The following is a 72,089-nucleotide window of genomic DNA, read 5'->3' as shown; positions in this document are numbered from 1 at the left end:
GAACCTACGGACTCCCCTTTCAGTGTACTATGACCCTATGGAAAGAAAAGTGGCTTACCTCTTTGGTTCTTTCCTCGTTTTTAGCAATCTTCCAATCTGGTCACTCTTCTTGGTTTCCTTTTGTTCTTCCTTCTTTGGATTTCTTTCCTTTGCTTTACCTTACTTAATTTCTCTCTACGTGAACCACTCTCCTACCCCTTTTTATAGCCTTATCATGGTTGCACCTTATCTCCTTTGGGTTGGTATTTTCCTCCTTGTCATAATTACCATCTTTGAAAAATGCTCCCTTTGATTCTTTCTTCCTTTATAAGCTTTTCTTCTCCCAATCACCTTCTTCCACTTGCCCCTTGCATGCCCACTTATTCAAACCTCCTTATCCCTTACTTTTAGTGGCCCAATAGCACGCTTACAACTTTCTTTACTTGTGAATTAAGAAGTAATTATGCCTTAAGACTTTTGTGTACCAATTATCCAATAACATCTCACCACCTCAAAGCTTCTTTAATAAGCCTTCATTATGTCTATTGATCTTTCAACAAGAGTTTACCACGTCAAACTTTACCAATAAGCCTTTACCATGACATTTACTTTGTACTTAAATCCTTAAAATCACTTTTATTTACATACAAATCCTAAACTTGTATTTAAACACATTTCACTCCATCATCTTTGTCTTACATCATATCCAACTCCTCATTAGCATTTTGGGATATTACACGGCTGCTGCTGCGCCCCCCCCCCCCCCTTGTGGCTGCTGTGAAGTTTCCTTTTTTTTATATATTTTATATTTTTGGGGTTATTTAGTTATTTCTGATAAATTATGAAATTCTGAAATAATTTAAATAAATAAATGAGTATTTAGCCTCTAAATTAATTTTTAAATTAATGTAAATTTGAGGCAATTGTGGGAAAAATTTCTATATTTTGGGAAATTAAATAATGGACTATTTTCCTAAAATTTTTAAATTTGATGAGGATGCTTGAGATTTGTATTTCAAAAATTAATTTCCTAATAGTTGGAAAATTATGGAAATTTTGAAATAAATAAAAGGGAAAATCAATTGAGCTTTAATGAGGAAAAATTTATTTAAATTTTTCTAAGGAAAGATTAATCCAAATATTTTTCAAAGGAATTGGAAGTGAGATAAATGGGCTAATGGTTGGGGCAAAGATAGGAAAAATCTATTTCCTTATAATTAAGGCGTTATGCCATAAATTATTTTAAGCTAGAGAGTTAGCTTATTTCCTTTTGATCCTGGTAGGTCACCCTTAGCCTTCATTAAAGAGCTCGAGAAGGGGTGACGATTGCGAGGTCTCGGGTTTAATAGGTCGATTGATAATTCCCGGACCCTCGAGCGGAGCGAAGAGAGGGCAAAGCCTAGTTCCCACCTAGGTCGTTTCCCGTTGAAACGTAGCCGTCTCTTCATCTTTGCCCTAGCGTGTGAATAGTAAGTTGGCTATTCGTGAGTAACACCCGTAGGTGGGAGCGGGGCATTACATTAACAAACAGTTGGCACTCTCGGTAACTAACTACTGCACCACCACCTTCCCTCACTCACGATGCCAAACCACCGCCTCTACTTCTGCTTCCGCTTACTTCTCTCAACTATCACTGGATGACTTTTCTTCCCACTAGTACTACTCTCTCTCTCTATTCCCTCTCAGCTACCGCCGACACCGCCACGACCCCCATATCCCGCTTCCAGCAATACCTCAAAATTAACACCGCCCACCCCAACCCCGACTACTCTGGTGCCGTTTCCTTCCTCCAAGCCCAAGCCCAATCCCTATCCCTCAACCTCCAATCACAACTCCTCCACTTCTCCCCCGCTGAGAACCCTCTTCTCCTCCTCACCTAGCCGGGCTCCGATCCCTCCCTCCCCTAAATCCTCTTCAATTCACATCTCGACTCCGATCCCGCCGAGCCCTCCAAGTGGCTCCACCCCCCTTTTTTCGTTACCCGAACCGCCGACAACCGTATCTTTTCCTACGGCGCCCAAGACGACAAGTGCATCTCCCTATAGTACCTCGAGGCCATCTAAATCCTGCAGCAAGATTTCAACTTCACGCCCCTTCGGGCAATCCACATATCCTATGTTCCTAACGAAGAGATTGGCGAGTTGGATGGGATGGCTAAGTTTGCCAATTCCCATGTGTTTGAAAAGCTTAATCTGGGTTTTTTGCTTGATGAGGGACAGGCCTCGACCAACGATGAATACAGGGTTTTTTACGTCGATAGGTCGCGTGGAATTTGGTTATTCGGGCGTCGGGGACGCCGAGACACGGGTCGAGAATGTATGATAACTCTACATTGGAGAATTTGATGAAGAGCATTGAGGTGATCACTAAGTTCAGGGAGGGTCAGTTCGTTGTGGTTAAGGCTGAATTTGAGGCTAACTCGGAAGCTATTTCGGTCAATCCCGTGTAGTTGAAAGCTGGGATTCCTTCCCCTAAAGTGTGTTGCTTGCTTTCTGTTTGTGTTTTTACAATGTGTTTGAGCACTTGAATATGCTCTTCTGATTAGCCGTATGAAAGTTGCAGGGGTTTGTGATGAATATACAGCCATCAGAGGCAAAAGCAGGATTCGATGTTCGATTACCACCCACTGCAGATTTAGATCTTTTGAAGAAAAGGATTGCAGATGAATGGGCACCAGCTACCAGAAATATAACTTATGAGGTGATCAATAATTGTCCTTGTCTTGTTTGATTCCATTTTTTCTGGTAATTATGAAGAAAGGGAAATTTGAGGAATGGTTAGGTTGGCAGAGGACCCTTCATTCCAATTCCAATTTGGGTTCCTAGGTAGGCCATGCCAAGTTCCACCCGTACCATTTCAAGTTTAGTCATTCTTTTTGTCTTCTTAGGGTAAATTTAGAATCTAGAACTCAGGTTGGTCGACACATTCAACCATTGATATGGGAGTGTCTAAGATGTACACCATTACACTTTTCTAGGCCGACACATGCTACACTTGGTTTTCGACTTGCATTCTTTGATTTCAGGCCAAATCCATGTCTACTTAGGTTAAGTAGCTTATGTTTAGTGCTAAAAGCCGAACTTTAGCCTTTATGTCAAAGGTTGCCATCCTTCACGAAGTATGCACATACAGTACCACACCATGCGCTAATATGGTCACTAAAGTGACTAAACTAACTCATACAAGGTTATATACAAGCTTTTGGGATTACATTACCTCCATATCCCAAAACCTGCACAAGAACTCTGCACACCCAAAAGCTTGGCCTTAGTTCCCTACCAATCCAGCCCCTCAGATTCTTGGTCCAGTCCATTGGGCCTCTCTGGATCATATTAGCACACAAATGTGATCCCTTTAGCCGAGTAAAAAATCACATTAATACAATGCACACGCGCCACACGCACACATCTATTACTGCCCCTCATGCATACAACAAAATGTGGTGCAACCTTAGTTCCAAGCCCCAACTTCCCACCCTTGGCCAACCATAGTGCCTCTCTTGACTAGCTTCTCACCAGACACATAATCAGGACCGAAGGGAATCATATTAATGAATTTAATCCCACACAAATCCTATGCACATGATCTGGAACTCACACTGACACAGGCAATTCTGCAAACTGGTTATGTGCATTAGGAATGGCATCCAGAATGAGTGGAATTGGCTGAAAGTTGACATGTAGCATGCATTAGACACACAAAGAATTGCAATTGTATGGCTTTTACCTGTTTTTTATGCCCAGAAGTCCCCCTTAACAGTCTTGAGAATTAGCTTCTAGCTGTTGCAGCCAACCACCCTATTCTCCCTATTGTTTTTCCCTCTTTTCCTTCCTGGCTTCCTTTTTCACTCAAATGAAGTGTGATGTAAAACCCGAACCAAAGAATCAAGAGTAATCCTGATTACTCAAAATCAATATCAACACTCAATATCATTTATCGAAGTCTCCTATACAATGTATTGTTGAAGGATTATTTATAGACAATTCATAGATGAAAATCTTTTTCAACTCAGATTGTAAAGATAATCCCAATCTAGTTAGGATTTTAGGAAATAAAAAAACTAGGAAACAAATTAAAATAAATTAATTAATAAAACAATATTAATTTCTATTTTTATGCCCAAAATATTGTTTTTGAAAATCCTTGTTTTTATGATCTCCATCATTCTCTCTAGTTGAAAAGAACTTAGTTTTGACAAGTTGGGTTGAAGATACCACTCTAAGAGCTCAAGCTCTAGAATTCAAAAATCTCCTTTAATAATCCAAGTATTATTTGAATTTGATTAATCTTTTCATTTGACAAGAAATCATCAATAACCACCACCATGAGGAGAAGCCACAATCTCACCATCAAGCATAAGATCAATTGCAATATGCTTGGGATACAAGGAACTTTGTGGCCTACAAGAGCACTAGTAGGAAAGAAAGGAGACTCAAATGTGCCTTGGTAAGGAGTTAAATATTCTACATTGAAAATATGACTAATATTTATATTATTAGATACGTCAACTAAATAAACATTAGGTCTAAGGTTTCAAACGATAAGAAAGGGAATACTATCTCAAGCATGCAATGTCTTGAAGAAATGTTTAGGGAAGCACTTGAAGCAAATATGAACCATGAGATAATCACTTTCATTAAATTTTTTATCCCTATGATGTGCATTAGGAACAAGTTTATAGTTGTTATAGAAACTACATCTATGTAAATATGGAAGGTAGAATATTCTAGAGTTTTTGAGCCCTATGATGTGCATTAGGAACAAGTTTATAGTTGTTATAGAAACTACATCTATGTAAATATCAGTGTTCTAAAAGGCATTGTGCAGCAATATGAATAGATTGAAAGCATTTTCGTTCATCTTCTTAATGCTATTAGAGCCAGCCTGCAACCTTCATTAGTCACCGTGTCTCATTGGAAAGCGCTATAGCTAGGAACCACTGCGTCTCGTTGTCGCTTCACTATTGGGTTGTTTGCCCTAGTTGAGCAAGACTATTAGCCCACCCTAGTTGAGCGAGAATGACGGCCCAAAACCCTAAATCGCTATACTACTGCCTCTTCCTTTAAAACCAATCGTAGGCCATCTCTGCGTCATTACTAACTGCAACTACACTACCGGATACCACTGCTAGACTCTAAAGTTCACCACCGCCAACAACCACCTAGGTCCCTACACGGTTGTTGTAATACCCGAGAATTTCTGAAGGACTCGAGAGTAAATTATCTTAGGGAAGAAATGGAATTTACGGATAAATTGAGGTTATAAGGTAATTTCTTACCATTATGAATGACTGAATCAATTGTAGGGAGTGCCCTGGAGCCGAGATGTCCAAGGAAAATGAGATGGTGTTAACAAGCATTTCGAGACATGATTTATGGCATCCAAAGAAATTAGATCAGAAATGATTTTCGGTACAACTAAAATACAACTATGATTTGGGTTAAAAAATCGAATTATCGCAAGAGACTTCTGGGAAGTCAACGGAACCCCAAGGAGGTTCATATTTAATATGTAAAACAACCCTTCAGTAGTTTTTGGAAGAAACAAAAGGGTTTACGGTCAAAACGTAGATTCGAGCCTAAGTGCAATTTCTTAATTTTACCGGAGGGAGGTTAAAATTATATTTTTCCAGAATCTTTAGGGATGCAATGGAAAGTATAGAACTTATAGGTCGCAATAGCACTATTGGGAAGCTCAAGGGCTTCAAGGAAATGACCAAAGTGCAAAATGGAAATAAGCTTGGGTCAAAGTGCAATTTTTCAAAATTGCATAAAGAGAAATATGCCATGCCCGACCAAGCTTCCATCACCACCTCCCATCACCGAATTCGGTGACAAAAGACTTGAGGAAAGTGGCCTAGGATGCTCTTGGGTCAAGCATAGGCCGACATTGGCCACGAGGGTGACCAATTTTGCATGATTTCTGGCCGTTTCTTGGCTGAAATTTCAATATGTTGAATCCGTGTTTGGTGGCATTTTTGGACTGATCTGGGGCTTGTAGAAGCCTCAGGGGGGTTGGATTGACCAGCCATGAGTATTTGAAGGCTTGAAATCGCCTATAAATAGAAGTTTTTGAAGATGGTCGAGAGAAGGCAAAAATTAAACTCTCAAATCCGAGAGTTCGAGGAAAAATTGAAGGAAGCGAATAAGGGACTTTTGTTCCCCATGTCCAGATGATCATTTCTAAAAATTTTGAGCAATTTTCGTTGAGAGATGAGGGAGATATGAAACTTCGTCGGAAAAATGGGCTTCACCGAAAAATCAAGTTGAGCAGTCAAAAAATGGCTCCAATCGACTGATTTGAAGCTATAATCCTGTGGAGGATGAAAAAATGAAGGAGTAGGTTCAAACGGGAGGCGAAACGGAGTTCGGGCAAGGGAGATATCGTAAAAAAAATAGGTCAAATTGGAACTCGTCGGAAGCTGGAGGTTGAAGATGACTAGCGCATGTAATACACACACCAGCAGCAGGTGCGCATGGAAGCGCGTGGGTAGCCCTTACGGTGGTGCATGCAGGCGCGTAAGTGGCCGAAAAATTCTGGAAAAAATCTCTAAATTCCTAGAATATTATGATCTAGAAGGTTGTGAAAAAAGTTTTAGTTTTGGTTTTGGCCTTTCAATTTCTCAGTTTCCGCAACGATCAGCCTCGTTTTGCATGCAAACAAAGTTTCGGGGTAAGTTCTGAAATTTTCTTTTGAAGTTCTTAGAATATTATGAATTGTTGTGGAAAAAGATTTGAGAAAATAGTTAAGAAGGTATTTATTTGGAATTTTAGAGAGGAAAATGGAAGAAAAATGGTGGAAAATGTGAAGAAATTGAAGTATTGATATATTTTGTAAATAAATATGATTTATAGGATTGTTGTGCTCAAGGATTAGTGATTTGTGCAATTTTTTAGGTCAGGTACGCAAATCGAGGTGGTGCACATTTTTCGAGATATTCTGAACTTCGTGCTAAAAGTGAGTAGTTTTATCCTAAACCTAGTTTTGTGAGTGATTTTACTCCGATAGCTTATATATGTTATATTTTGCATATGTTGAGCATGATAGTCATGAAAGTGGCTAAGTTTTATATATTTTATGCATATTTTATCATATCAGTACATATATTGTTGCATCGATGGTTATGATATTTCATTCGACATGATATTATTGGCATATCGATATTTGTGTCGGGGTGGGATGTCACCCTGATAGTGTAGTCATAATTCCCCAAGGAAAAGTGATGGAACAACGTTAGGATTATCCTGAAAGTAGGTCAGGATTCTGCCTAGGGTTCCGTGCCGAGCAAGAGGGCCAAGGAAGTTACACTAAGGCATATGATTATTCATTTTATTGCATCATACATTCATGTATCATGTTTCTAAACCCTCACTAGAAGATTCATCTTCTAATTGGGTTATGCCCGTGGAACATTCAAACGTTCCAGTTAGGATTTGCAGCTATGGCAAAGGGATGATTGAGATGTGACGGCACGTGATGACGTAGCCGATGAGTCCGACGAGTTGTTCTGGTATTTGCTCCTTCACGAGGATTCAGGATATGTTTTTAGTCATGTTTAGAAGATTATATTATATTGATGTTCATGTATAATTGTTACGATTTAATGTATTTCTGAGGCATCATTAGAATTTATCTAAAGTGCTTAGTTGTCATTTCGAGAAACGAGTCTCCATGTATTTAAGTATCTGATGATATGATGGTACAGATTCTTATGTTATAATTAAAGCGAATTTAGTTATGTACCATATCAGGTTTCAAATTTAGCTTCCACATTTATGATGATTACCTGTTTTAGCTTATTGATTCTTATTTTGGTATGCTGAAAAGGTAGAACGGGATTGTCGGAAAATGATTTATAATGAGAGAAAAAAATATTCCTGAAATCCCTAAGTTATTTAACGTCCTTGAAGAGGCGGGGCGTTACAGTTGCAATCTTAGGGGAACAACGTCATTCGCTGTTGTCGCTACATTGTAGGTTTGTCGATGACCTTTTGTAGAAATAGAAGTATTTTGAATATAGAATATTCTTTGTATGTAACACCCCCCTCTCCTAGAATTGCCCGAGAAGGGGTGCTACTGGGGATAATAAAATAAACTGACTGATAACTGAATTCTGATACCAATACTGTATATATCAATTAACTGTAATAAGACTCTGAGTCAACAAAAACTGAAATCATAATTGCATCTAAGGGAAATTCCCTAAACTGGAATATAAAATAAATCTAAACTGATCAAGCACTAACTAACAAACTAACAACTCCCAGACATCTTTGGTCTTGAGCGGCTCCACGTACACACACTACTGGACACTGCTGCTAGGCCCCACATCTGGTACTCCCCCACTAGGACCTGGAATGGTGAAGAGTACAAGATAAGCTACAAAGCTCAGCAAGTAATAAACTGGAAAGAATAACTGAAGCTGAATCAAAGAGTATCGATACTGATAAAAATACTTACTGATCTTGTACTGAGAGATATAATAATCACTAGATGGCATTTATAAGATGTAATGCACATAAGCTGTAAACTAAATGCAGGTTTGCAACTTTGGCCCATAGGCCCACATAACTGTAACATATACCTGATTGATCTGAGTCCTGCAAACATAAAAACTGTAAGCACATACTTTGGGCAATATGCCCCTAGCTCCCTGGTCGACATGAGGCGAGCAACTCATAACTGAGATATAATTGTACTGATACTAGTGGGATCCCCGCGGACAAGCCGCCTAGCGCGCATAATGCAATGCTCATATAAATGCTGGCACACGATATGTAGTGCTCCACATAAGTCATGCTCAATGCTCATACAATGTGTATGCACATAGTCTCACAAAATAATGCTGACCATGTCATAATGAACTGCTAAACATGGTATATGATTTTTACTAGAAATACTGAGATTCAAATATTCTGAAATTTCTAAGTATAGGCATGGCATATTGGATTTTATGATATCTTGGCATAAAAATTCAATATTTGAATAATTGAATATTCATATTAAATTTAAAACTTGAATCAAGAATTTATTGGAAGCTATTTGGATGCCATTTGATACTATTTGGATGATTGAGAAAGTCTAAGGAAGCAATTTGAATGAAAAGGCAGCCATTTGAATGAAAGAAAAGGATTTTAGCAAACTCATTCGAATGGCAGAAAACTCATTCGAATGACAGAAGGCTCATTCGAATGATAGATGATATTCAAAGGCTATTCGGATTTGATCTGGGACTCATTCGAATGACTCTCAAATTCATTCGAATGAATTTTGAAAATTTCCAACATTTGAACTGGCAAAACTCGACTCATTCGAATGCAACAGTAACTTTATTCGAATCAATTTGAAGATCATTCGAATGACAAGAAGGCTCATTCGAATGCTAAGCTATACAAAGCAACAACTTACTCACATCTTCAAGGGCTCATTCGAATGACAACAAGGCTCATTCGAATGACAGTCTAAAAACCTCAAAAATTCATACGAATGATACGATATCTCAGGACTCATTCGAATGACAAGGCACTCATTCGAATGACTGATACATTATAAGGGAAAAATATTACGATAACACTGAAACTTATTCGGATGCTTTGAAACTCATTCGAATGACTGGAATCTTATCAGATATAAAGCTTACGATAACAGAGATCATAACTTGAATCAAAACTTAGCTTTACTACACCATTCCAAAAGAAATCTTGGGAGAACAATCCCAATTGATATATAAACAACTTAAGGGATGATTTACTGATCATAACTAATGTAAACATTGCAAGGAACATGCATGAACTGGCTGGTACTCACTGTACGCATGTAAATACATATATAAACATGCACTGAACTGAAATAACTCACTGTAATGCACACATATATATATATACATGCGTTGGAACTGATTCAATTCTGGAAATCTGATATCAAACTAAATCAAGACCTGTAAGAAAGGATTACAGGGGAAGGATACTTGCCTTATGGTCTTCTTAATTGACTCAATAATCTCCCGAGAGCCTTCTATGCAAAGCTTGAACTCACTGTGTGCATGAAAAATATATACATACATACTGACTGTATTAGTCTGAATTACACTAAGAATCTTGAATCAACTGAGGGTATCACTGAACTATAATCCCGTAAGAATAGATTACAGGGATGGAATACTTGCCTTAAACTCTCTGATCGAACTCGAATGCTACTAATCGAACTGTTATGCTACTCACTGTTACTGCAATAACTCTTGACTTATTTTCTTCTTCTATGCGATCTCTAATCTCCACGACGTGAAGAAACTCAATGCTATGGGAAGATATATATAGAGAAAGAGAAAGAGAGCAACCCTAGGGCATCTCATTCTCCTAATACAACTAGGAGACTCCATAAATCCAAAACCCTTTCTCGGATGGACTTCCCATTCTCATAATAACTTTTATTAATTAATTAAATTAATAACAACTTCTTAAATGACCCTCAAGTCCTTGCATTTAATTTCAACACTAAATAAATATAATTAATTGCTATTTACTCAATAAAAATCTAAATCGACATATTAGATAATTAAATGGCAAATCCTCTTAATTAATTACTTCAATAATTAATTAACTAATTTTAAATAAATACTAGGCCCTCTAACGGGTCGTTACATTGTATATCTTAGAAGCTATGTATATTCTGTGTATATTCCTCTTTCCTTTTTGTTATTTTCCTTTTGTATTATGTTTTTCCTCTATAAAGGGAAAAAAGAGAATTAATGTGTAATCTTAAGAAATAGAGAAATATATTTTTCTCAACTTTGTTTAGATGGTATCAGAATAAGAATTAGGGATTAATTCACAGTTGTTCATTGTGAAACCCTAATTTCTCCTATTTCTCTGCTATACCTAAGAACTACCGCCTCCCTTTCCCTGGCCACTTGTCATCGCTGCATCCTCAAGCTGCCACCGCCCGTACACCGGTCGTTGCCTCTGAGATCCGACCATCCCGACCGTTGCCACCTCTACAGTCACCGTCGTTCTCCAGTGGGTTCCCACCTTTGGAACGGCTACGGCCTCCTAGCCTCTCGCGAAGGTCAGCTACCGTCCATCGCATCTGTTGATTTACTTATTGCCACCTCTGCATCGCACACCAAAGCCGCTCCTATCTGCCATCCTTGGTCGCTTTCATGATGCCTCTATATCGCACATCAAAGCCGCCCCAGTTCGTTGTTCAGGGCCGTCCTTGGTCGTTGTTCTATGTTGCCTCTATCACCCAAATAAGGTCTGATTTTCTATTGTTTAGATTGAGGGCACCTGGGTACCCAGATATGTGGGTCACTGCTAGCGGGTCCAGATCCAGCCACTGTGTACAGATCCGGCTACTGCACCGCCTTGCTTATACTACCCTGATCTAGTTTTCAGCCACCATGACTGAATCTGCATCTTCAGTCACTCCGACCCAACAATCCCAATCCTCTCTAGACCAGTTTCGAGTTCCCCAAAACTCCTCCGACTCACATCCAGTACAGATTATGACCATTCATCTCAATGGTACCAATTTCCTGTGTTGGTTGCAATCTGTTCATATATACATTCGAGATCTGGGAAAGATTGGCTATTTGACTGATGCCACATCAACCCCAAATAGTAAAGACCCGTTGTATGACATTTGGGATGTCGAGAATTCAATGGTGATGACGTGGCTTGTTAACTCCATGGAAGAAGAGATAAGTCCGAACTATATGTGCTTCTCTACAACAAAGGAACTATGGGATGAAGTCACTGCCATGTATTCCGATTTGGGGAATCAATCCCAAATCTACGAGCTCAACTTTAAACTTGGTGAGATTCGACAAGGTGGTGATACTGTCACCATATATTTTATTTCTTTAAAGCGCATTTGGCAAGATTTGGATCTCTTTAATACATATGAGTGGGAAAACACAAAAGATTACAAATATTATCAGAAAATGGTCGATACTAACCGAGTATTTAAGTTTCTTGATGGACTCAATGTTGAGTATGATGAAGTCCGAGGAAGGATCGTTGGTAGAAATCCACTCCCGTCTCTTAGTGAAGCTTTTTCTGAAGTTCGGAGTGAAGAAAGCCGAAGACTGGTTATGTTGGGCAAGAAAAAGAGTGGTGAAAATGGGCTATTTGAAAATATGGCGCTCGTTACTGCTGATGCTAATGCTGGTGGATGGCATATTGCAGGTCAACGAAAGGCAGAAAAAAAGTCTCATGTTTGGGGTGATCATTGCAATAAACCACGCCATACTCGAGAGACCTATTGGGTGTTTCATGGCAAGCCAGCCAATTGGAAGCCAAGATCGAAACAATCCCAACCTACCACCCATGATGCTGATGCAAAACCATTCACCAAAGAGCAACTTGATCAACTTCTGCTACTGCTAAAGCCTAATCTGTCCCCTGGTACACCCAATTATTCATTAGCCTATTCAGGTAGAAATTCCTTTGCCCTATCTAGCTCATTTCAATCTGTTCCATGGATCATTAATTCAGGAGCATCTAATCATATGATTGGTTTATCGCATTTATTCAACTCGTATATTCCTTGTTCTGGTGGTGAAAAAATAAGAATAGCCGATGGTAGTCTTTCACCTATTGCAGGTAAAGGTCTCATTAAACTCTCTGACAATATTGATCTTCAATCAATACTCCATGTTCCTAAACTTGCCTACAATCTTCTATCTGTTAGTAAACTCTCAAAGACTCTAACTGTTGTGTTATTTTTTTTTATTCCTATTGCATTTTTCAGGCCCAGAACTCGGGAAAGACGATTGGCAGTGCTAGAGAAATAAACGGGCTCTACTATTTGGATGGGGATGCCTTGCATAATAAGAAAGCTCACGTGCTGAGTGGTATTAGTTCTACTTCTATTTTTAATCAAATAATGCAATGACAACTTAGGCTAGGCCATCCTAGTTTTCCTTACTTGAAATATTTATTTCCAACATTGTTTAAAGGAGTGGATCCTTCTATGTTTCAATGCGAGAGTTGTCATTTATCCAAAGATAATCATGTTAAATTTCTTCCAAAACCCTATTGTCCTTCAAAACCATTCTATTTGATACATAGTGATGTTTGGGGCCCTTATAAGGTCTCTACTTTGTCTGGCAAAAAGTGGTTTGTTACTTTTATTGATAAATCCACTTATCGTGAAACTCCCCAACAAAATGGTATTACTGAACAGAAAAATTGACACCTACTAGAGGTTGCTAGGGCCATTATGTTTTCTATGAATATCCCTAAATACCTCTAGGGTGATGCAATTTTAATTGCTTCCTATCTCATCAATCGTATGCCCACTCGTGTTCTATAGTTTCAAACTCCCTTACACTCTTTAAAACAACTCTTCCCTCTATGCCGTATATATTCTGAGTTACCCTTAAAAGTTTTTGGATGCACTTGCTTTGTTTACGTTCCTCAAATATTTCGTTCCAAATTGAATCCCACAGCTGAAAAATGTGCCTTTCTAGGTTATGCACCAAATAAAAAAGGGTACAAATGCTTTAATCCTATCACCAAAAAAACTTATATTAGTATGGAGGTGTCTTTCCTCGAAACTCAACCCTACTTTCCCAAAAATTATCTTTAGGGGGCACATATTGAGAAAGAATATAATTTTTTGCATTCTAGTATTAAGGAGGATAATTCCTTAAAACTCTATGATTCTCGTCCTACCATAATTGGTACTCCCCTCCACTCTGATTAACAACTCAAGGATATAAATGTTCCAAACATTGTGAAACAAGGTGTGTCTGGTTCACAGGTGCCTAGCATGATAGGATTGGAACTAGGGGAAAAATTACCACAAACGGATCAGAATATTCCAAAACCAGATCTTTAGTTTTATACAAGAAGGCAAATCCTGAAGAATACTATCAATCCGAATATTCCTCTAACTATTGAACAATCGACGTATTCGAATGATGGGCCTTCCTATAGTACTTCTTCTTCTCATGGTAACTCTAAACTCACTCCTTCAAATTATTCTTCATTTAACTTGTCCGATCTTGATGTCCCTATTGCTACTAGGAAAGGAGTGAGATCTTGTACCAAACACCCAATTGCTAAATACCTGTCATACCAAAAATTGTCTAATTATCATAGGGCCTTTGTTTCAAATATTTTTAACCTACATGTCCCAAGAAAAATTCAAGATATATGCCCTTGGTGACCTAGATTGGAAGTTAGCAATCCAGGAGGAAATGAGTGCTCTTAGAAAGAATGGAACTTGGGAGATTGTGAACAAGCCAGAAGGCAAAACAACAGTAGGTTGTAAGTGGGTATTTACTATAAAATGCAAGGTAGGTGGGAGCATAGAAAGATACAAAGCAAGGCTGGTTACTAAGGGATTCACCCAAACATACAGTATCGAAATCAAGAAACATTTGCTCCAGTAGCTAAAATAAACTCCATTCGAGTTCTCCTCTCCCTTGCAGTGAATTTTGATTGGCCACTCCACCAATTTGATGTAAAGAATGCCTTCCTAAATGGTGATTTAGAAGAAGAAGTGTTTATAAATCTTCCACCAGGATTTGAGAAGAGCCTTAGTACAAACAAAGTATGTCATTTAAAAAAATCCTTGTATGGTCTAAAACAATCTCCGAGAGTATGGTTTGAAGGATTTGGAAAGGCGATGAAAAGCTATGGTTACATTCAGAGCCAAGCAGATCACACACTGTTCTTCAAGCATGCTAGTGACGATAGGAAAGCAATCTTAATTGTTTATGTGGATGATATAATAATGACTAGTGATGACAAGGGAGAGATTGAAAAGCTTAAGAGGAGATTAGCTCATGAGTTCGAGATCAAGGACTTGGGTCGTCTAAAGTACTTTCTTGGGATGGAATTTGCAAGATCTAAGGAGTGGATCTTTGTTAACCAACGTAAGTATATTCTAGATTTACTCAATGAAACATGAATGCTTGGGTGTAACGTTACTGAAACTCCCATTGAACCCAACTTAAAACTTCAACCTGCCGAGGCCAAGAATGTGATAGAAAGGGAGAAATATCAAAGACTTGTGGATAGACTTATCTATCTATCACATACTCGACCAGAGATAGCATTTACTGTAAATGTTGTAAGTCAATTTATGCACTCACCTGGTTCACAACATTTTGAAGCTACCTACAGAATTTCGCAGTACCTAAAGGGAACCCCTAGGAAAGGTCTACTTTTTAGAAAACGTGGACATTTTCATATAGAGGCTTATACAGGTGTAGTCTGGGCAGGCAGTATAACTGATAGAAGATCTACATCAGGGTACTGCACCTTTGTGGGAGGCAATCTTGTTACTTGGAGGAGTAAGAAACAAAATGTGGTGGCCAGAAGCAGTGCTGAAGTCGAATTTCGTGCAGTTGCCTATGGTATTTGTGAGGTCATGTGGATAAAGAGGCTTCTATCAAACTTAAGGGTCTCCACTTCCCTACTAGCTAAAATTTATTGTAATAATAAAGCTGCAATCTCTATTGCTCATAATCCAGTTCTCCATGACTAGACGAAGCATGTAGAGGTGGATAAACACTTTATTAAGGAAAAAATTGATAATGGAGTAATTTGTATGCCTTGCATTCCAATAGTTGACCAAGTGGATAATATTCTTACAAAAGGATTACACAAAACTCAGTTTGAGAATCTTGTGAGCAAGCTTGCCATGGAAGATATCTTCAACCAGCTTGAGGGGGAGTGTAAAAATAGAAGTATTTTGAATATAGAATATTCTTTGTTAGAAGCTATGTATATTCTGTATATATTCATTTTTCCTTTTTGTTATTTTCCTTTTGTATTATTATTTTCCTCTATAAAGGGAAAAGGGGAATTAACATGTAATCTTAAGAAATAGAGAAATATATTTTTCTCAACCTTGTTTAGACCTTTCTTATGCTACTCTCGACGCCGGAAGCAAGCTATTTGTCTTTGCTTCTTGCTGGATACCACCGCCTGAAGCTGCTGCTGTTATGTTACAGATTGGTTACAACCTTACTCCAATCGTGTTGCAACTCACTCGAAGCAATCTTCTTCTGTGTCCTAGATTCTATCACGAGATGTAGACTTGAGTCCATCCATACCCAATTCCAATTAGAATTGAAGTTTGTGACGGGATCCTTTTGAATCTCGACACCACTTCGAGTTCCCAGTACTGGATCTTCAAAGTTTTTTGGAAGCCAGTTGTTAGTATCGATTCTTCCTTGTTTCAAGTTGCATTCATTTGAAGTTATTGGATCTTCCAATTCTGTGTTGTTTTTGTTCTTGGTGGTGACTGTTGTTTGAGTTGCAATAGTTTTTTTTTATTTTGAATCAGTTGGGTAGAGATCTTAATGGCAGTCCTTGTAAGTCATAGTAGCTGGACTGCAAATGGACATTGTGGTGGAAAGGGTGATCGTGGTGGTGATAATAGTGGATGTAAGGGTCATGGTTCAAATGTTATGGGGGGTGAATTAGGTGATTGATAAATTAAAAAACCTTTTAGGAGATTTTGAAATAAAATATCAAAACAATGAAGCACAACCAAAATAAAATGCAAGAGAGACACGAGATTTATAGTGGTTCAGCTAAACTTAGCATAATCCACTCATTTAGCTCCCACTAAGGATTTTCAAACAATTTACTAAAACTTCCTACCAAACCCAGTAGGCCTTCTAGCATAAATCGCTACAAACATCCTACTTAGACAAGTAAGCCCTCTAACAACAAGTTAGGAAAAACAAAAGTTGAACAAAAGAGAGAAGATAAGAGTAGACACTCTTAGTTATAATGATATCTCAAAGTAAACATAAGACTTGAAATCAAATGATACAAATTAAGTACAAAGCCTTTTGAGAGAAAAATAAAGTACCAGCAATTTTGATAAGTATGAATACAATATGTAATCTCAACTCAACTCATTCCCATCCATTTTCCTTCTCAAGAGCTTTCTTTGGCTATATTTATAGGTATTCCAAACCATCAAAAGAAACTAACCCTTATAGAGCCATTGGACCTTGCAAAACTAGTCGTTAGAGAGACCTGCGACAAAAACAGTCGACATGTTCTAAGAAATAGTCGACCAGTTAAATTAAAAACAAAGGAAACAGTCGACATGAAGTACAAGACGGTCGACAGGTAGCCAAAACGGTCGATCGATTTTGATGCAACAATGGTCGACCGCACACAGCCAAGAGCTATATTTGAACTAGTCGACTCGCTTAAAAAGCCGATTGACATCTTGGCCTAAAATGATCGACCGGATGGAATAGGCGGTCAACAACTTGGCCTTTCTCAAATTTCAAGCATTTCAAAACCATTTTGATGAAACAAATTTAAACAATTATTTTATCATAAAAATATGATTTTCCAAATGCCATCAAGAATATTGACCATAAGATTTTTGGCAAATAATGAAATTGATTTTCATGATTGGTGCCCATAGAACTTATAGAATGATTTAAGAGCACTAAGTTTAGAACCATTTACAAAATATTTTCATCATCAAAACACAATTATTTTTCATCATGAAAAGTAAAACATCATCAAATACTAGCAGCAAACCTACATGTTATCACTATGGTGAAGCTTGTCACATTAGACGCACTTGTTGAAAGTTTCATGGGAAACCCTCACAACCATCTATTGACAATATTACCACTCATGATAAGAGCCATTCTAAACAGATAGTTCTGATCTTTGCTGATGAATACATTCATTTTACCAATACTAGGCCTCCCAATCATCCATTAAAGCCCCAACAGCCTTGGTGATAGCTCAAGTAATCCTACATGTCTTTTGTTATCCTCTACCAAATGGGTCACTTACAGATCATATGACTGAGAACCTAGGTATCCCAACCTACTGCCAATGAAGCTGAAGATGGACCAGTCAACGAAGAGATGATTGATCAACTTTTGAGAATGCTGAAGTCTAATCCGTCACCTAATATACCCAATTGTTCATTGGCCTATTCAGATAGAAATTCTTTTACCCTGTTTAGTTCCTTTAAATTTGCTCCTTGTATCAATGATTATGAGGCATCTGATCATATGACCGGTTTATCACATCTATTCAATTCGTATATTTCTTGTTTTAGTAGTGAAAAAATAAGAATAGCCGATGGTAGTCTTTCACCTATTGCAGGTAAAGGTCTCATTAAACTTTCTGATAGTATTGATCTTAAATCAGTACTTCATGTTTCTAAACTTGCCTGCAATCTTTTGTCTTTCATTAAACTCTCAAAAGACTCTAATTATTGTGTTATCTTCTTTGATTTATATTGTATCTTTCAGGACCAGAACTCGGGGAAGATGATTGGCAGTGTTAGAAAGATAAATGGACTCTACTATTTGGATGGGGATTTCTTTAGTCATAAAAAAGCTCATGGATTGAGTAGTACTCGTTCGACTTCTGTTTCTACTCAAATAATGCAATGGCATCTTAAACTAAGTCATTCTAGTTTTCCTTACTTAAAACATTTATTTCCTGAGTTGTTTAAAGGAGTGGATCCTTCTATGTTTCAATGTGAGAATTGTCATTTATCTAAAGATCATCATGTTAAATTTATTTCAAAACCCTACTGCCATTCAAAACCGTTCTATTTGTTGGATCCCGAAAGTTTATCAAAGAAGAAAAGCTGTGCTGGTCAAAGTGTGTCCATTTTAGAAGTTTCCAAATCTGATACTTGCCTAATTTAGACTTGGGAAACTTTCCTAAAGGTGTACATATGAATCTTTCCTTTCTTGAGTGATATATGTTTCCTATGTTATATTCTTTCTCCTCTATAAGAGGACTTACCGTGTACATATGAAAATATGAATGAATTATTCAATTTCCTACATGATTTCAAAGCCTACGATACCTTCCTCTTGTCCCTAAACCCTAGTGTGCCTTCATTGCACATCCCAGTTCTTTCTTCTCCTATTCTTTTTGACCAAGCCTTCATTTCTACCTTATTCACCCGATTGCAAAGGTGAGCATGTTTGAGATTTTAGAAGTTACCCCATACATGACAACTGGAGAATCAACACTAGTTGATTAGCTAGTCGGAGTCGGAGCCAGAGCCAGAGATCTACCTGGAATGCATCAATTCTATTACCTAGACGATAGGAACTACTTGTAATAGGTCCAGCTAGTAAGGACCTTCCTCAAAGGTCGTGGAAAGATCAGTCACTTGACTAACCTACCTCCTAAAGCCTCTGATCCTACCTTCCTAACATGGGATATTGAAGACTCCCTAATTAGAATCATGGAGGGTCGACTAACAATGACGCAATCGGATCAATCAATCCAATCAGCTGTGTCGGAATTGGATGAATACTAATTCCTTTTTTTTTACTAGGATTCTTATTTAGCAAGTTATTTACTTATTTGCTATGTAATTTAGGATTGAGTTAGTTTTATTATTCCAACTTGTAGTTGGATTAGGTTAGTTTTGTTATTCCAACTTGTAGTTGGATTGAGTTATTTTCGTTATTTCTACTTCTATTTGGATTGGGCTAATTAAAACCCATTAGATTTAGGATTTAGTTTATGACTAGGTTTAGGATTTTTATTAGTTTTCAAGTAGAATTAGGATTTAATTATTTTTTGCCTATTTAAAGGCTTTTCCATTGTAAGCAGGAGAGGAAGAAGATTATAAATTGAATTAGAGAGATTTCTTTGTTTCTATCTTGTTCTTCAATGAAAAAAATTTCGAACTTATCAAATGATTGATTTTTTTGTGGCGTTCAAGACATGACCTTATCAAAGATCTGGGCAATCTTTGTGGCGTTCAACAACCCAATTCTTTGTTCTTGTTTTCCCATGTCAATGGGTCTAGATTTTAACATAATCTAGGTTCTTGATTCGTAAATCAACGGGTCGAGAATTATTTGTCTTATATCCGATTTTGACTTTTCTGGGGTTCGTTTCAATCTTTTGTGAGTTCCTTTGGTTTCATTCCATATCGGGTTCGCATCAGTTGGTATCAGAGCTCCAAATTGCGTATCACTCCCTGATTATGTCATGGCTATGGAATACCATGCAACTTGAGGTGAGTAAAAATTATTTGTTTTTGGCTTCAGCAAAAGAGATTTGAAAAACAATGAAACAAACCTACTCTAAGGTCCAAGATGCCGTAGTCATCTTTTAAGTTAAAACAAATATTAGTAACACTAAACAAAGGCGCCTGATTGTAACTGAATATTATAACAAGATGCACGATTTGTGTTGGAAGAAGAAAGAGATAAGAAAGAGTCTGGATGGATAAGGATCGAGAGTGTGTAAAAGTTCACAGCAAATTAAACTAACAGATAAAAGAAGAGTAAGGATGAAAGAAATTTTGGAATCAGCTAAGGATATACAAGTCAATAGTAATCCAAATCTATAAATTAGATTAATTACCTGAATTGTAGTAATAAAATAATAAAATAGAGTTGTTAGGAATATGTCAATTACCAAACGCATACCAATAGTATGTAACAAGTCCAGCCAAACACAGAAGAAGTACAAATTGTACCATAACTTTTAACAAACACACCGAAATGACATGATAGAATACAGCTAAGGCAGTATGCATACCTTGTTTTTCCCGACCCACTTGGACCACCAATGCCTACAGTTACAATTCCTTCTTTTTTTTTTCTCTTAGGTCCTGAACAGATTTTACCAACAAGTAATACCCATGATCGAAAGACTGCAAAATCAAAAACCACCATAATTAGGCCACCAAAACGGAATATAAAGCGATAAATGAACAAGCCCGTGGTCATAAACATCAAAAAACATTGGTCATTTTCTATACTAGTCCAGGAAAAAATTTACATCAGGCCCCAAATTATCCCTCTCAGGATCGGATATATATCCCAGAAAGAAATAGAAGAACTAGTACACGCATCGCTCAAATTAGAATAATCACCAAACTGAATTTCAAATTGACTTGAAGAAAATAAAAATAATAACTAATGAAACCCAGTATAAAATTATTCAGATTTTCTTCTGTACATTGATGAACAAGCAAGCCCAGATGAACATTAATCAACCATCAGCAAAAATGAATTAAGAAACCCAGGAGGGAGGGAGGGAGAGAGAGAGAGAGAGAGGGAGTTTTACTAACCACATGGAAGAGGGAGAGACTGAAGGATGGAAGAGGAAGATGAGGAAGTGGAGGGCTGCTGGTAGAAATCGCGGCCGCCCCCTTCTTGGAAAACCCGTTGCACCACGTCATGGTCCATGGGCACAGCCCCAAATCCGAGCCTCCTCTTGGCTGCAGAAACTCAATCGAAGACGATAGATGCAGAGAATCTTGATTTTGCTTTCTGGGTTTTATATATGCATGTGTTAGTTAGATTCCTCGTCAAGAAACCAACATCTATGTTCCTTCTGTTATAATTTTCGCGAAGCTTTGGACAAGGATGGGACCTGCAACATCTTTCCACTGTAGTAGATAGCTATGTTATACGGAAATGAAAATGGGAAACATTTTCGATAGAAAACAGAAACACTATAGTAGATAGCTATGTTATACGGAAATGAAAATGAGAAACATTTTCGATAGAAAACAGAAACGTAGAAACAGACATTCTTTTAAAAAAATAAACATAAATAGAGTCTAAAACGAGAATAAAAAACATTTCGAAAACGAAAAAACGGCCTCTATAAAGTATTTTCGTGTAACATAAGTAGATAATGTATTAGAATTTGCAGGGAAGTGTGATAGTGGAGGAGAAAGGTACCACGCCAAATTTGGAGCACAGTAAGGATTTAGTGTAATTTTTGCTTTTCTTAATGTTACTAACAAATTTTGAATTTATAATTTCTAAACAATAACTAATTTCTTAAATAATTTTATCAGATGCACCTAAATTAAAATTTTGTTTAAAATTTTAAAAATTAAATTATAATTATCAAATCTCACTCAATTTTGAATTTTTTTTATTTTATTGTATCCTTATGTTAACATGAGACATCCTTTTTATATAAATAGATGACTAAGAGTTCAAATTATATTTGAGTTTTTATGACAAAAGAGAAAATCCAATGAAAGGAAAAATAATTGAATGATGGAAGGGAGAGGAAGTTACCTTACTCTTATTTCAATTTTTAAAGAAGAAGAGGAAAATAAATTTTTTTTCTCTTATTTTAGAGTTTAAAGTGAGAATAGAATAATTATAATATTAATTTTTTAATACAATTTTTATTTTATATTATTATACATGAAGTGTTTGTTGTGTAAAGTTTATTAATATTAATTTAACATAATTTGGAATCTCTTGTAAGCTAATGATCAATTAAGATATTTAATGTTGATGATGCGGTGACCGATCACCTTCTTTCGCCTCTACTAGAGCACCTGCAATGGAGGTGGAGACTTGCTCCCCCGGTTAATCTCCGACGTTTAAGTCAAATTACCAGATCAAAGAAAAACTTAAGAAGAATCCGATGGTTTCTCTGTTTTCAGAATTAAAGAGTTTGATCCCTACCTCTTTCTGGCCTTCTTCCTTTTATCCCATTGCCAAGATGAGGATTCTTTTGAAATCTCCGGGATCTCTATCCCGTTTTTTACGGAATCTTACCGATATGAGTTCTATAATCACAATCTCTCGGGGGAGCTTCTATCTCCCCCGAAGTGTTCGGGGTAGCTCCTATCTCCATGATCCTCGACGAGATGGTCAATTCCGAAGAACTTGGAGAATCCTTGTCGAGCAACAAACCAGCTGGCGTGGTGATATATACCTGCCATGTGCCCCTCTTAGACCCAAGCAAGATGATGTCGGTGAAGTATCTCTTTAACGGACACGTGGTCTTGCTGTCATTGGCTATATTTTCAGTGCACTAGAGTAATTATGGACCCGAGGGTATTCCCCTCATCAAATGTCTTCCATTCTCTAAGCCATTTTAAAACAAAATCTCTTTCAGATGTTATTTCTCTATCTCAAATCCTAATTCCTTTATTTATCCTAAAATTCTTCACGCTAAGATTGTTTGAGGTCTTAACATCGCTCTTTTGTTTGCTCCACTAGTTTAAATCAATTTAGGTACCTCCAATGTTTGTCCATGAAAATCTAAAAAAATTATCTGTGTAAGTTATGAATTTTAAAATAATCATTCATTTTTTTTTTGGTTTATGTAGAAATTAAGTTTAGTTATCATTTGATTTTGTGTAGGATCTTATCCTTTTCTTTTGTTGTTAGATACTAACACTTCAAGTTTGATCCAAAGCATTTTCTTTTGTTTGCTGTTTTGTTAGATTTAGTTGTCGGGCCCATGAAAATTGGACAGTCCATAAATTGAAAACCTTCCTGTTTCTAAGGGCCCACTGCCTAGGCCCAGCCGCCCACCCCCTCCCCCTCTGCAAAGCTTCGCCCCTGCCCTTCTCTCTCTCTCGCTTTCGCTCACTGCCCTGCCTCTCTCGCTCCGTCACTCCCTCCGTCGCCCTCGCCGTCGGAGGCTCGCCCTCGCTCTCGCCTCTCGCTGCTCCGTTGCTTCGAGCCTTCGTCGCAGTTTCGCACCCTCGCCGGCTCTCCCTCTGTCGCTCGCCCTCGCCGGATCGCCCTCGTGGCCGGTGGCTTGCTCTTGCCTCTTGCTCCGTCGCTCTCTGTCGCTGGTGGCTCGCTGCCTCAGGGCCCCAAAATCTCAGGTACGGCACTGCCGCCGGAGCAGTCGGAAAGGGGATTCCGCATTGACTCGTCCCCGGCACCGGCTGGGGAGGAAACAGCCGCGCGCGACGGGCAATGGAGAACTTCACGGCCCTCGTCATGAAACTGGCCGCCTCCGATCCCTCCAAACCCCTGACGCCCGGTCGGAAGGCAGTCATCGAGAAACACCTCCGTAACTGCTTCACCGAGTTTCGCACTCCCAAACATCCTACCTACGCTGCGGTAACACCTCTATCTTTATCACTCTCTCTATATATACATTTTCTGTGTATATGTTTGAGGATGGAGTTGGTCCAGTAGTAAGGTTATTTCCTGTAGGATACACGTATTGTGAAGACAAAGGATAGTGATTCATGAATAAATAATATAGTGCCCTAGGGTTTCAGGTATTCATTGTTTATCGTCAAACAAATGGGAAAGAAGCTGGAACTTTCAACTGCTTGTTCAAGTTACGTGTAATTTTGTGCATAATTTTGACACTTACAGAAGGGTGATTAACACATTGCAAGTCTTTCTGTTAGCTACTACTGATACTAAGATGGATTACTGAAAAAGTTCGTCTCAAAGGGTAAATTTAGGAAATTGAGATTTTCACACTGGCAATGGAGAAAATCAGATATAGAGGTGGCCAATGCTTTTATTTGTCTGAGAATTCAGAGGATGAAATTAGGCTAGGTCCCAGACAAGCCTTTTATGATCTGCTATGATCATCTGTAAAAATGAAGCCTGTGTATTAAAACCTGTTCCTTTGCAGTCTACAAAGTCTAGGAATCTGGTCTTCCTACAGGGGATAGAAATTCTCTGGACGCACATACAGATCATGCAGAGCGAACTTGTTCAATTGTTCTTCATCTTTTCTACCAGGAATTTAAATGCTTCAACTTTTGTTCTTTTTATTTTAAACATTGCTTGTCTAAGATGTGAAATATTGCTTCTCTCTTTGTGAGGTGAAGCTGCTGCCTTCTTGTATCTTACATCTTGGAGGGTTTTTATCATAGATGATTGAAGGCTTCTTTATATAATCTCCTGGCCAGAAACCATCCCAATCAAACCCAAAGCCTCCTCAATTGTTTTACCATTTTGGCTATCAACACTACAGGAGACCATCAGGTTGTCTGCAAATGTCATAAGATTAGTACTATCTCTTGTTATCAGTGGTGGAGCATTGTGGGGGTGGGAGGCATGGCCCCCCTTCCTCTGCATAGCATTTGAATTTATATTATACATTCTTATAACTTTCATATATAATATAAATTCTTATATAGTGTTGAAAATTTAATTATAATTTTTATAAAGATAGCCTCCAATATTTAATATTAAGAAACAATGAGTGTAATAGCTTTGTAAAATAAGACCTAAATTTGATGTTAAGAAAAATAAGTGAAGAGATTATATACAATGACATATTGTTACATTAAAAACTTGTCAAAGCTTAATAAAATTATGCATGAGTAGTTGTATTTATACATTCTCTTTGGCCCCCAAATAGTAACTGTCACCCTCCGGCCCTGCTTGTAATTTGCATTTCTTTTAATTTGTTGTCTCCTGCAGCCTTCATCAAGATTCTGGACAACACTTCATTTATGAGTATAAATAGGAAAGGCGAAAGTGGATAGACTTGGTGCAGCCCCTTCTGTGGAACAATTTTGCCCGTTTGACCTATTTATGAGAATTGAACAGGTTGTAGTCTCTAGACTCTGGCTTGTCTAGAAAACCAAGTTTTTTGAGAACCCAGTAGATTAGCTCCCATTCCATACATCATAGGATTTAGCCATATCCATTTTGATTGCCATAAGGCCTCCTTGACCTTCTTCTTCTTCTTGTCTCCAGTGTTAGAATAATATCGTCAGCAATGTTTCTGCCAGGGATGTAACCATCTTGAAAAGGTGAAACTATATTACAACATATCCAGCCTTTATCCCACTATGTGGGGTCGGCTACATGAATTCTAGACTTTCATGTATTTCTGTCTTTTGTCATATCCTCATTTAGATCCATATATTTCATATCAAATTTTAATGTCTCTCCCAAAGTCTTCTTGGGTCTACCTCTACCTCTTTTTGTGACTAATTGTTCCATTTCATCAACTCTCCTCACAGGAGCGTCTCTTAGTCTCCTTCTCACATGACCAAACCATCTTAGTCTAGTCTCTCTCATCTTCTCCTCAATTGGCACTACTCCGACCTTATTACGAACAACTTCATTTCTAATTTTATCCTTTTTTGTATGTCCGCACATCCATCTTAACATCCTCATTTCCGCTACACTTGTCTTTTGTTCAAAGATTTTAAGTCTGTTTCCAAAGATTTTGGAGATCATATTTTATGATATGTTGCAACTTGCAAAGGCTGATGGGACAAAGTAACCTTTGTCGTGTTCTCTGTTTTAGGAAGTATGTGATGAAGCTCCCTTAACATGTAGCCATCTTTAAAGAAGGCTTGAACCATTTTAATCAATTCAACATGTATAATATCCCAATTGTTTTGAAGAATATGGGGGACATAGACATACCATTAAGACCAAGTGCTTGAAGAGGTGCCATTCCTGCTGACACTTCTTGAATTTCTTTAGTGTGTGGGAATTTTGCAGAGATCTTCCTTTCTTCACCTGATAATACTGTGCTAAAAAAGTCTTCATGCTGGTCTGGTGATTGAGGATGTGCGAAATGGAAGAGATTTTGAAAGAAATGAATGAAATCTGTCCCTGTTAGATCTCTATTTGTTAATATGTTCATTAACTCTCAAAAAGATTTTGAAAGAAATGAATGAAGTCTGCCCTTATTAGATCTCTATTTGTTAATACATTCACTAACTTATCTTTGAGATAGTCTATCTAATTCCTCAGATTACTAAAGGCTAGGAGGGGAGAGGATAGCTTGATAAAGAGAGCGAGAGAGAAGTTTCTACATGACGCTCTACTGTATATTGCTTAAATTGGATATGTTAAGCATGCCAGACAAGCATTTCTATCTATGGAAGTGCATACATTTTTTATTTCCTTGTCTAAAAGGTGTTCAAAAATCACAAACCAAATTCTGATTTGTGAAATGGGAGCATAGTACTTCTAGGGGTCCTTTGGGCAGAATTTGGTGCTGGAAAAGTAACTTGGCATATGACAATCTGTCCTGGTCATTGAAACTATTAGAAGAAATCACTTGATATTTATTTGAATGTACTGTCACATGACAATATCCATGATCTGCTTATTCCAATTCCTGTGCCTTACTTGGTTGCCTCCTATGAACTTAGAGATTTCCAAAGACATGACATGAATGTAACTTCTAAAAATAGTAATCTGGAGGATGGGCAATAAATAGTGACAGGGCTTGAATAGATTAATCATTTGGTCAAGTCAAGACTTCTAGATTGGTTGTGTAACTGAAGCAGCAAATCGAGCTGCATTAATTTGGATCAGGATGAGGTTTCTTAGAATATTCTTTTGGAAGGAGCTGTTGAATTTCATTTTGCAAGCATTTATGGAAGATGGAATTCTTCTCCTTGTAAGTGTACATGTAGCACATGTGGCTTCTCAGAGGGTTTTGAACTTCTTGAATTCCCTGGAGGATGATTGTCCTCCACATTCATCTGGATATGATCTCATAAGGTATTTCTAATTGAAGTTTAGTTCTGGCTTTTTTTTTTCTTTTTTTTTTTTTGGGGGGGGGGGGGGTAATCCCCCACCCCTCTTTTTATGCGAGCGGGGTATCCCCTTTGGTTAAGTTTTATGTGGTGTTGTTTTTCTTTTGTTTTGACCTTTTTTGTGTGTGTGTTTTTCTCTAGCTTTTTTCCTTTGTAATGTTTTAAAGAGAGAGACAAACTTTAAATGTGTATAATGTTGTGAAGTTTTGACATTTTTATGGTGTGTGTAATCCAGATGATATACAAGGCACTATTGGGACTGAAGGATGATGGAGGCTCCACTGAGGGATCCATATCAGAGTTTATTAGGAAGGAGTATGACGATTTGCCTTGGGCTCATTTCACTTATCTGAAACATAATCTAAAGAAGCTTTGTGATAGTGGTGAGATTGTTATAACTAGTAGCAACCGTTATTTGCTTGCTGATGGAACCATGGGCCTTAATTCTGGTCTTTGCTCTAGTCCTAAGCCAGAGTCGACAAAGCAGGTGCAGAAGCATAAGGGGAAGAAATTAAATGGGCGAGCCAGCCAGGGTAGAAAGAAAAAAGTTAAAGAGAACATTCAATGCGAAGGAGAATATATGGTAGTGTTTCAAGGGCAAAACCAAGTACATGATCAAGTGATTGAAGAATGGAATATACCAGTGGAACCACATAACAATCTGATTGAAGAATTAAGTGTGCTACAAGCTCGAAAGCTAGACAAACAAAGTATTCTCATTGGAAAACAGAACCAACCTGAAGAACAGGTCATGGGTTTAGAGCATATAGAGCCAAATCAACTAGAAGATGCAAGCCCTGAAAGACCTCCCGGGTTTGAGTTTGTGACAGTTCAGGAATTGTCCAAGTTACAGGAGAGACCACTTCTAGAAGGGTCTCCATTACTTTGTTCTCAGCAGAAGAATCCAAAAACCCACCTGGAAACAAGGAGGATACCTGTTGATATGCCTTTCAATGCAGAGCAGCTTAATGAGGAGAAGCGATGTGAGCAAATATATTTAAAGGTGCCTCAAGGTACACCTGATACATTCTTGCCTCCTTCGACATCAAAAAAGCCTGCAGGTTTAGCTACAGATGCATATTTGGTTGAGCAAGAGCAGCAACCAATGTTCTCGAACCAAGAGATGCAGATAGAGCTTGAGCTAGCGACAACAGAGAGACTATCTCGAACAGAGAGGATAATATCGGAGGTGCAACACCAACAGGTGTTGGATAAGCCACAGTGCAGACAATTACGCCAACGGCCTCCTAAATTTGAAGCTGCTGCTACAATTACAAAAGATGAATGGTTGGCTCAAAGCCATCGGCCTGGGGTGCATCACTATCAGGAGAATATGCAGCCCCCAAATAGAGGAAAGCTGCAGCAGTTGAAACAGGCACTGGCAGAGGAATCAACTCAAGGAGAGAAACAGCGATCAAAACTCAACAGTAGGCTGAAGTTGCTTTTTTCTTTTCCAGAACGAGCAAAGAGTTGTATTGATTCACAGAGAGAGCCTGGGCATCAAACAGTAATTTCAAGTTCTGAAAGCGCAGAGGGTCAGTGGGACAAACAGTTACAGAAAAAGCCATGCCGTGGGCAGTCACAGACTTTGCACCCCAAATCTGAAGCAACTGCCACTGCAACTCCATTAGAGCCTACACAAGATCAGGACAAGGAGCAGCAACACCCAGCTCCAAAAAGATGTCGGCGATGTTGTAAGTCTTCACATAATTCTGAGCAACAGCATCTGGAGCAAACAAGGAGTGAAACCCGAGGAAGGTCTCCTAACCAAAAACCAGGTGATGCAACAAGCAACAATTTGTTGCTTTTGGAGAACCAGTTGCAAACATACAAGCGCAGGGGCAAGGAAAGACAACAGAGGCTGGACAAAGTAAAATGACACAAACCTGGTAGGTCAACATTGCTTATACTTTCCACTCCCACCTAGATGAAATTGATGGGCATAAATGAGGCAAAAAGTAGCCTTGGCTGGTGAGTTCCTCACAGTTAGCAAGAACTCTGATTGCCTTCATTGATATTTACAATCCCTATTGATATCTTGGCTTGCTGTTTTGATCAGTTTGTTTCCTTGGGTTGCAGCCTAAAACTGTCCTATTATTCTGTACTGTCTGTTTTATATAGGTCTGCCATTAAATTCATCCAAATATCCATGATGCACTTCTTAATTTGTGTGGCTAACTAACATGTGGAGCTAGGACAAACAGAATTGGAGATTTTCACTGAATTCCAGAAGGAATTCATCACTTTTAGCATTGCTTTCCGGTGATTGGGCTGGGACTACAAAATTTCCTAGTTTTGGTTGGGAAAATAGAAGTTAAATTTTGACTTCTGCTGTTCTGCATCTATATATTGCTAACTGTGACTTTATTCCAGCAGCCCATTGTTATTTATTACTTTTGGCATAAACATTGCAGACTAAGTGGCTGTGAAGTAAATGCCTTTTCTTTAAATCAAACATCCTAAATGGAATGTTTGTCATATTTCTTGTGTTTTATTGCTATAACTTAATCAGTGTCCTGCAGCACCTTTGTGGATTGCGATCAATCTTCCAGTTTTCAGCCCAACAGATGAATGCCACAATTACTGTTGTGTGCCATATTAATGCTTATATTGGGTACGCAGACATGAGTGTTGGTTCTTTTGATTTTCCATGATGGAGACATTGTCTTAGATGAAGAGTAAGAGTCAGGTGGAACTGTATTTTCTCTGCTGCTTTTGTCGAAGATAACCTTTTGGAAGGTGGCCTCCAGGATTGTGTTCGAGTTAGCTTTACACTTTTGTTAATTCTATTTCTGGAAAGCTAGTTATGTTATTCGCCTTCTTCTTTGATACCACGTCAACAATCCACTGCATACATTGAAGTCCTTATGCTATATATTTGTTGAGGCTTTAACAGGCAGCACATAAAGCTAGAACTGAAGAAAGCAAGGATTGACATGCTATTCACATTTGTTAAGTTGATTTTCTCCTTTTTTATGCTACAAATGAGGACGACCTGCAAATCTGTTTGATTTTAAAAATTTAATTTTTTAAAATTTTTTTGTGGCGGTTTCAAAATTGTCGCTAAATATTATAAAAATTGTCATTAAATCAATTATTTTGTGGCGATTTTTTAAATCGTCGCACAAAATATAATTAGCGGCGGTTATTCCAGCGGTTGTTAAAAACTGTCGTTAAACGCTCCACGACGACTAATTTAGTGGTAGTTTTGAAAATCGTTGTTAAATGTCAATTTTTTTATAGTAATTATAGCGTTGGTAGTCAATTCTAAATTAGGTTCATAAAGTAAAAGGTTCTCGTTGCACTATTCTACATAAATGTGTCTTAAGAGTTAATCGGATATTATTCAAAGATTTCTTAATTAATCCATTCTTAATGAAACTAATTTTATTTTCTTGATTTATGGACACGAATCCCACATATTTGCATCATGTGTTACAAGTTCATCAAATACATTTGTAACAATCATTTAATCTTTTCGCTCTTCGTTTTTTCAAAAAAACTACTTTTTTCCAATTCTGGAAAGTGTTTAAAATTAGGTAAAGTTTGGCCAACAAATCGAACTTTCGTTTCAATCAATCAACGAATATCTTCAGGAATGTTTTTACACAAACAGCCTAACTTTTTCACATTTAGCAGTATAATTTTTTTTCAAATAATTTTGCGGGAGAGATGGATAGTACTTTCTAATTTTCAAGAGTTGAACATTCATTTTTTTTAAAAAAAAAAACTATAACAACCCGCTCCCACTTTCGGGTGTCACTCGTGAACGATCATCTGAATTGCTCACATGTCAAGTCATTTGTGAAGGGCGGACGATGTTTCAAGGCGAAACGCCCTAGGTGGGAATTAGGCTTCGTCCTTCCATTCCCTCAACTCTAGAATCGTCTAGCAAATTGACTTTATGAATACCACTCTTCAAATAAATTCTCCCCCAAAATCGTTATTTATTATTTCATTTCTTCTTTTCCAAATGTTCCACCGGACTCCATATAATTCAAATTCTAAAATTTTCCTTTATTAACAAATCCAAGTTAGCTCATTGATTTATCCCAATTTCAAGAAAAATACTCTTTCTTTTTATTTTTTCAAAGGTAGGAATTTTGCCAAAATTTTCCCCAAAATAGCCCTTTTTTGGAAAATAATTCCGGGCCTCAAATCTTATCTTCTTCTTATCATTGCCCTTAATTTTTTTTTTTGAAAAAAATTAGCCAGCGGTGCTCTGGGCCTGCTTGGGGCCCCAACTACCCGTACACGCCTGCGCGCGTGCCTGGCCACTTGTGCGCGCGGCTGCCTGCGAGCCCCCACTTATGCGCGTGGCCTGGCCACCCATTGCTGCTCACTACTGCTGCACCTAAAAAAAATATATTTTTTTTAAATTCTCAAAATTTTTAGATTTAATTTCTGAAAAATTGGGACCCCAAATCCAAAATTTGGCCTCCCAAAAACCCCCCAAAATTTTTCCAAACTAGATGCCTTTAAACTAAGTAAAAATGCAATTTTTCTTCCAAATCCCACACTTTGAGATTCAACTTCTTGGCAAATTAACCCAAAATTTTCAGCATTTAAATTGCAAAAAAAAAAAAAAATACATCAAGAATCCATAGATTTAGCCACCAAACCCTTATACAAAACTTCATACATCTCATATGAATCATAAAACTTTAGCTTTTAAAACAAATACAAATTCTTCACATAATCTTTTTGCTCAAGCCTTCAACTTCTAAGTTTCAACCCTTGGATTTGCCATTTACGTGAGAGGATAAAAACCTCATGAGCTATTAAACTCAATAAGGGTGCATATGCAATAAGTATGAATTTAACTTAAACATGTGATGCAAATGCATGCAACTACCTAGGGATTTTTATCCTCACAACCATCCAAGCTTCCACCTACCCTTATCCCACAAACCTTATGGGCACAAGTCTCATGAATAAATGCAACATGCTTAATGCTCACATAAAATTTATCAAACCATATTTACAAATATGCAAGCCTCCATCTCATGGGGCTATCCCTTACCTTAGCATTCTTTGAAACTTTTAAACCCTTCCTAGCTTCCTTTCATCTCTTGTACCCAAGAGATCTTTACACACAAAATAAATCCATGTTACTAGAGAAGAAATAAAGAGAGAAGATCTAGCCTTCATGTGGCTAAAACACAAAAGATCTTACCTTTCTTCTTCATCTTCCTTGGAAGACATTCTTCCTTGGAAGACATTCTTCCTTTCTCTACTTTTCTTCTTCCTTTCTACAAGATGGGAGACTTCTTCCATTTCTCTCACTAAACTTTGCCAAAAAGATTAGGGTTTCCATATACTAGCCCATTTATACTAGCACCCAATCTTTCAAGAATAAATGCTAGCCATTGGATTTATTTGATGAGAATAAATCTCAACCACAAAAATAGCTTAATCCATGCCACTTAGTCTTGCGAAATATCCACCATTGGATTAAATTTCACTTTACAAGATTAGATCTCAACCATCAAAAGAAAACACAATTCATGTGCTCTTGGATTTTTCAAGAACCATCAACCACCTTGGATCAAGTCTTCCAATCCTATAAATAGATTTTCTTTTCTATTTATTTAACTTGGACTATTTTCAAACCCATCATCTTGAAAGACATAAATATATATCATTACATATATATTAAATCCCACATTTTCCAAACATTAATGGGGGACTAATTTTTCATTTTCTTTTGGGGTTTTCTTTAATCCAAGCAATCATTACACTCACATGGCTAAAATGGCTCATCTTATTTCCTTTTTCATTTAAATAAATCCCACCATTTTTTCTTGAACAAGAATATGCCAAGTGTCACCCTTAGACTTCATCTTGGCCTTTCAAGCTTCAATCTAAGCCATCTATGCATTTTCTCTAATTTAGGAAAAAATGATTTATTCTCCAATCCCATAAACAATTTCCCTTTTTTTCAAAATTAATTACTTCATGGAAGTTTCTCCACCACATTTCCAAAATCTAGGTAGGGATAATTTCATACATTCTATATCCCTTGCCCACTATTTGCATCAAGCCTCCTTATACTTGATTTCTAATCATCGCAACAGTATTCGATAAAACTCGAATCATCCCGGCACTACATTGGGACTTCCATTTACCCTGAGGGCGCTTCAAAGCTTCCTCTCTCATATCCTTGGGACATCTTTCATGTCCCGCCTGCATGCCAGTCGCCTCTACCGACTCTCTCTTACCCATTTGGTCATTTCAATTGTATTTTCGTTGTACCAAAAACTATTTTCGTTTCGGTCTCTTTCAGCATCATAAATCTTAACTCAAGACGCTTATCAATATCGTGCCCTTCCTCCTGGACATCCAAGTCCCAGGCCATTCTCTGCTATCAATTCGGTAGATTTTTCAATATTACCTCACAGACCCAAACCACTTTGGGCTCCCTTGGACCGCTTGAGGTCCTTCGAAACCACCCAAAATTCCATCTTTACCCTTTCCATGGAATACGGTGTAACGCCCCGCTCCCACTTACGGGTGTTACTCGTGAACAATTACCCGAATTGTCCACCTGCCCGATCTTTGATGAAGGGCGGACTATGTTTCAAGAAGAAACGCCCTAGGTGGGAACTAGGCTCGTCATTCCCTTCCCTTAAACCCCAGGATTTACTAGTAGAATTGGGCTTTAAACCACACCGCGTTTGGTTAAAAAGAAATCTTGCGAAGACGCCCAATCATTATTTTCTCATTTGAATTTAATTCTTTTCCGACCAAGAATTTTACCGGGCTCCAAAAATCACCATTTAAACCAATCCATTGATGGATCACCAATTTTGGAGGAAAAACTCATCATTTTCAAATTTTCAAAATTTCGGCATTTCTCAAAAAATGCCCAAAAATCCCTTTATTTTGAAATTTCCTCCGGGGCTCAAAATTAATTAAGAAATGCCCCAATTCCTCCCAAAAATTTCAAATTTTAAAAAACATTTGGCCGCGAGGGGCCCACTGGCGCGCCCGGGGCCCCGCGGTGCGCTCGCAGCACGGGCCGCACGCCCGCGCGGGGCTGCATGCCCGCGCGCATCCACAGCGTGGGGCCGCATGCCTGGGCGCATCCGCGACGCGAGGCCGCATGCCCGCGCGCGCCCGCGCGGGGCCGCACGCGCGCGCGCACCAGCGCGCCTGCAACCTCCTACTGCCTACTTCATGCCTCCAGCTGCCATTTCCACTTCTCTATTTCGTTTTCTTTTTTTTTTTTCTACTTCTTGGGCCTCCCAACCCAAAATTTCTAGAAATTTAAAATATATATAAATACTACACTTCCATCAATTTTAGCCTCTTTTCTCCAAAATTAAGGCTTAAACCATAACCTTGATGCTTCCATAATATACATCAAACACACTATTTTTTTTTTTCAAACAAAATCATTTACTTACATCTTGGTTGCTTCCCACAACATACCCAACAATGAGGCTTTCACCCAACCTAGGCTTCAACATGCCTTAAGCCAATGCCTCATTTCAATATAAAATCAAACATTACAAAAATGAAATACATTACATCAACATAGGCTTTCATAAGCCATAACATACACTTGAATCTTCTTTCCATGCCTTCCCATGCCATTCCACCATTTCCTTTAGTTTACCATGCTTTCACAACCTACATGTGAGGATAAAAATGTAACACCCCCTCTCCTAGAACTGCCCGAGAAGAGGTGTTACTGGGGATAATAAAATAGACCAACTGATAACTGAATTCTGATACCAATACTGTATATATCAATTAACTGTGATAAGACTCTGAGTCATCAAAAACTGAAATCATAATTGTATCTAAGGGAAATTCCCTAAACTGGAAATTAAAATGAATCTAAACTGATCAAGCACTAACTAACTACTAATAACTCCCAGACATCTTTGGTCTTGAGTGGCTCCACGTACACACACTACTGGACACTGCTGCTAGGCCCCACGTCTGGTACTCCCCCACTAGGACCTGGAATGGTGAAGAGTACAAGGTGAGCTACAAAGCTCAGCAAGAAATAAACTGGAAAGAATAACTGAAGCTGAATCGAAGAATATCGATACTGATAAAAATACTTACTAAACTTGTACTGAGAGATATAATAATCACTGGATGGCATTTATAAGATGAAATGCACATAAGCTGTAAACTAAATGCAGGTATGCAACTTTGGCCCATAGGCCCACATAACTGTAACACATACCTGATTGATCTGAGTCCTGCAAACATAGAAACTATAAGCACATACTTTGGGCAATATACCCCTAGCTCCCTGGTCGACATCAGGCGAGCAACTCATAACTGAGATATAATTGTACTGATACTAGTGGGATCCCCGCGGACAAGCCGCCTGGCGCGCATAATGCAATGCTCATATAAATGCTAGCACACGATATGTAGTGCTCCACATAAGTCATGCTCAATGCTCATACAATGTGTATGCACATAATCTCACAAAATAATGCTGACCATGTCATAATGAACTGCTAAACATGGTATATGATTTTTACTAGAAATATTGAGATTCAAATATTCTGAAATTTCTAAGTATAGGCATGGCATATTGGATTTGATGATATCTTGGCATAAAAATTCAATATTTGAATAATTGAATATTCATATTAAATTTAAAACTTGAATCAAGAATTTATTGGAAGCTATTTGGATGCCATTTGATACTATTTGGATGATTGAGAAAGTCTAAGGAGGAAGTTTGAATGAAAAACAGCTCATTCGAATGAAAAAAATGGATTTCAGCAAGCTCATTCGAATGGCAGAAAACTCATTCGAATGACAGAGACTCATTCGAATGACAGAAGGCTCATTCGAATGACTGATGATATTCAAAGGCTATTCGGATCTGATCTGGGACTCATTCGAATGACTCTCAAATTCATTCGAATGAATTTTGAAAATTTTCAACTTTTGAACTGGCAAAACTCGACTCATTCGAATGCAACAGTAACCTTATTCGAATCAATTTGAAGATTATTCGAATGACAAGAAGGCTCATTCGAATGCTAAGCTATACAAAGCAACAACTTACTCACATCTTCAAGGGCTCATTCGAATGACAACAAGGCTCATTCGAATGACAGTAAAAAAACCTCAAAAATTCATACGAATGATACGATATCTCAGGACTCATTCGAATGACTGATACATTACAAGGGAAAAACATTACGATAACACTGAAACTTATTCGGATGCTTTGAAATTCATTCGAATGACTCAAGGCTTATTCGAATGACTGGAATCTTATCAGATATACAGCTTACGATAACAGAGATCAAAACTTGAATCAAAACTTAGCTTCACTACACCATTCCAAAAGAAATCTTGGGAGAACAATCCCAATTGATATATAAACAACTTGAGGGATGATTTACTGATCATAATTAATGTAAACATTGCAAGGAATATACATGAACTGGCTGGTACTCACTGTACGCATGTAAAAACATATATAAACATGCACTGAACTGAAATAACTCACTGTAACGCACATATATGAATATACATGCACTGAAATTGATCCAATTATGGAAATCTGATATCCAACTCAATCAAGACCTGTAAGAAAAGATTACAGGGGAAGGATACTTGCCTTATGATCTTCTTAATTGGCTCAATAATCTTCCGAGAGCCTTCTATGCAAAGCTTGAACTCACTGCTCGTGCCTATATATATATACACTGACTGTAACATAAATCTGAAACTTAAACGAAGAACTGCTGGAATTGATGATCGAATGCTAATATATGATCTCGTAAGAAAAGTTTACAGGGAGAATAACTTGCCTTACGACCTCCTTAATCGACTCAATGATCTCCCGAGAGCCTTCTATGCAAATCCTTGAACTCACTGATTGCTTCTTGGCTCTCTGTTCTTGCGGCGTGAAGAACATACGGCTTATGAAACTATATATACATTGATCTAAGAAGCCCTAACGCCATAACTCATTCTCCTATTATAACTAGGAGTCTTTCAATCCGAATCCTCCTCACGACTGGGTTAATTAATCCCTTAAACGAAATAACTTTATTTAATAATTAAATGCTAATATCAAATCCTTAAATGACCAACACGTCTTTGCATTTAATCTTCTCAATAATTAAATATAATTAAATGCTATTTTCTCAATTAAATCTTTAAATTGCCACATTAACAATTAATTGGCAAAAATTCTCCAAACAAAACTAATTAAGAAATTCAATAATTTCTAAATAAAAATCTAAACCCTCTAATGGGTCGTTACAGTTTCTCCCCTCCTTAAAAGAATTTGGTCCTCCAAATTCGTAACTGGTTACTCGAACAATGAGGGGTAAAGACGTCTCATCTCTTCTTCTAGCTCCCACGTCGCCTCTTCTACCGAGTGACGCTGCCATTGAACTTTCACAAGAGGAATTGATCGATTCCTCAAAGTTTTCTCTTTTCTCTCTAAAATACTGGTAGGCATCTCTTCATAAGATACGTCTTCTTTAACTTCAAGAGTCTGAAAATCGATCACATGCTGAGGATCTGGCACATATTTCCTCAACATCGAAACATGGAATACATTGTGGACATGGGACAACTGCGGTGGCAAAGCTAACTCATATGCCAAAGTCCCTATCCGTCTCAAAATCTCAAATGGACCAACGTAATGGGGACTAAGCTTTCCTATTACGCCAAATCTTCACACACCTTTAATAGGCATGACTCTCAACCAAACATGGTCACCTACCTCAAACTCGAGGTCTCGTCGTCGCTTGTCTGCATAGCTCTTCTGTCTGTCTTGTGCTATCTTCATTCTTGCTTTGATCACTCGGATCTTTTCTGTTGTCTGTTCAACAATTTCAGGACCCAATAAAGTCCTATCTCCAATCTCTTCCCAACATATCGGCGATCGACATGGTCGCCCATACAAAGCCTCATATGGTGACATTCCAATACTTGAATGGAAACTGTTGTTGTAAGCAAATTCCACCAAAGGTAAATGCTCATCCCAACTACCTTGAAAATCTAGAACGCAAGCTCTCAACATGTCCTCGAGAGTCCTAATAGTCCTCTCTGACTGGCCATCTGTCTGTGGATGAAATGCCGTGCTGAACTTCAACTGAGATCCCAATGCCTCATGTAAAGCTCCCCAAAAATGAGAAGTAAAACGAGGATCTCGATCTAATACAATGCTGGATGGAACACCGTGTAATTTTACGATCTCCTCAATGTAAATTTTCGCAAATCTATTTAATGGACAAGTCTTCTTAATAGGAAGAAAATGGGCTGATTTAGTTAAACGATCAACAATCACCCATATAGCATCGTAGCCTCTAGTAGTCCTGGGTAAACCCATCACAAAGTCCATAGCAATATTATCCCATTTCCACTCCGGAATGGGTAATGGAAGTAATAAACCTGCGGGTTTCTGATGTTCCGCTTTAACTTGTTGGCATACTGAACATTGTGAAATATAACTGGCTACATCTTTCTTCATACCATTCCACCAATACTGTCGCTTAAGGTCGTGGTACATCTTCGTAACACCTGGATGAATAGTGTAACGACTCTTGTGTGCTTCATTCAAAATCTCTTGCTTAAGATTTCCACCATCGGGTATACAAATACGTCCCTGAAATAAAAGTATACTATCACTCCGTAGAGTATATCCCAAAGGAGAAAATTTCTCAATATCTGCTAAGATTTGTGCTAACTTCACATCTTTCGATTGCTGTGTCTTGAGCAATTCAAATAGCTCGGGTTGTACTCTCATATAAGCGCAACTCACAGCTGGTTTATCTTCTGGGGTTGAAATAGATAAGACACTCAACTGTTCTAATAACCTCCATTCTTGAACCATCATCGTAGCCATAGAAGCTCCTCGCCGACTCAAAGCATCGGCTACTACATTAGCCTTTCCCGGATGATATAGAATCTCACAGTCGAAGTCTTTAAATAACTCGACCCATCGTCTCTGCCTCATGTTCAATTCCTTCTGGGATAAAAGATAATGTAGGCTCTTATGATCTGTATAAATTTCAACTTTCTCACCATATAAATAGTATCGCCATATCTTCAATGCAAATACTACCACTGCCAACTCCAAATCATGAGTAGGGTAGTTCACTTCGTGTTTCTTCAATTGTCTGGATGCATAAGCATTAACTCGACCTTCTTGCATTAATACGCAACCCAAACCTGAATGGGATGCATCGCTGTAAATGGAATATTTCTCTCCACTCCTTGGAATGGCTAAAACTGGTGCAGTAGTTAACTTTCGCTTCAATTCTTGGAAGGCACGTGCACACGCGTCATTCCATTCAAACTTTTCTCCTTTTCTTGTTAGCTTAGTCATAGGGGAAGATAAACGAGCAAACCCTTCAATGAATCGTCTATAATAGCCTGCAAGACCCAGAAAACTACGTATCTCTGTCACTGTCGTAGGTCTCGGCCAATCCATGACTGCTTTAGTCTTGTCTGGATCCACTGAAATACCATCTCCAGACACCACATAACCTAGAAATCCAATTTGAGTAAGCCAGAACTCACACTTGCTGAACTTGGCGTACAGTTGCTCTTCTTTGAGTCTCTGCAATACTAGAGTAAGATGCTCTGTATGCTCCTCCACATTAGGTGAGTAGACTAGGATATCGTCGATGAAGACAATAATGAATCGATCTAGGTACTCACGTAGAACTCGATTCATCAAATCCATGAAAACAGCTGGGGCATTCGTCAACCCAAATGGCATCACCACAAACTCGTAGTGTCCATAGCGAGTCCTGAAAGCAGTCTTCTGAATATCATTGTCTCTAACTCGCACCTAATGGTATCCCGATCTCAAATCTATCTTCGAGAATACCTTAGCTCCTCGCAATTGATCTAACAAGTCATCCACTCGAGGTAAGGGATATTTATTCTTCACTGTCACCTGGTTCAATTGACGATAGTCAATACATAATCTCAAAGATCCATCTTTCTTCCTCACGAACTGTAACGCCCCAACCCCAAGATAGTATATAAGGTACTATAATATTTACACGGGCGTTAAGGAAATCCCATATACTACAGTAAGGATCGTAACCTGAAATGTTGGGACTTCCATAAAATAAACATTCACACACACAATTTATCAAGATAGCAGGGAAAGTAGACTTCATTCTCCACGAGACAAAATATTGTCAAAGTTAAGAGTACAAATCTTGTAACATACTACAACATCATAAGAGACGCCTAAACAAGATAACTACACTCGCGCCGCCTCTGGGCCTTCTCCCTTTGAGCCCGAGCCTGACAGATCTGGAACATTTGAATATTCCAGGGGTATGAACACCCGGGTTAGATCGTTAAATCTAAGTGAGGGTTAAAATAACTTCATGCGTGCAAATGCAAAATGCAGAGATGCATGCTCTAGGTGGATGTGACGCCAGGGTGTTGCAATCACCCCTGCCAACCTTATCATGTAACACAGCCTAACAACACGGCCAAGTGAAGACTCCCTTCACCCATGATATTCACAACTAGTCACAAGCCACACGTAGTGATGCATGAACAAATGGAAAGAAACATGCGTATCAAATGAAATAACATGATATGCGCATGCAATCACCGCCATCATGCTCAATAATATGCACAACATGTAAGAAATACAGTTTAGAAACCACTCACCGAAGCTTCCCACTTCTTGGTTGCACAAATTCACGGCCAAACGTCGCTCCAAGTGGACTGTTCTATAAAAACCGAGACCTTTTTGTATCCAAACCTAAAATAAGTTTAGATATATAAGTAGCTACTAAAATTAGGAGTTTTCATGAAAAATTTCAAGCCAAGAAGACCTATAACGCGCCCACACGCGCTCCCACAATGTCGGCCACGCGCCTGGACGCGCAGCTCTGTTGGGCGCGTGCGGCTCACGCGCCAGACGGACTTCCGACCCTGAAAATTAAAACGGGCATAACTCTCTCATTTTAACTCCGATTCGAGTGCCGTTTGAACCTACGGACTCCTCTTTCAACCCTCTACGTGGTTACAGAAAGAAGATGAGCTTACCTTGCAGTTTTGGTTACTGTTTTGCACGGATTTCAAGGGGCTCGTGCCTTCCAACGGCTTGCTTTCGGCTCCTACTCGGGCAGGGTTTCCTTCCCTTCTTTACAGCAGAGTTTCCCCTCCTTTATAAGCAACTTACCCCCTTAATTTGGTGGCCAAAAACCCAACCCAAGGCATTCTTATATAGTGCCCTTAAATCCATAGGATTGTGACACTTGGCTTTCTAAGATGGTGACACTTGGCACTTGAGATTTACACCCTAATTATTGCTTTCTTCCCATGGTGACAAGTGGCTCTTGAGATATGAGCCTTATCATGACATTTTTAACCCTTTAACGAATGAATTTTCACCACATGTTATGGAGATTTGAGCCGTAATGATTGCTTTCATCCTACGGCGCCACGTGTCCTCGAGATATGAGCTTTCATTATTACTTTCTTCCTACTACGACATGTGTCCCTCAAGATGTGAGCCTTCATCATTGCTTCCATCCTACGGTGCCACGTGTCCCTCGAGATTGGTGTTTAATTATTACTTTTAATTTTCCATCCAAATTACGCCACGTGTCCATGTAATCATTTCTACCCATGTGTCTCCATCCATATGGTGACATGTGTCCATTAATTGAATTTAATTCGGGTTTGAAATCCACAGCCACTTTTGATATCGTTTTGGAATCCAAAGTTAGGTTTAAATGAACTTTGAAGTCCATTGCCCTTAAGTCCCCTAAAGATCCTTGAATCTCACAAATTCCCAAGTCTTTGAGAACCTAAAGAAAATCGGGAAATCGTTTAATTTATTAAATAGAAATAGATTACAAGTTTTAGGGTATTACATTCACCCCTCCTTAAAAGAAAATTTCGTCCTCGAAATTTATTCCATATTCTCTAATACATCAAAAAGATAAGGGTATTTCTGGCGCATCTCTTGTTCTCTTTCCCATGTGATGTCTTCAAGGTTGTGATGTCTCCATAACACTTTTACTAGCGGTATTGCTTTATTCCTCAGCACTTGCTCCTTTCGATCAAGAATTTCCACAGGTTCCTCTATAAATGACAAATTGTCTTGCAGCTCGACTACTTCTGCAGATGTCTGTTGAGATGGATCTGGCTCGAATTTCCTCAATTGAGATACATGAAAAACGTTGTGAATGTTAGATAGTGCTGGGGGTAAGGCCAATCTATATGCGACTGGTCCAACCCGTTCTAAAACTTCATATGGCCCGATGTACCGCGGGCTCAATTTTCCTTGCTTCTTTCCTCTGGAGATCATACGGAAAGGCGAAACCTTTAAGTATACATTATCCCCCATCTTGAACTCCAAATCTCTCCTTCGGTTATCCGCATAGGATTTTTGTCTACTTTGGGCAATCTTCATTCGTTCTTGAATCATTTTGATCTTTTCACTGGTCCTTTGTACCAATTCGGGACCCAAAAGTTGTCTCTCACCCACTTCCGTCCAGCAAAGCGGTGTCCTGCACTTCCTCCCATAGAGGGCTTCATAAGGCGCCATCCCGATGCTACTGTGATAGCTATTATTATATGCAAATTCAACCAATGGTAAGTGCTCTTCCCAACTCCTCGAAAAGTCAATTACACAAGCCCGTAGCATGTCTTCCAATGTTTGAATTGTTCTTTCCGACTGTCCGTCAGTTTGGGGATGATAAGCAGTGCTCAAACGTAACTGTGTTCCCAAACTTTGCTGCAAACTTTCCCAAAATCGAGAAGTAAATCTCGGGTCTCTATCGGAGACTATGCTGACCGGCGTCCCATGCAATCGAATTATCTCCTTAATGTAGAGTTGAGCCAATTTGCTTACTGAATGCCCAACCTTCATGGGTAAGAAGTGCGCAGATTTAGTTAGCCTGTCTACTATTACCCATATGGCATCATTTCCAGTGGGTGTTTTTGGCAATCCTATTACGAAATCCATGGTCACATGCTCCCATTTCCATTCGGGGATTTCTAGCGGTTGAAGTTTTCCAGCAGGTTTCTGATGCTCAGCTTTTATTCGTTGACAGGTATCACATTGAGCTACGTATCGAGCAACACTTTTCTTCATTCCTGGCCACCAGTACAAATCCCTCAAGTCTTTATACATCTTGGTAGCTCCGGGATGAATAGTATATTTAGCCCGATGTGCTTCTTCCAGAATTGCTTGCCTCAAATCCTTATCTCTGGGCACGTAGACTCGATTTTGGAATCGAAGCACTCCATTCGAGAAATCAAAATCAGGATTCTTAACTCGCCCTTGGTCATCCACCCAAGACTTTATCCTCGAATCCTCAGAAGTAGCTTGCCGAATCTGTTCTAGAAGATGAGAGTGAATTGTTAGGCTAGCGACGTAAACAGACATTTCTTTAGGCATCACATTCACTGTCAACTGGCTAAAAGCCTCCACCAGTTCCCATTCCTGAGACATCAAACTGGCCATCAACATAGGCCCTTTCCTACTTAGTGCATCAGCCACTAAGTTTGCCTTCCCAGGATGGTACTGGATTGTACAGTCGTAATCCTTCAAAAATTCCATCCATCGCCGCTGCCTCATATTCAAGTCTTTCTGAGAGAACAGATACTTCAAGCTTTTATGATCCGTGAAGACCTCAAATTTCTCACCATACAAATAGTGCCGCCAGAGCTTCAAGGCAAACACCACCGCAGCTAATTCTAAATCATGCGTGGGATAATTTCGTTCATGTGGCTTTAACTGTCTAGATCCGTAAGCTATCACTTTCCCATATTGCATAAGGACACATCCCAATCCGTTTTTTGATGCATCAGTATATATCATGAATCCTCCTGACCCATTGGGCATTGACAAGATGGGTGCAGAAATCAACCTCCTTTTCAACTCATTGAAACTTTGCTCACAAGCTTCACTCCATTCGAATTTAACCCCCTTTTGGGTGAATCGTGTGAGGGGCATAGCTATACGGGAAAATCCTTCCACAAATTTCCTATAGTAACCCGCTAGCCCTAAAAAGCTTTTTATTTCAGTCACCGTCTTAGGCGACCCCCAGCTTTTTATTGACTCGACTTTAGTGGGGTCCACTGCTATTCCATCCTCCGATATGACATGACCCAAGAAAGCTACCTTTCTCATCCAAAATTCGCATTTCGAAAATTTAGCATAAAGCTTATGTTTCTGAAGAGTCTCCAAAACAATCCTTAAATGTTGCTCATGTTCTTCCTCACTCTTTGAGTAAATCAAGATATCATCAATAAATACAATCACAAACTGATCCAGGTAAGATTTAAACACCCTATTCATTAGATCCATAAAAGCAGCAGGTGCATTGGTTAGCCCAAATGGCATTACCAAATACTCGTAGTGTCCATACCGTGATCTGAAAGCAGTTTTTGGAATGTCCTCTGCCCTAATTCTCAGTTGATAATATCACGACCTCAAATCAATTTTAGAGAACACCCTCGCCCCTTGTAGCTGATCAAAGAGTTCATCAATCCTTGGCAACGGATACTTATTTTTGATGGTAACTTTGTTTAATTGGCGGTAATCTATACACATCCTTAAGCTCCCATCTTTCTTCTTTACAAATAATACTGGGGCTCCCCAAGGTGACACACTTGGCTGAATAAAACCCTTGTCTAAAAGGTCTTGGAGCTGACTTCTTAGCTCTTTTAGCTCTGCTGGGGCCATCCTATAAGGTGGTATAGATATCGGGTTTACCCCAGGTACAACTTTTATAGCAAATTCAATTTCCCGATGAGGGGGTAATCCTGGTAGGTCCTCTGGAAAAACTTGAGGAAATTCCTTTACCACAGGTATGTCACCTAATTCCCATTTCTTATTCTCAACCCCTTCGACACAAGCTAGATACCCATAAGCACCATTTTCCATCATTCTAATGGCCTTAAGCACAGTTATTCGCTTGATTTCCCCAATACTATCCTGACCTCGAAATTTCACCCAAGTTCCACACTCGTCTTGTAAGCTTACTACCTTTCTACGACAATCCACTTTGGCATTGTATTTAGATAGGAAATCCATCCCTAAGATTAGATCAAAATCTTGTATGTCCAGGGATATAAGCTCAATTGCCCACTCACCATTTCCAAATGAAATCTTCCCATCCTTATAACCCAAACGGGTTTCCATCTCTTTATTTAAAGGAGTGGCTATCACCATGGGGTAACTAAGTTCTTCCAACTCCAATTCTAAGCATCGTGTCAATGCATGAGATATGAATGAATGCGTGGATCCAGGATCTACCAGTACTTGTACCGAGGTATTAAGAAAGATCATCGTACCTTGAATTACTGCTGGATTTAAGGTCACATCTTCCTTTGACAGGTTGAATACGCGACCTTGGCGAAATCCTTGGCTCCCTTTATTTGCTCCCTGCTGACCTGGTCCCTTCCCTTGCGGACAATCCTTGGAAACATGGCCGGGTCGTTGACAATTGTAGCACACCCGTCCCTTCGTACATTCACGGATCATGTGGTCATTAGCTCCGCAATTATAGCACTTTGGGGTCTCTATCTTGCATGGCTTCCCTGAATGTGACTTCTGACATTTAGGGCAATTCTCTTTTTTCTTGAAATTTTTCCCTCGAGGTCCTAAGTTAGACCCTCTATCAAACTTCCTGTCTGTTGGGTTTTGGGATTCATTTCTCAAGGAGTTCATCCTCTCATGATTACTCTCCACAGTCTGGGCTTGAAAGACTACTTCTGCATATGTGCGTGGCCCGACAAAACTCAAGGCTTGTTGAATTTCCATTTTCAATCCTCCCAGGAATTTTTGAGCCTTGGCCTCCTCGTCCAAATTATAGATAGGCATATACTTAATGAGACGTGTGAACCTATCTTCATACTGGGCAACTGACATGCCCTCGGTCTGTCGCAGGTTCATGAACTCTCGGCTTTTCTCCATCTTCTTGCACAGAGGAAAGTACTTAGCATTGAAAAGTTCCTTAAATCGTGCCCACGAAACATTTGGCTCACCTTGCCCTTCAGGACTTCGTAAGGCCCTCTGCATCGTCTTCCACCATTGATCTGCCTCGTCTCGAAGTTGGAAAGTGGCACAACTAACCTTATCCTCCTCATCACAGCCAATGAAGTCAAAGATTTTCTCGATTTGTTCCACCCAATACTCGCTTTCGCAAGGATCGGCTCCTGCTTTCCCTCGAAAAATGGGTGGATTCAGTCGCTGAAATCGGTCGCTGATATCTGGACTTCGGGGATTGATATGCCCCGTTGGCTGTGTAGGTCGTGTCTCTTGCATGACGACAACCATGTTCTCAAGAATCCGCTCGACTCGGGTCATCCGATCTCCATATTCTTGATTCCTCTCATGCGGTTGGCTACCCTGGGGTGCCTCTGTCCTTTCCTCCCGAACTTCATTTCCTTGCCTACAGTTCCGGGTCCGACGGGTGTTCACCATCTGAAAACATCCACACAAGAAATCATAAGACTAGCATTGTTAACGTGTGGCTTCTAACGATCTATCTACAACAAATGAGTAAACTAAGCATACCACCATGTATCCGGAAAATTCCCAAATGCTATCATCAGTACTTAAGTTGCGCCTACCCAACCTTTGCCCAGTTTCATATGGTGTCCCTAATCCCAAAAGTTTCCCTAGGCACTAACCATTCTGGTCGTTCTAGTGTCTTTCAATTCTACTAATCTTAAGATTTAATGAGTCATACCTAAAGGAAATCCAATACCTTCATCCTCAATTAGATCCTGCAATCCCTTGAAAATCCCCAAAAAATGGCCGCCTGATTTTCCAAAAGCCATTGTTCCTTATTCTTAAAATCTCGGATTTGTGTTTGAACATATTCCTCATTCCCCAAATATTTCAAAGTCTAGATCCCCAATAATCGCTTAAACTTCTTCGTCACGTTTATTGGTAGGCCACGAGATTTCATCTAATAACAAATACACTTACATATCCTTATTCATTACTACTATCGTTCGTACATATAAACAAGCTGCCCTGCTGACGTGGATCCATTCCTGATATAGGGCAACATCTCCAAAGTTAGTCTCATTAAACCCAAATCAAAATTACAGGGCTCTGATACCAACTGTAACGCCCCAACCCCAAGATAGTATATAAGGTACTATAATATTTACACGGGCGTTAAGGAAATCCCATATACTACAGTAAGGATCGTAACCTGAAATGTTGGGACTTCCATAAAATAAACATTCACACACACAATTTATCAAGATAGCAGGGAAAGTAGACTTCATTCTCCACGAGACAAAATATTGTCAAAGTTAAGAGTACAAATCTTGTAACATACTACAACATCATAAGAGACGCCTAAACAAGATAACTACACTCGCGCCGCCTCTGGGCCTTCTCCCTTTGAGCCCGAGCCTGACAGATCTGGAACATTTGAATATTCCAGGGGTATGAACACCCGGGTTAGATCGTTAAATCTAAGTGAGGGTTAAAATAACTTCATGCGTGCAAATGCAAAATGCAGAGATGCATGCTCTAGGTGGATGTGACGCCAGGGTGTTGCAATCACCCCTGCCAACCTTATCATGTAACACAGCCTAACAACACGGCCAAGTGAAGACTCCCTTCACCCATGATATTCACAACTAGTCACAAGCCACACGTAGTGATGCATGAACAAATGGAAAGAAACATGCGTATCAAATGAAATAACATGATATGCGCATGCAATCACCGCCATCATGCTCAATAATATGCACAACATGTAAGAAATACAGTTTAGAAACCACTCACCGAAGCTTCCCACTTCTTGGTTGCACAAATTCACGGCCAAACGTCGCTCCAAGTGGACTGTTCTATAAAAACCGAGACCTTTTTGTATCCAAACCTAAAATAAGTTTAGATATATAAGTAGCTACTAAAATTAGGAGTTTTCATGAAAAATTTCAAGCCAAGAAGACCTATAACGCGCCCACACGCGCTCCCACAATGTCGGCCACGCGCCTGGACGCGCAGCTCTGTTGGGCGCGTGCGGCTCACGCGCCAGACGGACTTCCGACCCTGAAAATTAAAACGGGCATAACTCTCTCATTTTAACTCCGATTCGAGTGCCGTTTGAACCTACGGACTCCTCTTTCAACCCTCTACGTGGTTACAGAAAGAAGATGAGCTTACCTTGCAGTTTTGGTTACTGTTTTGCACGGATTTCAAGGGGCTCGTGCCTTCCAACGGCTTGCTTTCGGCTCCTACTCGGGCAGGGTTTCCTTCCCTTCTTTACAGCAGAGTTTCCCCTCCTTTATAAGCAACTTACCCCCTTAATTTGGTGGCCAAAAACCCAACCCAAGGCATTCTTATATAGTGCCCTTAAATCCATAGGATTGTGACACTTGGCTTTCTAAGATGGTGACACTTGGCACTTGAGATTTACACCCTAATTATTGCTTTCTTCCCATGGTGACAAGTGGCTCTTGAGATATGAGCCTTATCATGACATTTTTAACCCTTTAACGAATGAATTTTCACCACATGTTATGGAGATTTGAGCCGTAATGATTGCTTTCATCCTACGGCGCCACGTGTCCTCGAGATATGAGCTTTCATTATTACTTTCTTCCTACTACGACATGTGTCCCTCAAGATGTGAGCCTTCATCATTGCTTCCATCCTACGGTGCCACGTGTCCCTCGAGATTGGTGTTTAATTATTACTTTTAATTTTCCATCCAAATTACGCCACGTGTCCATGTAATCATTTCTACCCATGTGTCTCCATCCATATGGTGACATGTGTCCATTAATTGAATTTAATTCGGGTTTGAAATCCACAGCCACTTTTGATATCGTTTTGGAATCCAAAGTTAGGTTTAAATGAACTTTGAAGTCCATTGCCCTTAAGTCCCCTAAAGATCCTTGAATCTCACAAATTCCCAAGTCTTTGAGAACCTAAAGAAAATCGGGAAATCGTTTAATTTATTAAATAGAAATAGATTACAAGTTTTAGGGTATTACACGAACAATACTGGTGCACCCCACGGGGATGAACTGGGTCGGATAAAACCCTTCTCTATTAATTCTTCTAATTGGGCCTTCAACTCCTTTAGCTCATTAGGTGCCATCCGATATGGAGCCTTAGAGATAGGCTGCGTACCAGGCAATAATTCGATAGTAAACTCCGATCCTCTCCGAGGAGGTAATCCTGGTAGCTCATCTGGGAAAACTTCTTGGAAATTTCGTACTACTAGTACCTCGGTTAAATTCTTCTTGCTTCCTTCGTCAGTGGTTACAAAGGCTAGATAAGCCTCGCATCCATCACGCATTAGCTTTTCAACTTTCATCACCGAGATCATAGGAATCGTAGACATAGGCTTGACTCTTCTATAAATGAGAATTGGCTGTTGAGGTAGTTCAAAATCAATAATCTTTCGCCGACAATCGACTCTTGCATAATGTCGTGATAGCCAATCCATGCCAATGATCAAATCAAAATCCTTAACATCAAGAATTACCAAATCTCCCGATAGTTTCTTATCATGGACCTCGATCTCACAATTTTCAAACATTTCTCTAGCTATCATAATCTTATCTCCCGGCGTAGACACAATCAAGTGGTACGGCAAAGAAATCCGGGAATGGGGAACATAACATACTGTGCGCAGTGCAATAAAAGAATGTGTAGAACCAGTATCAAATAATGCACGCACATCATGACCATATAGGGATAGAATACCTTGGATAGTCCCGTCGCCCTGCTCTGCCTCAGCTGTGGTAAGGGCATAAACTCTACCCTGCACCTGTCTATCTGCGGGCGGTGGATGCTGAGCTACTGGTAGTGCTGGTATTGGTGCCACTCCTAGCCCTCTAGCTGCTGGTGGCCTCTGATTCGCCTGCTGACCTCTATTTTGGGGCGGTTGAGTACACCGGTTGGCTGTGTGTCCTTTTTGTCCGCACCTGAAACAAGTGACCTCTGGTGCGGGAAGTGCTGCTTGATTCCTTGGGCAATCTTTCTTTCTATGCCCTTCTTGTCCACACTTGAAACAAACGTTCTTCCCAGCTAGGCACGGTCCTCCGTGCTTCCTTCCACACTGACCACATTGTGGATTATTCTCTGTTTTATTTCCTTGTCCGGCTGTCCACTTCCTCTTCTTATTATTGTTGGACGAACCCTGAGATGTACCTGTGCCCTTCTTGGCTGCTTGTGTTGTTCTCCATTCATTACGATCTCGCTCGATAGCATATGCTCGTTGGACCACCGTGGCATAATCCACGCTCAGAGCTCCTCCAAAAGCATGTCGGATATCCGCACGCAATCCTCTCTGGAATTTGGCGGCCTTCTTTGCTTCACTGGACACCAACTCCGGAGCATATCGTGACAATGCTGTAAACTCTGCCTCGTACTGAGCCACCGTATTAGTACCTTGTACCAACTCCACGAACTCATAAACTTTCTGCTCCTTGACCCATGCTGGGCAATAAGCGTCGTTGAACACTTGTTGAAACTCAACCCATGTGGGTTCTCGATCACCAAACCTCTGGCGGGCAGTCTCCCACCATCTCTCGGCATCGCCTCTGAACATGAACGTGCTAAGTTGCACTCGACGATCGTCTATACAATCGATAGATCGGAGATGCTTCTCTATTGATAGCATCCAATTCTCCGCTGTTGCTGCATCTGTACCTCCATGAAATGCTGGTGGTCGGAACGCCATGAAGTCCTTCAATAATTGACTCCCAGCGTCTGTCGCTTCAACTGGAGTTGTTGGGGCAACTAGCGGTTCGCCTCCACTACCTCCTGCTTCTTGGTGCACTTGCGGTTGTCTCACCTGATTCGTCACTAGGGTATCGACTACCCTCATCAAACCTGCCAACATGCCTCGCATCTCGGCCATACCCTGTCGTAAGTCACTGCCAGAATGCCCTGGTGAGCCTGGTGTGGGAACTGGAACCTCGCCTGGCGTAGAAGTAGCCTGGCTGCGAGTACGGGGTCGTCCTCTTTGATTACTCATCTTCCTGTATCACCACTTAGGGTTAGAATACTGTAAATTGGGTTAACGTATCTAACTGACGGACACAAGTCCTAACTCTACCCAACATCCTATGTGTGTACTGGAGACTCCTCAAAACACTGCTCTGATACCAATACTGTAACACCCCCTCTCCTAGAACTGCCCGAGAAGAGGTGTTACTGGGATAATAAAATAGACCAACTGATAACTGAATTCTGATACCAATACTGTATATATCAATTAACTGTGATAAGACTCTGAGTCATCAAAAACTGAAATCATAATTGCATCTAAGGGAAATTCCCTAAACTGGAAATTAAAATGAATCTAAACTGATCAAGCACTAACTAACTACTAATAACTCCCAGACATCTTTGGTCTTGAGCGGCTCCACGTACACACACTACTGGACACTGCTGCTAGGCCCCACGTCTGGTACTCCCCCACTAGGACCTGGAATGGTGAAGAGTACAAGGTGAGCTACAAAGCTCAGCAAGTAATAAACTGGAAAGAATAACTGAAGCTGAATCGAAGAATATTGATACTGATAAAAATACTTACTAAACTTGTACTGAGAGATATAATAATCACTGGATGGCATTTATAAGATGAAATGCACATAAGCTGTAAACTAAATGCAGGTATGCAACTTTGGCCCATAGGCCCACATAACTGTAACACATACCTGACTGATCTGAGTCCTGCAAACATAGAAACTATAAGCACATACTTTGGGCAATATACCCCTAGCTCCCTGGTCGACATCAGGCGAGCAACTCATAACTGAGATATAATTGTACTGATACTAGTGGGATCCCCGCGGACAAGCCGCCTGGCGCGCATAATGCAATGCTCATATAAATGCTAGCACACGATATGTAGTGCTCCACATAAGTCATGCTCAATGCTCATACAATGTGTATGCACATAATCTCACAAAATAATGCTGACCATGTCATAATGAACTGCTAAACATGGTATATGATTTTTACTAGAAATATTGAGATTCAAATATTCTGAAATTTCTAAGTATAGGCATGGCATATTGGATTTGATGATATCTTGGCATAAAAATTCAATATTTGAATAATTGAATATTCATATTAAATTTAAAACTTGAATCAAGAATTTATTGGAAGCTATTTGGATGCCATTTGATACTATTTGGATGATTGAGAAAGTCTAAGGAGGAAGTTTGAATGAAAAACAGCTCATTCGAATGAAAAAAATGGATTTCAGCAAGCTCATTCGAATGGCAGAAAACTCATTCGAATGACAGAGACTCATTCGAATGACAGAAGGCTCATTCGAATGACTGATGATATTCAAAGGCTATTCGGATCTGATCTGGGACTCATTCGAATGACTCTCAAATTCATTCGAATGAATTTTGAAAATTTTCAACTTTTGAACTGGCAAAACTCGACTCATTCGAATGCAACAGTAACCTTATTCGAATCAATTTGAAGATCATTCGAATGACAAGAAGGCTCATTCGAATGCTAAGCTATACAAAGCAACAACTTACTCACATCTTCAAGGGCTCATTCGAATGACAACAAGGCTCATTCGAATGATAGTCAAAAAACCTCAAAAATTCATACGAATGATACGATATCTCAGGACTCATTCGAATGACAAGGCACTCATTCGAATGACTGATACATTACAAGGGAAAAACATTACGATAACACTGAAACTTATTCGGATGCTTTGAAATTCATTCGAATGACTCAAGGCTTATTCGAATGACTGGAATCTTATCAGATATACAGCTTACGATAACAGAGATCAAAACTTGAATCAAAACTTAGCTTCACTACACCATTCCAAAAGAAATCTTGGGAGAACAATCCCAATTGATATATAAACAACTTGAGGGATGATTTATTGATCATAACTAATGTAAACATTGCAAGGAATATACATGAACTGGCTGGTACTCACTGTACGCATGTAAAAACATATATAAATATGCACTGAATTGAAATAACTCACTGTAACGCACATATATGAATATACATGCACTGAAACTGATCCAATTATGGAAATCTGATATCCAACTCAATCAAGACCTGTAAGAAAAGATTACAGGGGAAGGATACTTGCCTTATGATCTTCTTAATTGGCTCAATAATCTTCCGAGAGCCTTCTATGCAAAGCTTGAACTCACTACTCGTGCCTATATATATATATACACTGACTGTAACATAAATCTGAAACTTAAACGAAGAACTGCTGGAACTAATGATCGAATGCTAATATATGATCTCGTAAGAAAAGTTTACAGGGAGAATAACTTGCCTTACGACCTCCTTAATCGACTCAATGATCTCCCGAGAGCCTTCTATGCAAATCCTTGAACTCACTGATTGCTTCTTGGCTCTCTGTTCTTGCGGCGTGAAGAACATACGGCTTATGAAACTATATATACATTGATCTAAGAAGCCCTAACGCCATAACTCATTCTCCTATTATAACTAGGAGTCTTTCAATCCGAATCCTCCTCACGGCTGGGTTAATTAATCCCTTAAACGAAATAACTTTATTTAATAATTAAATGCTAATATCAAATCCTTAAATGACCAACACGTCTTTGCATTTAATCTTCTCAATAATTAAATATAATTAAATGCTATTTTCTCAATTAAATCTCTAAATTGCCACATTAACAATTAATTGGCAAAAATTCTCCAAACAAAACTAATTAAGAAATTCAATAATTTCTAAATAAAAATCTAAACCCTCTAATGGGTCGTTACAAAAAACCTCATGAGCTATTAAGCTCAATAAGGGTGCTTATGCAATAAGTATGAACATAAACATAAATCATGTAATGGTATGTGCATGCAAATGTAGTTAGGTCTTCCATGCTCCCACAACCTTTCAAGGTTTGAAGCCTTAACCTACCCCTTTCCATCATGTATCTTAACAATCCCTATGGCCATAGCTATTATGTACATGAAGAGCATGCTTAATACAACATGAAAAGTTTATAAACATACTTATAACCATGCAAGGCCACCATCCCATGGGGCCATCCCTTACCTTTATTTTTTAGCTTCCTTCAAGGTTCTTCAAGCTCCATCAAGCTTCCATGGCCACTCTCCCATTTTTCCCAAACCTTCTTAAAGAAAATAAAGAGTGGATTACTCAAAACCCCTTAGAAAGATGAAGAGAATAAGATAAATTCACACCTTACCTCTAGGCTTCTTCTCATTCCTCTCTTCTTCTCCTTCTTCTTCTTCTTCTTCCTTTCTCTCTCTTCATTTGAAATCCATTCAAAATGAAAAATGGAAGACTTAGCATCTTCCAAATACCCTTTTATTTCTAACAACTTCAAGGTTAGATCCTAACCCTTGGATCTTCCTTCACTTTATGAGAATAAATCCCCACCTTCCAAACTAGCACAATCCATGTGCTCTTGGCTTCTTTAATCTCCACCATTAGATTTCTTTTACTTTTGAAGACTAGATCTTAACCATTCAAGTCCCTTTACATGTGGCAATCCATGCCACTTCTCTTGAATCATCTCAACCATTAGATTTTCAAGACTTAATCTCCTCCCTTGGATCAAGTATTCCATGCCAAAATAGCTATTTTTCTCATTTATTTTTAAGGGGACTAATTTCATGCCATCACTTGAAAGACCACTTGAGAGACATAATTCATTTCCATAATGAATTAATTAAATGCCACCATTTTCCAACCATTAATGCATGACTATTTTCTTTTCCTTTTGCATTTTATTTTTAAGCAACATTATCATTGCCTTCATTAAATGCTAAAATGACTAATATCATTTCTTTTACATTTATTTAACTCTTCATTTAACTTGGACCACCACTTGCCAAGTGTCACTCCATGACACCATTCTTGGCTTCCAAGCTTTAATCTTATCCATCCATGTGGCATCCCCACATTTATTCACCAAATTTAGGGAAAATTAATTATTTTCTCACATAATTCAATATTCACCATTTTCCCTATTTCCATAATTAAATTCTTTTATGGAATTAAATTCCAAATTCCAAAATACCCTTTGTGAATTTATTAATCCCTTATCTCCACATAATTACAAAATTAGGATTTAATTCACCTACTCACATAATTTCTCATAGGAATTATTTCTAATTTGCCAAAATACCCTTTTTATTGGATTTCTCTATCCAAATTACCAAAATACCCCTCTCATAGGGCACCCTCAATCTCAAGGATCCAACACCTTCTCATGGGCATTTTTGGAATTTCCTCACTTTCTTTCTCATTCTTTTAACATCGGTAACACCGGGTGTTACATACGGGGTATTACAAAAACACAACTATAGTATGAGGAAAGTAAAATAAAATTATGAACTTTACAAAAGGAACGAGAGTACCTGATCGGAGAACAACACAAATGAGAGAAGAATGAGGTCACAGAAATGTGGCTTGCCTGATACAGATACAGGGTTTCTTATAGGGTAGTGGAAGTCACTATTCCGACAAACACACTTGGCTCGAGACGTGCCATAAGTGTAGGGTCACGTCTAGCGTCTCTTTTTTCAACGCCCGACGTCTCCTTTTTCTTTATAGGGTAGTGTGTCGTTTCATTTATAGGGCAGTGTGATTGCATTGCCTGGTTACCATCAGCGTTAAGTCTGTCTCCCTCTTTTCTCTATCTTTTTTTTTTTTGTATATATATATATATTTATTATTTTTTATTAAAAAATAAAAATTTTATTTTATTATATATATATATTTACATTTTTTTAAGGGGCCCAATAAAATCACATATACCACACAAAATAATATTATCAAATCAAACAAAATTATTTGCACAATGGATCAATTTCAAACACTAATAAAATGCATTATATGCATTATCAATTACTTGCCTAACAACATTCTGTAGTTTTTTTTTTTAATAACACTTATTATTGTTTTTTCATTTTTTTTTTTTGCTTTTTCCAATTTAGGGTGGTCATTCCTTGAATCAAAACATTAAGCATCAACGGTGAACCACTTACAAAATTATTTTCAAGAAGATGTAAATTGATTTTTCTAATTAAAGCACAAACATCATTTGAAAACTCATAAACTGGAGGTGATTGTTTTATTAAATTTAAATGTGAAATGTTAACTCTCATATCTTTAAACACCTTGGACATGTCTATTTTTATGTGATCCCTCTCTAGATAGACTAGCCTAAAGGACATAAATTTAGGCTCAAGTTTGGCTAGGCCCGTGGTATCTTCACATTTCGGCTCTTGGGTTTTATCCTTTTCTTCTTCCCAGGTTTCTTCTATTCTCACATCATTTTGGTCCAGTTTTTCCTCTATGATTGCTTGTACCATCCTAGGGTTATTAAGTCTCTCAATTGGTTCATCATTCCTAAGGATGGGTGTAGATTGGACCGACTCTTGACCTATGAGTGAATTGAATAACGATTCCTCCAAAAGACATTGACCTACAAAATTTTGATTGGGTTGGTTTGGAAACTCGCCAGGTTCACTCACGCTCAAGGTTTGTGTAAACTCGATCAATTGTTCTAAAATGTCACTTATGGCCCTAGTGGTTTGTTCTTGAAATTCGGTCACTTGTGCATCAGAGCTCATTTGACCTTGCATAAACTTCTGAAGGGTGTCTTCTAAGAATTTCTCATCCTGAGGTTGATAAGCATTGGATCTAACCCCTTGTTCTAACTCGAATTGGTGAGGTGATGGAGGAAAAGATTCATGAGATTGGGACGCAGAGTCATCGCTCCAAGGATAATTTCAATGGTCATAGGAACTAGGGTAATCAGTGTAAAGGTTTGGGTCGTAGCCCGACATATAAGAATTCTCCCTCTGACTCTAGTTAAAAGAAAACCTCTTCTCACTGTGGATTGAGATAGCAAAATGCAAGTAATCCTTAGAGATCTAGACTCATTTTGCTTTATGGGATTAGGATAGCCAAATGCATTAGAAGACACAGAGATGCTAAAATAATGAGACATAAAGAATATGGAAGTGACAATTCAATGACAGATATTCATTTCTTTACTATTATTATAATTTTTTTATTCTATATATGTTATATATTTTTATATTAATATTTTAAAACCTGCACGCAATCATAAAATGCATATTAATATTCAATTTAAACCAATTTTAAGATCAAAATAAGCATGAAATTATAACATTTTTAATACAAAATTAACCGCTAATCATCATGTCATCACTTAGATATTTTATCATCAAATCTAGTTTATGCCCCTAGAATATTCAACGTTCCAACCGGGGACTGCTACAAGGGTGAGGACACGACTAGCTGGAGGTTGTCTGTGTTTAGCATGATAGTTGTTATCATTTCAAGTTGTAATATTTATTTTGATACTGTGTACAAACGGTTGCGACGATGCACGATATTTATGTTATTACTTTTCGTTGCGTAATGTTATGTTCCGTTTGGTTAGATTTATTCATCTTGTTAGTTAAACGGGCAAGATTAGGGTCTCGGGGTCTTGTGAGTATGTGAAGATTATACTTTGAATCATTGTGTGTGTCGGGCCTGTGAGAGCATGTGACAATTGTTCTTTGAAACATTGCATGCTGATTGATGCTAAAAAATGTCAAAATTTTATTATATTTATACCCCTAGTTTAATCTTAAAATTAGTTTTAATTGAATATTTATATGCAATTTGTGGTTACATGTAGGTTTAAAAAATTAATATAAAAATATATATATATATAAAATAAATAATAATAATAATAAAATAAATATCTATATAATAAGACAGAACAGTTTTTCAAAATATATACATTTCAATGGTTTAGATTAATTTTTATCAGATCAATGGCTTAGATTAATTATCAATGGCTTAGATCAATGGCTTTTTTCCAGCCCAGTCACCTCTCTCTCTCTCTCTCCCTCTCCCTCTGCAGCTCCTTACTTCCCCTTTTTCCCTTTGTTTCTCTCTTTATGTCCTGCTCTCTCTTTCTCCTCTCTCTCTCCCTCACTCTCCCTCCTACCAACCCACCCACCCACTCCGAAGTCGCATGTCGTCGCCCCACCGCCCGTCATCGCCCCTCCCTCTTTCCCCCATCCCCGCACGACCCGCCTCTATAGCGAACAGCGATCCATCAAGCAGCGAGCAGCTTTCCTGTAATACCCGGGAAATTATTAAGAGTATAAATGATATTAGATAAAGGGTATAAGAGGAATTTGCAGAAAAATAAGACTATGGGGTACACTAATGCAGCTTTGGACGACCGAATTAGTCGGAGGGAGTACCCCGGACCCTAGATAGCCAAGGAAAATGGTATAGTATCGACGAGCAATTTAAACTATGATTTTTAGTGATGAAATAAATTGGGTCAGGAACAGTTTTCGGTACAGCTGTCGACCGGACAGAGAAAACCGAATCGACGTAGGAGACGTCCGAAAAGTCAACGGAGTATGTCAGGGACTGATATTTTACGTATAGAACAACCCTTAAGAGATTTCGGGATAAATTGAATGGATTTAAGGTCAAATCAATCAGTCGGGCCTAAGTGCAGTTTTTCTAAATTTACCCGAGGGAGGTCAAAACGATAATTTTTTTGAAAGTTTCAAGAATGAAATAAATAGTACAAGACTTGTGGTCCTTAGAGGTATATTTGGAAAGATCAGGGGTGTATTGGTAGGGGCTAAAATGTCAAATGAAGAAATCAGGGGGTGAAAATGCAATTTAGCAAAATTGCAATGTGAACGCAAGGGAGAAAACGGCCGCCGCACTGCCACCGCACGTGGAGGCCGTTTCCGGCGATGGGACGGCCGAGGCTTGCTTGGGGAAGGTTGTATACGGCCGTGGGATTCTTGGGGAGCAAGGGTGGTCGGTGATTGGCTAGATTTTGGTCGGTTTTCGGGTATAAAAGAGAGGCCGAGGGTTTCGACTTTTTGGAGCTCAAATCGGTCGTGTTAGAGGATGAATCGATGAGAATGGATAAAGGGCTTTCGATCCTTATGAAACGGAGAAGATTCTGTGAGTAGTTTGAGGCATTTTGGTGTTCGTTTAAGGCCGTTTGGGGTTTGGCCGATCGAAGGTGGCGGACCGCCTTCCGCCACCTGCAACTGGCCGTTTGGGCCCTTTTCCGGCGAGCTTTCGGCCTAAACATGGTGCCAATGGGATCGACTCGTCGAGGGCTTGAAGGGGGTGTGCTCAGATCGGTCATCGGAGGGGTCGTCGCCGGCGGGTCTTGAGGAAGAAGACGACGCGCGTGGCTGCACGCGCCAGCCTCCACGCGCAGCCACGCGCAGGGCGCGTGAGAGCGCGTGCGAAGGGCTATTTTGGTAATTTTAATTCCAATATTTTTATTTAATTATTCTAGGAATTATTGTGTTGAAATATTTCGGAAAATAGTTGAAGAAATAATTATTTTGGAATTAACGAGGAGAAAATTGGGAGAAAATAGAGAAAATTATGGAAAATTGAGGAAAATGGATTTTAATGCTTCCTTAATTAAATATGGTGTTTAGGAAGTACTGTGGCTCGAGGTTGAGTATAAGTTCAAGCATTTGGGATTTAGCACGCAAACCGAGGCGTTGCACGAGGATCGAGGCGATCTGAATACATTCGAGGTGAGTGGTTTGATTCCAACTTTTCCTTGTTTTGGAAGTGTTCTTAGGTGCTTGTGGTGAGTTCTAGTGAGCGGTTATACCCTCCTGGACATAAATTGTTTTACAAGGCTTTGCTTATGATCATTGTGTCGATATTTGCTACATTGCATTAACTGTTTATTTTAAAATGTTGGTGCATGGCGTGTAAATCTTCATATCATTTGGGGTCAAGTTTAATTGCATCGTTGGGTCCGTATGGGGCGGGATGGGGTCTGCTTGAGATTGGGACAATGTTAATCCAGGTGAACGGGTGTCACACTGGGGGCACTCGAGGGAATAATGTTAAACCAGGTGAACGGGTGTCACGACGGTGCACCCGAGGGATTAACGTTGGACCAGGTGAACGTGTGCCACAGTGGGGCATTCGAGGGATTAAGTATGTCAAGGTGATATCTCGAGTTAGACATGTCTTGCATATTTACGTTTATCTGAGTATGCCATGCTCATGTGTCTCTCATGCATTGTATGAACTGTTTTATGCCGTCACTTAGATGTTTATCATCTAACTTGGGCTATGCCCCTGGAACGTTTAATGTTCCAGCCAGGAACTGCTGCGGAGGCAAGGATGTGGCCGGTTGAGGGCCAATGGTGCTTAGTTTGTTAAGTCGTTGTAACGTTTGGAGGATTTAACATGCATTTCAGGTTGTAAATGAACAGTTGTATAATAGCAATTTTATCATTTGATATGTATTACATATTTTGCTATGGAAACACAATGTAAGAATTATGGTGTTTTGGTATTAGTGTATCCGCTGCGTTGTATTAAGACTCGTTTAGTTTAAGATTGTTGATCTTGATAGTTAAACGGGCAAGACTGGGGTTCGCGGGGTTTTGTTTCTGCATGTGAAGATTGTTCTTGAAATACCGCGCGTGTTGAACTTAAAGAGGAAAAAAAAAAAAGAAATCCCGAGAATACCCTTATAGTGACACGCTTGGCGAGACGGGGTGTTACAATTGGTATCAGAGCCCTAGGTTAAAACCCTAGGACGATTTGGTTAGGTAATTGAACTTAGCATGATTAGAACTATTGAATGAGAACTTAGAACGGGATTATGGATTCTAGGAGACATTCGGAACATAGTCAAAATGGTATGGAGACTCTAGAAAGGTGAAATTTGAGGTTTTCAATTTGAATATACTTTCAGCGTCAAGAGAAAACGAACAAGTTCTATTCACATCTTTTGGAAATTAGGAAGCTAGTGAAGAGGGTCGTCGAAATGAAAGAGATATATGATCCAAAACCTTTGAGGAATAAATACTTTGGTAATTCCGGTACAACTTGAAGTATAGTATAAAATCTCTGTCAGAAGAATCCTAGTGAATAGTCTTAGTACCCTCCTTTTTGGGACATGTTAAATGATGGTGATGTCATGCCCTGACAAAGATAAGTGAAGTGACGGAGGTTATTAGGAGAATCTGTCGAGGGCGTGGGAAAGAGGAATGACTTGAAGATTTTAAGGTTAAGTTAAATGTCGGAATTGAGGACTTAAGAAGAACGGATTCAGTTAGGGCTAACTAGTGAAAATCCCGAATGAAGACTTAGGGGAAGGGAGCCGGTAGGTCGTAAAGACAAAATCCCTGCTTGGAGATTTGGGGGTTTGACGGTAGAAGTCTTTGAGCTTGTTAATTAGAAAAATACTAGATTTATCTAAGTGCTGGAACATTGGATTGGGAGTTAGCATCCAACAATTTGGGTCGAATGTAAGATTGGTTCGATAAACCATAATTGAGGATTCGTAAGAATCAGAAATCGTAGATTGGAGATCATTAGTTAAAATCAATCTCACTAAATATTGAGATAACTGGTGGTTATTAAGAAGAAACAAGTTGTGAACGATTAGTTTGATATAACATAACCTAATTGTAAGTCAGGTTTTGATCGAATGGTATAAGGATTCAAGAGAAAGAATGACTTGGTATAGATCGAGAATCCTAAGGAACGACCCGATAAGAAACCCAAAATGATTCGATAGAAGCTTTTAAAAATAGAATTTGAGGATTTTAGGAATCCAAAATTATTAATGGAGATATAGAGGTAGAGAAACCAGAATTAATGACAATAAGGAAATATTACCTTAAGAAAACGACTCATAAGAACAAGTCGTATGTGTATGGTTTCATATGTTATTCAAGGGCAAAGAAAGTTAAGGTGTAAATTTGAGTCTTGTGAAAGTTTTGGGAAATTATAGAAGAAAGAGCTATATCAAGGATATTAGTTTAGGATCTGACAAGGAAAACGAATCAGAATTGACTAAGGATCAAATTCCTGTTTCGAAGTTTTGGAAGTTTTCTCGGTGGCAACTGGAGATTTAGGTAACAGATTTTGGGTGGCAATGAGAATTTCTCTTTCGAGTAAAATTTTGGAGTATGATTTAAACTTATTTCCCTTACATATGGTCACTACTAGTCAAAGAGGGAACATCCATAAATCAGCTGTAGTTAAGGTCGAGATGCGACCGAAAACTACTAGGTTACGAAACATGAAGTTCGCATGTTTTGGGTATTAGAATTTTCCCTTGGAAATTTGAAAGAATCTTTTGGCTTATAAAGAATTTGCAAAATGGAACCTTACTTGATGATTTTGAGATTGTAAGTAATATAAGGGACAATGATAGATTAGAAATTTGTAATTTAAGACGAACCTTGGAAATTAGAAAAAAAAAAAAAAAAAAAAAAATTGGGACAAGTGAATTGTGAGTATGACTTTGATGTTGCTAAAAGAAAATTTATGCGTACTGTATATACTTGGAGATAAAATGGTATTTCAACCTTTGGAGACGATTATATTTTAAGCTTGAAATGACCCTAGTCGATTTAAGAAGATACAAACTCAAAGAAAATAGTTAGGATAACGATGATTATCAAGGACTGAAAGGTAGTCATAAAAGTCTCGGTTTGAATTTTAAGGCACCAAGCAATGAGATAGGCTTGCTAAAGCTTGATTAAGCTCATAAAGATATCTTGGGATTTGATTAGGTCATAACAAAAATTAAAGTTGGTCCTAATAGATTCAAAGCAATAGGAATGATTGACCTAATGACCTATATAGTGAGTGTTGGTTGAAAGTCAACTGAGGAATAAAATCTTGTAATAGATTAAGCATACGGCCGTGACAAGAATATGGTTGAACGATCTAGTATAAGTTTAGAAAATGATAAAGTGAAGATACAATTGATGTTGGATTATGAACGTCTGCAAGAGTAGCAACAGAAGCGCGAGGTTCCGTCACATGCGTAACAATTTGGAAAGTAAAAAAAAAAGATTAAATTGTGAGAAAGAAATCCGAAGTCTTAGGAATGGTTAGGATAAGGGTGCTCGATACGATTGAGTGTTACTTTGGAAAAGAACATTAGGAATCCAAAAGATCAGGGAATTGGATTAGTACCAATAAGAACCACTGTAGCTCTCAGAGATGGAATGAGGAATTCTAGCATAACGATAACACCATTAGTGTTGGTCTGTAACGATGGATCTGAGCCTAGGGACCAAGGCAGAGGACTGGTGGTTGGCTCACGGTTTGGGGTGAGATACCTACGAGTCAGAGCAACACAGTGAACTGTGGAGACGGTCAGGTGCCAAAGTTTGGGCGACACTGAGGATGTTATGTATGGTTTAGAGTCCAAGTTCCAATGGACCAGAGCATCGTGGCAGGATCCCTAAATCATTATGGAAAGGTTGAAGGATTGGAAGATAACCTAAGCAGGTTAATTGCTATATGGAATATGGTAGTCGATAATCCAAAGAGAATCGAAAGAAGGAAAAGTAATCTCGAGTGACGAAACAATGTTGGGCAAGCTGTTAACAGAGATTTGTAAAGGATTCTTCTAGGATAATTACATCCATGATAAAAATTCGTGAAGTTAAGGTTGCCAAGAAAATAGGAGAGCACTCGGGAAGTTCAGGAGTTGTGGTGAAACAGTAATAATGCTCCTAGGGCGAAGTAGCTCCTAACTGGGAATGAAGTAATCCTTGGTATAAATAAGTGCCGTAAAATTACCTAGGAAAATGTGGGACGATAGTTTTCTAGATATCACTTTGAGAGGAATTTAATTATTGTTATCGATTTGGCTCTTAGTTTAGTGTATTTAATATTACACACCCTAGGAATTGTTAGCAAATGGCTGCGATTTAGTTGTTTCAAACCTTGCCTTTGGTAATATAAAAAGATTGGGGCAATGGTAGGTATACTTAGGTACCCTTGAGATTATGAGTTAATGTTTAAAATGAGTCAAAGTCAACATAAAGATATGGTAAGTTATAAGTTGATAAGTAAATAAAAATGTTTTTCTTCTTGAGAGACATGTTATGGTTTGAGGAAACATATTAAGAGTTGCTATAAAGGACGACGTAAGTTTCTTTTCGGTTGTAAAATAGTAAGCTAAGCTATTAAAGTTATACTAGGTGTTGCTAAAGACCTGGTTAGAATCAAAAGTTGTCCAATAAGTTTTTTTTTAATGAAGTAGTATGGAAAATAGATCACCTAAGAGGGACAAGATTAAATCCATTCCAAGAATTGAGGAAAATAGGAATTTTGATTCATAGAGAAACTATTTCTCATGTGGAGAAATATATATAAAGCACCGTTTAGATGAAATAGAACATTTAGCGGTACTAAGTTGAAGAGCCACAAATGAAGGACGTGTACAAATATGGAAGGTTGTCGGTACATTGAAATGACACGGGAGTTCTGAGCTGAGATAAATTGATCTGATTGAGGGATAGTGTTTTGGAAGAGAAATAGTAGCATGTTAGGATGTTAGGCTGTTGTAAGAGAAATTGTATTTTCGAGAGACCTAAATGGATAATTTGCATGACCAGCCGTAAGAGGCTGAGAAATTATCTCTAAAGATAATACGCGATCGAGATAATTGGGAGAAAGATACGTTAAGTTAATTCAATGTTATCAATTTCTGTGCAATCACGACAACCGAGGTAATTCAATGTTATCAATTTCTGTGCAGTCATGACAATTGAGGTAATTCAATGTTATCAATTTCTGTGTGATCATGGCATATGCCTGGTATAAGAATGGGTTGGGAGAACTATTAGTCAAATAGGTTATGAGGATTCAATTAGAGAAGATATTGGGTTTTATAAATAATTTTTGGATTCGTGTAGCCGCTGATATAGAGCTACAACGGGATATTCTGAAAAATAAGTAAGATGCTTGGTAAGCATAGACAGTGTTAAGATATAAGTTACTAAGGACTAGGCGTGGTATCTATGCTATTTCAATTGGGAGTTATTAACGATGGCAGTAATACGATGATCACGGACCAAATTTCGAGGACGAAATTTATTTAGGGGGGGAGAATGTAATACCCGGGAAATTATTAAGAGTATAAATGATATTAGATAAAGGGTATAAGAGGAATTTGCAGAAAAATAAGACTATGGGGTACACTAATGCAGCTTTGGACGACCGAATTAGTCGGAGGGAGTACCCCGGACCCTAGATAGCCAAGGAAAATGGTATAGTATCGACGAGCAATTTAAACTATGATTTTTAGTGATGAAATAAATTGGGTCAGGAACAGTTTTCGGTACAGCTGTCGACCGGACAGAGAAAACCGAATCGACGTAGGAGACGTCCGAAAAGTCAACGGAGTATGTCAGGGACTGATATTTTACGTATAGAACAACCCTTAAGAGATTTCGGGATAAATTGAATGGATTTAAGGTCAAATCAATCAGTCGGGCCTAAGTGCAGTTTTTCTAAATTTACCCGAGGGAGGTCAAAACGATAATTTTTTTGAAAGTTTCAAGAATGAAATAAATAGTACAAGACTTGTGGTCCTTAGAGGTATATTTGGAAAGATCAGGGGTGTATTGGTAGGGGCTAAAATGTCAAATGAAGAAATCAGGGGGTGAAAATGCAATTTAGCAAAATTGCAATGTGAACGCAAGGGAGAAAACGGCCGCCGCACTGCCACCGCACGTGGAGGCCGTTTCCGGCGATGGGACGGCCGAGGCTTGCTTGGGGAAGGTTGTATACGGCCGTGGGATTCTTGGGGAGCAAGGGTGGTCGGTGATTGGCTAGATTTTGGTCGGTTTTCGGGTATAAAAGAGAGGCCGAGGGTTTCGACTTTTTGGAGCTCAAATCGGTCGTGTTAGAGGATGAATCGATGAGAATGGATAAAGGGCTTTCGATCCTTATGAAACGGAGAAGATTCTGTGAGTAGTTTGAGGCATTTTGGTGTTCGTTTAAGGCCGTTTGGGGTTTGGCCGATCGAAGGTGGCGGACCGCCTTCCGCCACCTGCAACTGGCCGTTTGGGCCCTTTTCCGGCGAGCTTTCGGCCTAAACATGGTGCCAATGGGATCGACTCGTCGAGGGCTTGAAGGGGGTGTGCTCAGATCGATCATCGGAGGGGTCGTCGCCGGCGGGTCTTGAGGAAGAAGACGACGCGCGTGGCTGCACGCGCCAGCCTCCACGCGCAGCCACGCGCAGGGCGCGTGAGAGCGCGTGCGAAGGGCTATTTTGGTAATTTTAATTCCAATATTTTTATTTAATTATTCTAGGAATTATTGTGTTGAAATATTTCGGAAAATAGTTGAAGAAATAATTATTTTGGAATTAACGAGGAGAAAATTGGGAGAAAATAGAGAAAATTATGGAAAATTGAGGAAAATGGATTTTAATGCTTCCTTAATTAAATATGGTGTTTAGGAAGTACTGTGGCTCGAGGTTGAGTATAAGTTCAAGCATTTGGGATTTAGCACGCAAACCGAGGCGTTGCACGAGGATCGAGGCGATCTGAATACATTCGAGGTGAGTGGTTTGATTCCAACTTTTCCTTGTTTTGGAAGTGTTCTTAGGTGCTTGTGGTGAGTTCTAGTGAGCGGTTATACCCTCCTGGACATAAATTGTTTTACAAGGCTTTGCTTATGATCATTGTGTCGATATTTGCTACATTGCATTAACTGTTTATTTTAAAATGTTGGTGCATGGCGTGTAAATCTTCATATCATTTGGGGTCAAGTTTAATTGCATCGTTGGGTCCGTATGGGGCGGGATGGGGTCTGCTTGAGATTGGGACAATGTTAATCCAGGTGAACGGGTGTCACACTGGGGGCACTCGAGGGAATAATGTTAAACCAGGTGAACGGGTGTCACGACGGTGCACCCGAGGGATTAACGTTGGACCAGGTGAACGTGTGCCACAGTGGGGCATTCGAGGGATTAAGTATGTCAAGGTGATATCTCGAGTTAGACATGTCTTGCATATTTACGTTTATCTGAGTATGCCATGCTCATGTGTCTCTCATGCATTGTATGAACTGTTTTATGCCGTCACTTAGATGTTTATCATCTAACTTGGGCTATGCCCCTGGAACGTTTAATGTTCCAGCCAGGAACTGCTGCGGAGGCAAGGATGTGGCCGGTTGAGGGCCAATGGTGCTTAGTTTGTTAAGTCGTTGTAACGTTTGGAGGATTTAACATGCATTTCAGGTTGTAAATGAACAGTTGTATAATAGCAATTTTATCATTTGATATGTATTACATATTTTGCTATGGAAACACAATGTAAGAATTATGGTGTTTTGGTATTAGTGTATCCGCTGCGTTGTATTAAGACTCGTTTAGTTTAAGATTGTTGATCTTGATAGTTAAACGGGCAAGACTGGGGTTCGCGGGGTTTTGTTTCTGCATGTGAAGATTGTTCTTGAAATACCGCGCGTGTTGAACTTAAAGAGGAAAAAAAAAAAAGAAATCCCGAGAATACCCTTATAGTGACACGCTTGGCGAGACGGGGTGTTACAATTGGTATCAGAGCCCTAGGTTAAAACCCTAGGACGATTTGGTTAGGTAATTGAACTTAGCATGATTAGAACTATTGAATGAGAACTTAGAACGGGATTATGGATTCTAGGAGACATTCGGAACATAGTCAAAATGGTATGGAGACTCTAGAAAGGTGAAATTTGAGGTTTTCAATTTGAATATACTTTCAGCGTCAAGAGAAAACGAACAAGTTCTATTCACATCTTTTGGAAATTAGGAAGCTAGTGAAGAGGGTCGTCGAAATGAAAGAGATATATGATCCAAAACCTTTGAGGAATAAATACTTTGGTAATTCCGGTACAACTTGAAGTATAGTATAAAATCTCTGTCAGAAGAATCCTAGTGAATAGTCTTAGTACCCTCCTTTTTGGGACATGTTAAATGATGGTGATGTCATGCCCTGACAAAGATAAGTGAAGTGACGGAGGTTATTAGGAGAATCTGTCGAGGGCGTGGGAAAGAGGAATGACTTGAAGATTTTAAGGTTAAGTTAAATGTCGGAATTGAGGACTTAAGAAGAACGGATTCAGTTAGGGCTAACTAGTGAAAATCCCGAATGAAGACTTAGGGGAAGGGAGCCGGTAGGTCGTAAAGACAAAATCCCTGCTTGGAGATTTGGGGGTTTGACGGTAGAAGTCTTTGAGCTTGTTAATTAGAAAAATACTAGATTTATCTAAGTGCTGGAACATTGGATTGGGAGTTAGCATCCAACAATTTGGGTCGAATGTAAGATTGGTTCGATAAACCATAATTGAGGATTCGTAAGAATCAGAAATCGTAGATTGGAGATCATTAGTTAAAATCAATCTCACTAAATATTGAGATAACTGGTGGTTATTAAGAAGAAACAAGTTGTGAACGATTAGTTTGATATAACATAACCTAATTGTAAGTCAGGTTTTGATCGAATGGTATAAGGATTCAAGAGAAAGAATGACTTGGTATAGATCGAGAATCCTAAGGAACGACCCGATAAGAAACCCAAAATGATTCGATAGAAGCTTTTAAAAATAGAATTTGAGGATTTTAGGAATCCAAAATTATTAATGGAGATATAGAGGTAGAGAAACCAGAATTAATGACAATAAGGAAATATTACCTTAAGAAAACGACTCATAAGAACAAGTCGTATGTGTATGGTTTCATATGTTATTCAAGGGCAAAGAAAGTTAAGGTGTAAATTTGAGTCTTGTGAAAGTTTTGGGAAATTATAGAAGAAAGAGCTATATCAAGGATATTAGTTTAGGATCTGACAAGGAAAACGAATCAGAATTGACTAAGGATCAAATTCCTGTTTCGAAGTTTTGGAAGTTTTCTCGGTGGCAACTGGAGATTTAGGTAACAGATTTTGGGTGGCAATGAGAATTTCTCTTTCGAGTAAAATTTTGGAGTATGATTTAAACTTATTTCCCTTACATATGGTCACTACTAGTCAAAGAGGGAACATCCATAAATCAGCTGTAGTTAAGGTCGAGATGCGACCGAAAACTACTAGGTTACGAAACATGAAGTTCGCATGTTTTGGGTATTAGAATTTTCCCTTGGAAATTTGAAAGAATCTTTTGGCTTATAAAGAATTTGCAAAATGGAACCTTACTTGATGATTTTGAGATTGTAAGTAATATAAGGGACAATGATAGATTAGAAATTTGTAATTTAAGACGAACCTTGGAAATTAGAAAAAAAAAAAAAAAAAAAAAAAATTGGGACAAGTGAATTGTGAGTATGACTTTGATGTTGCTAAAAGAAAATTTATGCGTACTGTATATACTTGGAGATAAAATGGTATTTCAACCTTTGGAGACGATTATATTTTAAGCTTGAAATGACCCTAGTCGATTTAAGAAGATACAAACTCAAAGAAAATAGTTAGGATAACGATGATTATCAAGGACTGAAAGGTAGTCATAAAAGTCTCGGTTTGAATTTTAAGGCACCAAGCAATGAGATAGGCTTGCTAAAGCTTGATTAAGCTCATAAAGATATCTTGGGATTTGATTAGGTCATAACAAAAATTAAAGTTGGTCCTAATAGATTCAAAGCAATAGGAATGATTGACCTAATGACCTATATAGTGAGTGTTGGTTGAAAGTCAACTGAGGAATAAAATCTTGTAATAGATTAAGCATACGGCCGTGACAAGAATATGGTTGAACGATCTAGTATAAGTTTAGAAAATGATAAAGTGAAGATACAATTGATGTTGGATTATGAACGTCTGCAAGAGTAGCAACAGAAGCGCGAGGTTCCGTCACATGCGTAACAATTTGGAAAGTAAAAAAAAAAGATTAAATTGTGAGAAAGAAATCCGAAGTCTTAGGAATGGTTAGGATAAGGGTGCTCGATACGATTGAGTGTTACTTTGGAAAAGAACATTAGGAATCCAAAAGATCAGGGAATTGGATTAGTACCAATAAGAACCACTGTAGCTCTCAGAGATGGAATGAGGAATTCTAGCATAACGATAACACCATTAGTGTTGGTCTGTAACGATGGATCTGAGCCTAGGGACCAAGGCAGAGGACTGGTGGTTGGCTCACGGTTTGGGGTGAGATACCTACGAGTCAGAGCAACACAGTGAACTGTGGAGACGGTCAGGTGCCAAAGTTTGGGCGACACTGAGGATGTTATGTATGGTTTAGAGTCCAAGTTCCAATGGACCAGAGCATCGTGGCAGGATCCCTAAATCATTATGGAAAGGTTGAAGGATTGGAAGATAACCTAAGCAGGTTAATTGCTATATGGAATATGGTAGTCGATAATCCAAAGAGAATCGAAAGAAGGAAAAGTAATCTCGAGTGACGAAACAATGTTGGGCAAGCTGTTAACAGAGATTTGTAAAGGATTCTTCTAGGATAATTACATCCATGATAAAAATTCGTGAAGTTAAGGTTGCCAAGAAAATAGGAGAGCACTCGGGAAGTTCAGGAGTTGTGGTGAAACAGTAATAATGCTCCTAGGGCGAAGTAGCTCCTAACTGGGAATGAAGTAATCCTTGGTATAAATAAGTGCCGTAAAATTACCTAGGAAAATGTGGGACGATAGTTTTCTAGATATCACTTTGAGAGGAATTTAATTATTGTTATCGATTTGGCTCTTAGTTTAGTGTATTTAATATTACACACCCTAGGAATTGTTAGCAAATGGCTGCGATTTAGTTGTTTCAAACCTTGCCTTTGGTAATATAAAAAGATTGGGGCAATGGTAGGTATACTTAGGTACCCTTGAGATTATGAGTTAATGTTTAAAATGAGTCAAAGTCAACATAAAGATATGGTAAGTTATAAGTTGATAAGTAAATAAAAATGTTTTTCTTCTTGAGAGACATGTTATGGTTTGAGGAAACATATTAAGAGTTGCTATAAAGGACGACGTAAGTTTCTTTTCGGTTGTAAAATAGTAAGCTAAGCTATTAAAGTTATACTAGGTGTTGCTAAAGACCTGGTTAGAATCAAAAGTTGTCCAATAAGTTTTTTTTTAATGAAGTAGTATGGAAAATAGATCACCTAAGAGGGACAAGATTAAATCCATTCCAAGAATTGAGGAAAATAGGAATTTTGATTCATAGAGAAACTATTTCTCATGTGGAGAAATATATATAAAGCACCGTTTAGATGAAATAGAACATTTAGCGGTACTAAGTTGAAGAGCCACAAATGAAGGACGTGTACAAATATGGAAGGTTGTCGGTACATTGAAATGACACGGGAGTTCTGAGCTGAGATAAATTGATCTGATTGAGGGATAGTGTTTTGGAAGAGAAATAGTAGCATGTTAGGATGTTAGGCTGTTGTAAGAGAAATTGTATTTTCGAGAGACCTAAATGGATAATTTGCATGACCAGCCGTAAGAGGCTGAGAAATTATCTCTAAAGATAATACGCGATCGAGATAATTGGGAGAAAGATACGTTAAGTTAATTCAATGTTATCAATTTCTGTGCAATCACGACAACCGAGGTAATTCAATGTTATCAATTTCTGTGCAGTCATGACAATTGAGGTAATTCAATGTTATCAATTTCTGTGTGATCATGGCATATGCCTGGTATAAGAATGGGTTGGGAGAACTATTAGTCAAATAGGTTATGAGGATTCAATTAGAGAAGATATTGGGTTTTATAAATAATTTTTGGATTCGTGTAGCCGCTGATATAGAGCTACAACGGGATATTCTGAAAAATAAGTAAGATGCTTGGTAAGCATAGACAGTGTTAAGATATAAGTTACTAAGGACTAGGCGTGGTATCTATGCTATTTCAATTGGGAGTTATTAACGATGGCAGTAATACGATGATCACGGACCAAATTTCGAGGACGAAATTTATTTAGGGGGGGAGAATGTAATACCCGGGAAATTATTAAGAGTATAAATGATATTAGATAAAGGGTATAAGAGGAATTTGCAGAAAAATAAGACTATGGGGTACACTAATGCAGCTTTGGACGACCGAATTAGTCGGAGGGAGTACCCCGGACCCTAGATAGCCAAGGAAAATGGTAT

General features: G+C 38.8%; 2 protein-coding genes, 1 long non-coding RNA gene and 1 pseudogene across 3 annotated transcripts; 2 read left to right on the top strand and 2 right to left on the bottom strand.

The window, feature by feature from the left end:
• Nucleotides 1-1,616: 1,616 nt before the first annotated feature.
• LOC127809314 (uncharacterized) lies at nt 1,617-3,025 on the top strand (annotated as a pseudogene).
• Nucleotides 3,026-23,261: 20,236 nt separating this feature from the next.
• LOC127809623 (uncharacterized) lies at nt 23,262-29,406 on the top strand. Its single transcript, XM_052348565.1, has 2 exons — nt 23,262-23,806; nt 27,458-29,406. Exons 1-2 carry the CDS (start codon nt 23,660-23,662, stop codon nt 29,099-29,101), a joined length of 1,791 nt encoding a protein of 596 aa, XP_052204525.1. The 5' UTR covers nt 23,262-23,659; the 3' UTR covers nt 29,102-29,406.
• Nucleotides 29,407-40,485: 11,079 nt separating this feature from the next.
• On the bottom strand, nt 40,486-41,566 carry LOC127809182 (uncharacterized). Its single transcript, XR_008025089.1, has 3 exons — nt 41,251-41,566; nt 40,870-40,963; nt 40,486-40,500 (listed from the first exon to the last, which is right to left on the bottom strand). It is a non-coding gene; the product is annotated as an uncharacterized LOC127809182 (long non-coding RNA).
• A 3,230-nt stretch (nt 41,567-44,796) lies between these two features.
• On the bottom strand, nt 44,797-47,007 carry LOC127809313 (uncharacterized). The gene is made up of 4 exons (XM_052348077.1): nt 46,935-47,007; nt 46,742-46,827; nt 44,936-46,648; nt 44,797-44,808 (listed from the first exon to the last, which is right to left on the bottom strand). The coding sequence occupies exons 1-4, from the start codon at nt 47,005-47,007 to the stop codon at nt 44,797-44,799; spliced, it is 1,884 nt and encodes a 627-aa protein (XP_052204037.1).
• Between the last annotated feature and the right edge of the window lie 25,082 nt (nt 47,008-72,089).

Source organism: Diospyros lotus, chromosome 9, assembly GCF_014633365.1.
Source record: "Diospyros lotus cultivar Yz01 chromosome 9, ASM1463336v1, whole genome shotgun sequence".
NCBI lineage: Eukaryota > Viridiplantae > Streptophyta > Magnoliopsida > Ericales > Ebenaceae > Diospyros > Diospyros lotus.
The sequence above is the reverse complement of the archived record's forward strand: the minus strand, read 5'-3'. Positions and strand labels throughout refer to the sequence as shown.

Bases quoted from the DNA above. Each gene is read 5' to 3' on its own strand.
- LOC127809623 (XM_052348565.1), top strand. From the start codon at position 23,660: ATGGAGAACTTCACGGCCCTCGTCATGAAACTGGCCGCCTCCGATCCC. The intron at 23,807-27,457 runs GTAACACCTCTA...TGTGTAATCCAG, and splicing joins AACATCCTACCTACGCTGCG to ATGATATACAAGGCACTATT.
- LOC127809313 (XM_052348077.1), bottom strand. From the start codon at position 47,007: ATGGCTTTTGGAAAATCAGGCGGCCATTTTTTGGGGATTTTCAAGGGA. The intron at 46,828-46,934 runs GTATTGGATTTC...TTTTGGGATTAG, and splicing joins GGATCTAATTGAGGATGAAG to GGACACCATATGAAACTGGG. The intron at 46,649-46,741 runs GTATGCTTAGTT...GGATGTTTTCAG, and splicing joins AATTTTCCGGATACATGGTG to ATGGTGAACACCCGTCGGAC.